The sequence below is a fragment of the Mustela nigripes genome, chromosome 1, assembly GCF_022355385.1.
Source record: "Mustela nigripes isolate SB6536 chromosome 1, MUSNIG.SB6536, whole genome shotgun sequence".
NCBI classification, from domain to species: Eukaryota; Metazoa; Chordata; class Mammalia; order Carnivora; family Mustelidae; genus Mustela; species Mustela nigripes.
The window spans coordinates 185,193,659-185,265,747 of record NC_081557.1 but is presented as its reverse complement, the minus strand read 5'-3'; the positions used below and the strand labels follow the sequence as shown (position 1 = coordinate 185,265,747).

Genomic DNA, 72,089 nt, shown 5'->3' with positions numbered 1-72,089 from the left:
TAATCATGCTCTAGATATTTACTCAAATTAGTTGAAAATTTACGATCTCATAAAAACCTGCACACAGATGTTTGCAGCCACTTTATTCATAATTGCCAAAAGTTAGAAGAAACCAATATGTCCTTCAGTAGATGAATGGATAAATAAACTGTGGTACATCCAGATAATAGAATATTATTCAGTGCTAAAAAGAAATGAGCTTTCAAGTCATGAAAAGACCAGAGGAAACTTAAATGCATATTACTAAGTAAAAGAAGCCAAAATAAAAGGTTATATGGTTCATTAAAAGGCAAAATTATGGAAATTGCAAAAAAAAAAAAAATTAGTGATTGCCATGGGATGAGGTGGGGAAGGTGGATAGGCAGGTTATAGTTGCAGTTTAGGAGAGTGAAGCTATTCTGCATGTTACTCCAACGATGGACTCATCTCATTATACATTTTTTTCGAAATCCACAGAATGTGCTATATATACACCAAGAGTGAACTCTAACATAAACTATGACTTTAGGTGATGATGATGTGTTGAGGTAGGTTCTACCAATTGTGACAAGTGTGTCACTCTGGTGGGGGAGGTTGATAATGGGGAAGAACATGCATGTGTAGGAGGAAGAGTTATGTATGAAATCTCTCTACCTCCCTGTGAAATTTGCTGTGAACCTAAACCTCCTCTAAAAACTAGATTTGTAAAAAATAAAATGAAATAATAAAATGATATATCAAATTATTTGCCTGACGCAGGGCTATTATGTTGAGGGGCATGACAGAAGTGATGGAAGTATTTTATATTTTAATTGTGCTGAGGGTTACATGGGTATATGCATCTGTCAGTGTGGCATAATTCAGATTTGTGCACTTTATAATATGCAAATTATATTTCATTAAAGTTGATTTTTTTAAAGTAGAAAAATGTAATTGCCAAATCAAGAAAAACTGTAATAACCTCTGTGAGGTAAGTGAGGCTGATGCTCTTTGAATGTATGGTGTAAAATTGACAGAAAATGAAAAAAGGCTAGGAACTGGTGAAAAAGTAGGACATTTCCTCATGGTATCAACCATCTTTTCAATATTTTTTTGGACCATGTTTTCAGTATCATAGACGTCTCCCCAGAAATAGGCAATATTACTCAAAAAATATAGAGGAATTGAGTTGTAGAAGAGGAATGTGCAATGGAGAGCCCTGAACCTTACGATTATCAGCTCCATGTTAAATGCACCTGGCACTTAGATTTCTTTTGAGCTGAAATAAGAATACCGTAAAGTTCTACTCTGTGAAATCTAATATAATAGACTTCGCCTAGTTCAGGCTTTTATTTAAAATGTGCCTGGGTCCCCATTTATGGTATAATGAGAATGATTTCAAATAATGATTTTAAGTTTAATTTTATTTGCAAACAAAAAAAGAGTTAAAAAGAGGAAGAATGGAGAAGTTTGCTCAAGCCAATTTGCAGTGTTGTAGCCTAGGAATTAAAAAGAGAAATCAGTGGGAACTGGTTTGTGATTTTTTTTTTCTTTTCCAAACACATTGCATCATTTATTTAACCCCATTGCTAATCTTGTTTGAAATTTTTCCTTGATGTGATGCACAAAGGACTTTGGGTTTCTCTTTTCTAATCTAGAGAATAAAAGTTATTAAACATGGCATAATTGAAATATTTTCAATGAAATTCTAAAATATGGTGAGATAAATGAAGCACTATTTTACACAACAAGATCATCTTTATATTAAGGCGCTTCTCTGACAGCACAGAAGTTGTGTGCAGTGAAATGGGAGCTAGGGAAAAATAAGAGAACACAAATCACTATCTTAGCTACTACGAGTTTAAGTCAACTAAGAAAGGGAGTAAAAAGAGATCTCGATGACATATCACTCATAAAAAAGTGAAAAAGAGTATTGGAAATCAGGAATTGAGCATTGGTAAATTTGAGATGTGAACTGGTATTTTCTAACACAGACCTTGAATATAAATGCTGAACTATATTGAATAACAACTTGTGAAAGGAATCATTGGTTATAATTACTACTAAACTTTAAAGCAGTTACTGTTAAATTTGAAAAATAAACCAAATTGTTGTCTTGGAAAAGTGGATGGTAATCCACATTATAATCTTTGATAAATCTCAGCTACCTCAAAATGTTTTCCCCATTCTCTTTCCTGGCTTCTCCAAACAACCAGACTTCTGAAAAGTCTTTGTATTGGGATGCCAACATCAATGTATTTGAATGGAGTTTGGCCCAGGACCTCAAAGTAGCCATTTCATTTTCATGTCTCATTTGCAAAAAAACAAAAACAAAACAAAACACAAACAAACAAGAAAACAAATGAATGGACACATTTTACTGTGGTAGAGAGAAATAGAATATTAAAAACCTGGAGATACAGTATCGCCCCCTATTTTAGCACATTGTCAACAACATATTTAGCAGTTTAAATATTATTCTCACTGTTGACACCCAGAGCTTACAGAAATTAATTATAAAGTAAATAGTTTACAGCACTAGGTTAAAATTACGTCTGGTCTAGTCTGGCCTAGAAGAAGAAGATAAGATGTAGACATCACAGCACCCTAGGAAGTTGCTTGGGCCAAGAGGAAGGAGAGTCATGAAGAACAAATGGATCCACATCATGTTCTTATCTCTGAATGACTGTGCTAAGTGTTTATGGATGACATCACTTTAAATGTGTTTTTGAGTTTTTAGTTGTGTTTACAGTGTGCAGACTGTAACATATATAACTTGATTTTTTTTCCCTTTAGGAGGCAAAGAATGCTTATTGACTACATAGAAAAGAGAATTCAAATCAAAGGAAAAAATATTTTCTAATTATCTTATTAAGAAAACAAAAGTCAGAGACCTTCCAAAGGAGTCAAGAAAAGGTAATGGATTAAGCCACAATATATTTAAAATGTGATTGTAACTGAAAATAAATTAGACCTTCATTTTCTTATCCAGAGACTTTAATGTGAACAGCAGCTTTCATTGTTTTATTTTCTGATCCACTGATTTAATTAAATGCATCTGCCAAGCTAAAGGGAAATTTAAAATTATAAATACACAGAATGCTGAGAAATCCACTTGCTCATCAAGCATCTTCTGCCATTCCCCCCCCCCCCCCGCATGGTAGGCTTATGAAAAGAAACTACATCTGAGTGATTCATCCTCTAAAGTCTTATTGAGAATTTATCTTTTCTTTACACAATACAAACACACATTTCATAAGAAAATATATAATAGCATATTCTTTTGGCATGTACTCCATTTGAAACTGGAACAAAGCTTAACACCAACACGAAACAGGTAACTGAAACTGTTCTTAGAGATGTCCTTGCAAGCCAGTCTAGTAGAATTACTAGATTTTAATTTTTCCTGTGTCATCAAAGTTCACTGACTCTAGCATTTTTATTAGCTAAATGGGATTTTTTGATAAGATTGATGGTCCTTCTTTTTTTTTAATGATTTTATTTATTTACTTGACAGAGAGAGATTACAAGTGGGCAGAGAAGCAGGCAGAGAGAGAGGGGGAAGCAAGCTCCCTGCTGAGCAGAAAGCCTAATGCAAGGCTCCATCCCAGGACACTGGGATCATTCATGACCTGAGCAGAAGACAGAAGCTTAACCCATTGAGTTACACAGGTGCCCCTTGATGGTCCTTCTTTAAAAAAAAAAAAAAAAAAATCTTTACTTGTAGCAATTACCATAGAGATGTACACAAGAATTCTCTACTCTGAACAGGCCAGTCCTGACTCATGCTGTGCCACTCTTTTCTTGCAGGGGATAGTCTAGCAGGATGGATACTTTATGCTGTGAAAAATACAAACTACTAATCAGAGTTCCAATGAAAACAACAACAACAACAACAAAACATTGCCTCATGAATATCAAAATTGTTTTTCCTCAGATAATATTAATTGTGAAAAATGAAGGACCAAATTCTATTAAGTCATGCCCTTGTAAAATAAATGAATACATTTCTCTTTACAATACATGAGAACACTGATAGATTCTTTTAAAAAGCTACTTCAACATGATTTCTTTCAAAACTAGCTTATTCAAACACGTTTTTTAAGCACCATTAGTCAGATTCACCCTATAAAATTATAGTTATAACTGATTTTCATTGCAGGCATCTCTTCCTTCAGTGAAAATGTTTAAGGTATTTTGGGTTATTATGGAAAACCTCTTTCTCCTTAGCAGAGAGGAGCTGGCTCGCATACTAGTAAAGTAACAGCAGGTTTTTGCATAGAAGTAGGGAAGGGTTGTTGCTACAACTCTGCCTTATAAGTCACACTAAAATATTCCACCAGAAGGACCTGTCCATCATGTCTTTTCTAGGGCAGAGAATCACAGACTTGATTTGGTTGGTTTCTGTTGTTAATCTCAAGTAAAAACCAAGAATATGCCTTCTGCATAGAAGATGCTTGACATAAATATGTTAAATATATTGGTATACCAAGATTTTCCTGTCCTATACCTTCTTCATGCCTTGTATCTAGGATTCCCAAGAAATCTTGGATGAGTCTCAGACACCTCTTGCCCTGATAGATTGAGAAAATCTAAGTGTACTAATGAGAGAAATGTTGAAATTGCATATGTTAAAGTTGGGAGATGATGTAGTGAAGTTCCTGAAAAGATGGTGGAAGAACTCGCTTTACAATGAAAGAGGAATACCTATTCCCATTCTGTAATGGATGGAGGTAAATCTTGACACACTGTCAGTTTAATTTGTTGGTGGGGGAAAGGGTAGTACAGAAAAGGGGAAAAAAGAGAGTTGATGTGGCATCTATCTGACAGCTTTTATTTTTTTCTGTGAAATATGAAGTTAGCTTATTCTTTTAAAAAAATTTTCAGCTTTACCAAGGTATAATTGACAAAATTATATATATTTGAAGTGTACAAGGTGAGTTTTGATGTATGTATACACTGTTAAGTAATTACTGCAGTCAAGCTAATTAACATATCCATCATCTCACATAGTGACCATTTTTGTGTGTGTGGAGGGGGAGAATACCTAAGAACTACACTCTGAGCAACTTCAAGTACACAGTATCTTATTAAGCACAGTCACCATGCTGTACATTAGGTTTTCAGGACTTTATTCATCTTATAACTGAAAGTTTGTACTCTTTGACCACCATCTGTCTCCACTCCCCACTCCCCATCTCTTGGTAATTACCTTTCTACTATCTTTTTTCTATGAGTTTGACATTTTTTAGATTCCACAGATAAGTGAGATCATGTAATATTGTCTTTCTCTGTCTGGGTTACTTCAGTTAGCATAATGTTGTCCAGTTTGTTCATGTTGAAACAAATGAGCAAATGTCAGGATTTTGTTCTTTCTTTAAGACTGAATAATATTCCAGTGTGTGTGTTGTGTGTGTGTGTGTACGCACACACACGTGCATGCACATGTGTGCATTTTTTAACCTGTTCATTCCTCAATGGACACTTAAGTTATTTCCATATCTTGGCTATTATGAATAATGTTGCAATGACATGGAATGCAGATATCTCTTTGGAATAGTGACTTTATTTCCTTTTAATATATACTCAGAAGTGGGATTGCTGGATAATATAGTAGTTCTGCTTTCAATTTTCTGAAGGAAGTCCATATTATTTTCCATAATGGCTATGCCAATTTACATTCCCACCAACAGTGTAAAAAGATTCTTTTTTCTTGATATTCTTGCCAACTAAAAATGAAGGAGAATGAAGTAATAAAATGACATAAGAAGAGTGGAAAAGATTTTAAACAGATTAAAAATAGGTTTGGACATGATTTCAAAGTCATAAATAACAGTATTAGACTGAATCTCTATAACAAAGAGTGAGTCATTTCATTTGAAATCTGAATATTAACTGTGGGATTTGCAATTAAAAAGTTGTTGATGATCTTGTACCATTTCAGTAAGGGTGGAAGGCAAGTTGTAATAGATTTAGAAGAGGCAGTAGAAAAAATGGGAGTACAGAGGCAGATTCAGAAAGTGAGGTCCCAAACTATGCAAACTGTTTGATTCATAATTTCTACTTCTGGAAATATATTCTGAAATCTCATTCAGTCTGCCCTGAAGTTTAGACCTATGCAGTATCATTAACTAAATAAAAAAGAAAACTAATTTTACTAATCTGTGCAAGCATATGATCAGCAAAGTGGGACTGTTTGGTAAAAGTTCAACAGGAGAAAATGACTTCACCTCAGACTAAAATGAACCCTCCTATCCTTATAACTGAATGTGTTTTAGGACTTGCAATCCTTTAACAGTACATGGGGGTGAGGTGGGGTGTGGGGAGAGTTGGTTAAGAAAGCATCCTAAGGTAAGAACCAGCAAGACACAAAGAGACAGAGAGAGAAAGGGCGAAGGTGAGAAAGAGGGCATCTGGATTTCCTGTTTCTTTGCCAGACTTAAAGAATGGTCAACTTGGCCTTTAGAATGCAGGGAATCATGGAAGTAAAATTGTACCCAATTGTACCTATAGGGACTATAGGCTCCAGGAAGACAAGAATTACTCATGGTTTTCTTAACCATTGCAATCCTAGCACAAAGCCTGACACAATGAATACTTACTGAATGAATCGATTAAAGAAAGAAACAATGTAAAAAAAAAAAAAAAAAAGTCCCACCTTGACCAAGAAGATAGGAAATATAGGCAGGGCTGAGAAACAACAATGATTCATGAGTACACTTAAGGCAATTATTTTCCATTGCGCTTCATTATGAGTATGACAGTATCTGTCCTGACTGGCCAATGCCCATAGTGCAGAGGTTGGTAAATATTTTTAATTTTTCCTCTGCGTAAGGTTTTAAGAGAGAGTTAAGCTTAGAGAGGGAAAAATGTCACCTTGTATCAGCAATATCTTATTTCTTAGGTAATATTAATTATCAAATTTATTATACAATGATTTCTATAGTAATATTTCATGGTTTTAACACTATTATCACCTGCTCTTTCCCACAAGCAGTTTCAAATAACTTCTCACTGTTTCAAATAACTTTGAAATACAAATTTTAAATAAAGGTGAATATTGGATATAATTAACTTTGAGAGATTTTTTTACAAATTCCTTTACATTTAGAAATATTCACAATAGATGCATGTTATTCAAGATGCATGTTATTTAAGATGTATTTTATTCTAGTCAATTTATCCCTTTTACCTACCCTCTTATGTTAGAATATTCTTCAAAGAATGCTTTGTTGTGGTGTCCATAACTTGTAGAGGAGGGGACCTAAATTCATGTCATGTCTTCATTTTTTTTTTTTTATTTATTGAGCAATTACTATGTCCTGTACTGCTAGGTATAAAGGATACAACAGTGGCAAATTCCAACATGTTCTGATGAGTCTAATACAGAGGAATGGTGTTAATCAGATAATTACATTACTGATGATATAGTAACATACTGAAAGAAAGGAATCTGTCCTGAACTTCTGCCTGGAGGAAGGCTGACAGTGGAAAATAACAAGTAAACTGGTAGATAAGGGGAGAGCGAGAGATAAGCAGGTTACTATCTACTCAAGGAAAAAACCTTTTCAAAGGCCCTTTAACGGAACGAATTATGGTGCTTACCTTAATTGGTGCTCATAGCCCTTTTGTAGCCTCTATGAAAGCTGCCCATGAAAAGTTACACCTTCCATGGCTGATGATGATGGCTCTTCAGGCAGGACTGAAAAGAAGACCGAAGTACAGGGAAAGATTGGAATGATAGGAGTTAACCTATGTTGAGTTTATAAATCATTTTAAGTATTATTGTTTATTTCAGAACTTCAATTTGTGAAGTCACACAGATTTAGAAGGATCATTCTAACTAGTGTAGAGAACAGGGAGGAGGTGGTACAGAAGGCAATCAGGGACAGCAGGTAAACAGGGCAGCTGTGCAGTTGAGAGATTACGGTGACAACGAAGATAGAAATAGCGTCGTGAAATCACAAGGAGAGAATCACTCTTAACCTTCATTCAGTTGCCCTTCCAATCTAATGTTTAATCTTCTCCATAAATCACTACCAGGTTACTATGCACTTCTTCTCTTGAACACTTTCCAATGTTGATCTAAAATAAAGGTATATGTAGGCTATTAAAATGGAGCAATAAAGTTCCCAGACTGGATTCAGACTATTTGGTTTCAAATCCACTGGCACCTTACATAATTATGGGGAAGTTCCCTAACTCATCCAAGCTTCCATTTTCTTGTTGGTTAAATAGTGAAAATAATACCTACTTTAGAGAATTGTTGTGATGATTAACTAAAATAATGTACTTTTAGGATCTAGTACAATTCCTAGCAGTAAAAAACTCGAGAATTAGATTTTATATTAGTAAATAATAAAGTTTGATTTATAAAAAAAACTAAAGCAAACATCTGAATCATTTCAGCTTCATATTATTTCATAATTATTTTAGGATAAAGTGAATATTTTACAGTGTGCTCTATGGAATCCTTTATTAATAGACTAAAACAAAGGTATTTTCTTTTATTAAAAAATCATATCACTATATATACATATATTTTTCATATTGTTTATATTTTTATTGTAGTGTCCTTGACCAAAAAAAAAAAAAGTTTTGACACTAGGATATAATATATTTGGATGTCAAAGAACCTGCCTTAATTTGGATAGTTAATAACTTGATATAGACTTCAAAGTTTATTGTATTAATTGTATTTAAAATTCTTACTTAGATCTCCAAAATAGAATATAAAATGAATATAAATTTAGCTATTATGGAGAAATAAAGTTTGTGACTTGATAATAGTAAGATTTATAAGTTTATTAATCATGCAAAATTACTCAAGACTATTTCTGGTCTATAAGGTGGAGTCACAGATATAATGTTGTCTAATTCAACTATTGTGGCATAAAATATATTCATTTTTTATTGAAGTATAATACTTCTTACTACTATAATATAATTTTTGTTAAGTGCATTAAAATCTACTTATCATTCCAGGGATACACACTCTTTCATGGACACTGGGATAACAAAAATGATGATAATCATTATTTAAAAAGTCAACTCAATTATCCTCATCATTGAAAGTGGATATAAACGTTTTTTAAACTGTCACATTTAGAAAGTACAGAATGTGAAAAAAAGAAAGTATAGAATATGTAGGTGCATATTTTTTTTGTTTTCATGAAACAATAAATTTAAGCATAATCTAGCATTCTGTGTTTAGTGTTGGTTACTAATTTTACTTTTTCTTACTAAGGAAATAAAAAGTCTGGCTATGTTATTATTAATTCATGTCATAATTTTTATTCATGATTATTCATTTGTACTGATCGAAGATAATGTTTAATACCCCTTTTACACTTCGAGGGATGACTTAACAATTGCCAACAATGAAATCTATGATTTAAAAGTTAAGAAATACAGAGGTTTTCTTTCCTATAATGCATATTAATTTATTCCTTAATCCTTTTTCACAAGACTTTATCATGTGCCTATTGAATGACTTGGTGAAATATATTCTACTAGGTTCTAAATATATTCCACTAGGTTCTAAAAGTTCATGTTAAAAAAATTTATATCCTTAAAGAATCTAATGGCAAAGTAGACAAACATAATGCACTGTTTTAATGAAATAGGTATTAACACATATAATGTGGAGGGAGAAGAATGAATATAGCAAAGACAGCTGGAGGAAATCAAGAAAGGTTCCATAAAGAAATGTAAAGCTAAAGGTTATTAGTTTTTCTGGTGAATGGAAGTTGTGAGAAGGAAATATTCTAAATAGAATCTTTCCAAAAGTATGGAAGAATAAAGAATTCAAACAATTAACTTGGTACAAATTGTATATGGGGAAAAAGGTCAGGAGATAATTTAGATTTCTAGTTAGGTACCATATCATAAAGGGTTATACAAAGGAACTTTACTCCCACACAGATAGTTTCAGAGCAGCCAAGAGGGGGGAGAAATTAACAAAGGAGCATAATGATCAGGGTTTTTATTTTGTAGTCGAAATACAACTCTTGAAATAGTATAGAAGATGAATTACAGAAGGTTGAGACTCTAAGTAGAAGACCAAAAGAGAGAGGTGAGAATCTCAACTAAATAGTAATGTTGAAAATGAGAAAACAGGTATAAAAAATATTTAGGAATAAAATAGAATTTAATATGATGAGTAAAGAATATGAAGAAGTGTGAGGTGATTCCCAGGTTTTTGACTTGGGGCAACCAAGTGGATAATGTAGCTAAACAGCAAGAGAGAATGCAGGAGGAGGAACAGATTTGTGTGGGATGGAAAGATATGTTCATTTGAATTAAAATGAAAATATCATGTTGTGGGTATATTGAGTGAAGTTGCTTTTTATAAAGTGGCTCTGTGCCTCTCTGTATCAGTCACAGTATATTTATTTATTCAACATTCTTGTTGAGGAATAGCAATGTCAAGGTAGGGTGATGGGTGAGGGTGGGTGGTAATGACTAGTAATGGATATGCATGGTCCCTGCCCTTCAGGAACTTATAACTGAGCAGCAGAGTGGCAGTAATTTGAACAAATAGTCAGCTTGTATCATAAAATATTACTATGAGAAGTCAGGTAAGAGAGCAATTATATACAGTGGCAAGCCTCAGCAAATACACTTCTTTTTGGAAAATAGAATTTAAATTATATCTAAGAAAAGGATTTTGATGGAAAATGTGGGGAGGTCTTTCCAAGAGTGGAGAAGAGAGTGGGCAGAGAGGGCAAACCATACAGAAAGACCATGTAGTGTTAGTTTGACTGATATGACAATTGCAGTTAAAATAGTGATGAGCAGGAACATTGGAAAACTCTCATCTGACCTAAAAGAAGCCAGGGAATCACAATTTGACTTAGTAGTACTGGGAATCTACTGAGAGTTTCTGAGAAGGGAAATGAAGGATCTGTCAGAGCTATTCTTACTAAGATTAATTTTCAAGCCAGCTTAGTGGGAAAACCATTTAAAGGGTTATCAGGGCTTACCTAGAAAAAGATCAGCTGGTATGGGGGAAAAGACAATGGGAAGACCATTCCATGGAATTTGTCTAATTGTTGGAATTGACAGAACTGAAATAAATGATGGCACTGAAGTTTTAAACCAATATAACTGTATTCTTGCAGTGACATTAAAATTGAGAAGACCAAACCGTTTTCATTTTAGGAGAAAATTATGAAAGGCTATGGATGAATGATGTTTCCTAGCAGCCTTTTGCAAACAAAACACTGAAAGTCAAGAAGGAGGTTAGGCCTGGATTTATAGATTTGTAGGCTGATAAAAATCAGTAATATAGGATTGTTGTTGGAAAACTAAAGATTCAGTCTTTCTGATGTATTCTGAGTCATCTATTTATAATGTTTGTCCTACTTCTGGTGACTGAACTCTGTAGGTGCAGAGGTATCTCTGCATCCCAAGCACCTAGAACATAATATGTGGACTCGTTGTTGAATGTTTGTTCAGGCTCTTTTGGTTGCAAGGAGCAAAGTCACTGAAACATGCTCCAGTAAAGGAAGTTTAATATAAGACTCAGTAAGAGATGATGATGCTTACATAGAAATATATGAGAAAGATGCAGAATAAAATCAGTATATATGGGGATTGGAACTAGATTCAAGGCAAGAATAGGGACCTCAGAAGTGAGAATTTATGAATCTTCCCTTTAGAAACTAGCAAGGAATATAATCTCTCTACTTGCTTTCCCATTCCTCCTTTTTTAGTCTTTTCTCTTTTGTTTCAACTACAAACTGATTTTATATTTCTTTTTTTTTTTCTAGTATATGATTATTGATAGCTTCGGTCTTCTTATACTTCTGCTTTAACATGACCCATCATGGCTCTTACTGGAATTCATGATCTCTCTGCATCTTTTCATTTATAGCTTCTGCTGTACCTGCCTGAATTTTTCTGTGGATGTGAAGACTGCTCCAGAATATACAACAATGTTGGCCCAATTCATCTCAATTTTTGCAGAGCTTTTGAGTCTTGTTCACTTTTAGGCTTTCTGGTCAATCTATAAGTTTCCTTACTTGGGTTAGCTGCTCATTCATGGTCCAGTCAGTTGAAGTGTTATGTAAGGTGGATGGTGGGGGGGTTCGTGATAGAAAATACAGCCATCTACTGCTACATTTTTATTATAAGCTATGCATGTCATTGAGATATTTAATATAAATACAGTTTTTCCCATTAGATGTGAATTGTTATTAGTACGTATGATTAACTCAAAATGATTTATCATATAAATATTATTTCAATGAAAGCAATGAAGAAACAGGACAATAACTCTAATAAATGCCATGAAACATAAATATATTTATTAAAGTAAAAAAGTTTTTCATTGTGTACATTTGAGATATTTCAGAGACCAATCAAATGATTACTCTCTATAACCTGCTATGACCATATTAAATTTATGAAGTTAAATTGGATGCGGTTGGTGGTAAAGCATTTTTTTAAAAGATTTTTATTTATTTGAGAAAGAAAGAGTGAGTAAGAGAGAGAGAACCCAAGTGGGAAGGAGCAGAGGGACAGGAAGAAGCAGAATTCTTGATGCAGGTCTCGATGGGGGAGCTAGATGGAGGCCTCAATGAGGGGACTCAATGAGGGGCTTGATCCTAGGATGCTGGGATCATCATAACCTGAGCAGAAGACAGATGCTTAATTGATTGAGCCACCCAGATGCCCCTGTGGTAAAGCATTTTCTTTAATTTCAACCTGCGAGTCATAGAATAGAGTGTTATGGAGGAGGCTTTATTTCATGACATAGTCTACCAATATTCTTTTACTATTTTATCAGTATGCATTTTCTTTTTTCAGTTGCAGGATAAGCTGCTTTAAAGCAAGCAGTATGTTTTCAAATAACATTTTATTCTCCCACAAAGTTTAATAGAATTGAGAGTACACAATTAAAGGAATGTTGTTGGATAACTGATTGATTTTGAGTTCTATAAATTCATACCTCTCAATTTAAAGTTTAAAAAGTTTGGAGTTTTAGCTTTGCGCAGTGGCAGTATCGTAGCCAATGAGGTTTATCCGAGGCGCAATTATTGCTAATTAAAAAGTTTGGAGTTTAAACTTCAAAAGACTTGTTATTTTTGTATATATGTATATGGGCATGCATATGCATGCATTCTCCCCCTCCACACACGCACACATTATCAAATGCCTGTACATTATAATTAATGTCTTTTACCTGTCAGCCCGCATAAAAAATAAGAGAATTGCTGTAGGGAAATTTCATAATTAACTGCATATATGCAATTGCTCTTTCCTATCTCATACTATTTGGCATTTTTATGCATAAATATGTTAAGATATATAAATAACAGAAGAGTAAAATCCTTTAGATTTTTTTGCTGACTCATTCATAATAGCATGATGGGATCTAATTACATTTCTAATTATCTTTTTTCTTTTTCATTTATGTGGAGTCAATTTATGTTGCTGTTAATTAACTCTCAAGGGCTAATAGCCCACTCATAAAGATAGCCAGAGTTTCACTGTCTACTTTCAATATGTGTATGTGGATATTGAAGATTAGAATCCAATTTTTGTGTTATTAAGATACAATTGTTTCTTCCTATTCTTTCACTTTCACTTTCTTCATGATAGCAGTAAAATCAAAAAGGAAGAGAGAAATGAATAAATAAAGAAATAAACATATTTCCAAACCACTTTAGTGGCCAATCTGAAACCTGTACCTATGAAAGAGTCAATGATCTTGTGATAATTCCACACTGCTTGAAGAACCATTGTGGGCAGGTATTATGAAGGCTCTGGTAATACTGAAATGAATAAAAACAATTTCCTGTCTTTCAAACGTTTACAATCTAGATGGGGAAGACAGATTTGGAAACAAATAAATGAAATAAAGTGTTATAAATCCCATATTAGAAGGTCAGGATATTAAAAAAAAAACAGTCTTCAAACACAGTGTGCATGAATTGTGATTTTACTTTTTCAGTAATTCAACATATTTCTATTGTGACTTCCATTCTGCTTGATAATAGAAATTTAATCTCAGAATCAGTCAATTTAGAATAGCCTCAAGAAAACTTTTGAGTTCCCTCTGCCGATTCATACTTCACATTCCTCCTGATCCTTAGAATTATTTCAGTGTTCTAAGGAATCTCTCAGAGCCTAGATAGAATGGAGGAAGAAACAGTGGGGAATAGAATGGGAACAGTCTATTAATGGTTGTTACCCTCCCATTGCACTGGCCCCTGCTAAAATGTTCATATTCCCATTGGTTCTCTAGTTTTTAGTCCATGCAAGCCTGTTTTTCTCTTTTTAATCATATTTAAACCCTAATCTGGAAGACCAGCTCTCTAAAGTACTTATGAGCCCCCGTCAGAGGCATATAACAAACAACTGATTTTCACTCATACCACCCTGGGTATAAGAAAACTCTGGAGTCTGTCTCAGGCACCTTTGCTCAGACACTATCTGAGTAGTCTTTGCTACTCTAATCATGCAGCTCCACTCTGGAAATCTCTGCTCTCATTTTTCATCTTCTGCAAGTGACCTAGGATTTCCATTGTATATTCTATGACATGAAGCTGAGAACATGAGGCTCAGGGTACATCCTCAGGGAGCCCCTGGTATCACCTTCTCTCTACTTCCACTTTGAGTCTCCCTTTTCTTCCCCGCTCATAGAATGTTTTTTCCCCCTAGAATGAGAAAATGTTGTTTTTATATCATTATACATTCTTCTAACTCCATGATTTATCAGCATAAAATGTATACTCTTCATCTTCTGAGGTTTTGGAAGCTCAAAGTACCTAAGATATTATAAATCAAAAGCTTTGCTTCAGAAATGAAAATGACTTTTTTCTTCCTTTTTGTTGTGGCATCATCTGTCTCCTGAGGCAATGGATGCTTACTGTCTATATTGAATAGAAAATTAGGCTATATGGATAAAAAGAATGACTAGGAACAGAAAATACATCCATTGATAATCAAGAATAAATCCTACCTTCGATATATATATACAGACTTCAGGAAATGCAAAGAGAAGGAGTTATTGCCACCAGAACTGGGTTGGTGGTGATGGATGGAGCAAAGCTAAACAGAGGCTTTATAGAGGATATCCTGTTAAGTTGCATTATGGAGGATGAAAAGGATATCCACACCATATAATTTTGTATATGTATTACCTATTCAAATAAATTAAATACATTTTAAAAGCATAATGAACACTAGTTTATCAGCTTCGTTATGTAAGAAAGAGGAGAAGGAGGAGGGGGAGGGAAGGAGAAAAACAAAGCAAAATGAGTAAGAGTTCAAAGGATATGAGGAGGGAGAGTCTCAGGTAGTAAGAATAACATGCAAATACACAGAGGAATAAAAGCATTTAGGTAAGATGGCTGCCTTTGATTGGAACATATGATAGAAGGGTGGGAAAAGTAGGAGTTGAAAGCAGTATCAGTAGGCAGGAGTAGAATTATGGAGGGATCTATATAACCCCCAAAAGAATGTTAGGCTTTAATCCTATGGTAATATGGGCTCAATAAAATATCAACGTTTTTAAACAGCTCAGAATTATGATTAGATATGTATTTAAAATGAGCATTATGCTAGCAATATGTAAGATGGATTGGAGAAGACTAGATAAGCAAAGACCTGTTAGGAAAATATTATAATGCCTAGATAAGCACTGAGGAAATCCTGAACAGAAACAGTGATGAGAGGAGTCAAATATGAAAAATGCTGAGTTAAATTAGGAAAGCAAAACAGCAGATCCAGTGAATGCTTGAATTATGGGTTTACTGAAGAAAGTGTAAAATGCCTTCCAAGACTGAGTTGAATCCCTGCCTGTCTTCCTTCTGTCCTTTGAGATCTATTCTTCACTAGTCACTAGACTTGAGCCCAGGGGCTAATCTGTGCGAATTCTGCCCTTGCCCTCTGGTTTCCCTGTGAGTTAGGCAAGTGGGAAGTAAGGAGAAGAGATGGGAGAAGGCAGGGATGAGAGGTCAAGAAGTTCTTCTAGTTCTTTTTCTGAGGGTTCACCACAGGTTGACTCTGTCCTCTAACTGAAGGCCTACTTCAGGCAGGCCTCTTTCTGAGCTCCTCCCTCCAGGGTCCAGTAATTACGCTCTCCACTTGTCCCTTCAGGTCTTGGGTGGTAACACTTTCTGCTGTGGCTAACCTTGGAGTACTGCACTTGTTCTTTCTTTGTTTCCATAAAACTTACTTACACACCTCCCTTTAGCTTATTTAATAGATCTTTATTTTTTTTTAAGATTTTACTTATTTATTTGAAAAAGAAGATGAGAGAGAGAAAGCATAAGAGTGGAGAGGTCAAGGAAGAAGCAGACCACCCACCCCCCAAAGCAGAGAGCCTGATATGGGACTTGATACTGGAACTCCAGGATCATGACCCAAACGAAAGGCAGTCGCTTAACCAACTGAATCACCCAGTTTGAGTATGCCCATCCTTTTTCCTGCCCGGACCTTCACTGAAAGTGGTGCCATTAAACAAGACAGGGAATATGGACAGAGGAGCCAGTTTAAAGAAAAATATAATAAATATGCTCTCTCTTCCTATTTTCCACTGTAATTCATTCTCGAGTGTAATTAGCTATTCTCAAATATGCTCTTTAGATCACTAAGAAAGGATCCCTAAAACCTTTTCAGGGTATCCATAAGGTCAAAATTACTTTCATAAAAACACTAAAAATTGGGGTGCCTGGGTGGCTCAGTCATTAAGCAGCTGTCTTCAGCTCAGCTCATGATCCTAGGGTCCTGGGATGGAGCTCTGTATCAGGCTCCCTGGCTAGTGGGAAACCTGCTTCCCTCTCCTACTTCCCCTGCTTGTGTTCCCAATCTCTCTACCAAATAAATAAATAAATAAAATTTTAAAAAATAAAACTAAAAATCTTTTGACTTTTTCACTGTGTTGACATTTCCAGTGATAGCTACAAAAGCAATAGTTAAAATTGCTGGTACCTTGACAGGATTCAAAAGTAGTGTGTGCTGTGCTAGTAGTCACTGCATTTTCACTGCCATACACTCACAGTTTAAAAAAAAAAAAAAAGAGCCAGTTTCACCTAAGAATACATGTGACTAAGCAATAAAAAAATTATTTTTATTAAATTTCATGGTTGAGTACATCTCCTGCTGCATACCAAACTAGGACTGAAAAGCACTTTTGTGTAATGTGAATTGTGAGGTAAACTGTTCACTTTTTTTTTTTTAATGAAACACCATTTTTAATTGAAAGAACATCTGATGGACAAACTGTGACTATCAGACTTGACTATCCGGCAAATATTTTCTCAAAAAATGAATGAAATGAGACTGTCACTTTAAGAATACAAGTAATAGTATTTATTGCCAATGACAACATTTATGATTTAGAACTGAAATTAAATTTTTGAAATATCAGCTTCCATCTCTGTGAACTCGACCAACTTTTCTGATTGAATTTGTGGTAATATGAACAAACGTGGAGTTTTTTGACATCGTATAATGAAATGTATTTGCATTTGCATAACTGTGTGAACTAAGTTTTTCAAATGACCAATTATTGATGTAACAGAATCATGCATGGATAAAAGTCAATTGAAAGTTCAATATTAAAAAAGAAAAAAAGAAAGAAAGTAAGTAAGGAAGGAAATTAGTTCAAGACAGGCCAGTCATTATAAACTAAATGTTTGTGTCCCTCCAAATTCATATGTTGGAACTTTAACATGTTGGTAATTGGACTGGGGCCTTTGGAAGATGATTATGTCCTCTCTATGGAGCTTCTATGCCCTTTATGCCACGTGAGAACACTAAGATTGTCGCCTATGAAACAGAAAACAGGCTTTCACCAGACACCACATCTGTTGGTATTTTGATCTTGGACTTCCCAGAATCCAGAAATATAAGAAATAAATTTCTGTAGTTTATCAGCCACCCAGTCTATGGCATTCTATGCTGTGGTTATAGCAGCCCAGCAGACTAAAACACCAATTAAATTTTTTGTTACAGAGTATGAAAAGTCCATTGATATGGGTTCCAATTCCATATGGAAGCTAAAGCCTTAAAGCATTAAGACATCACCATTTGCCAAGTTTTGGTGTAGTATAAAAGAGAATATTATACATTGTCTGAAAGTCTATTAAAATACTCTTCTTTTTCCAATTACCTATTTGTGGGAGGCTGATTTTTTTTTAACATACTTTAACCAAAAAAGCACATCAAAACAGGGTGCATGCACAGGTATAAGAGAGTCCAGCTATCTTTTATTAAGCCAGATATTAACGACATTTGCAAAATGTAAAACATTGACTTTTTCTCACATAATCTTTTTTGCTTTGGAAGACATAATTTTGTTTGGAAGATATACTTATTTTTATAAAATTATAATAGGCTTATGGTTATTTAAACATAATAATAATAGTTTTGTTTTAATTTCAAATATCGTAAATATCAATAGATACAGTCTACATAACAGATTTCCTTAGCTTCCTCAGAAATTATTAAAAATGTAAAGGTATCTTGAGACAAAAAAACTTAAGAACTGACAAGTGTTTTAGCATGAAAAAATATATGACTGATATAGGGGCTGATATTAACAACTTCCATTATAGTTTACTTCAGAATACATAAAATATTTCTCTGACTTGTCTTTATAATGCAGAGTTTCATAATTTTAGTACTGCCCTTGAAAACAAGAGCATAACAAAATCCAGAGGCCACATTAACTGATAGCCATTGAACTCTTCTGCTTTTTTTTCAGAAATACAGACTTGAGGGCTTGCTGTATTTTGCTTTAGCTTTCTTATCTCTAACAAGTTTGTGCTGGAAAAATATTTACTTCAACTCTAAGATTTACATTATCTCCCTTCTATTTTCTCAGTGCACAATTTCCTCTATTTTAAAATTATCATTGGCATTCAATTTTGAACATAATGAGTCTGAAATCCTGTGTGAAATCCAAATGGAAATCTGCAGTAGTGAGCATAGTACAGAGAAGTTGGACCAGGCATATCTCTTTGGGAGATCCCTTCAAATACAGACACTAGCAGGAGTTGAGGCCTTGAATGAGAATTTGGAATGAGAAAAAGAGGACAATGAATAGAAACAAGTAGAATAATCTTATTTAAGAGAAACATGGATGGAAATGAATGAACAAAAGAAGACTGGAAGAGATAGTCAAAGATTTATGAGGAAAAAAAAAACCAGAACTATGACTTGAAAATAAGGGCAAGTTAAAAGGGTTGTTTTGACACAGTAAGATTGATTCAATGAGGAGGAGTGATCCATTAGAAGGTCATTAATGACATAACTGAAAATAATTTTGGCTGGATTTTGAAGATAAAAGTCAAATGATAAGAAGTTTCAGAGAAAACAGAAGTTCAGACACTGAAAACATTAAACTTGTCCTAATATTTCTGGAAGTTTGAAGTTAAGAATAGAAGCCAACAATCAGCCTTCATATTTCTAGTTGTGCTTATGAGTGGATATTACTGTTTTTGTTCAGTATGGGTTTCACTATTGAAAAAAAGCAACAACAACAATAATGGATGAGCTCTGCACAGGGAGCAACAAAGGCACTGAACTGCCCTGCCAGGGCTACTTTAACAGAACGCCACAGCCTACATGGCTTAAACAACAACAATTTATGTTCTCACAGTTTCAGGGGCTGAAAGTCCAAGATCAAGATGCTGGCAAGGTTGGTTTCTGATGAGATCTCTCTCCTTGGCTTGCAGATGACCACCTTTTTATTCTGTCTTTACATGGTCTTTCTTCTGTTTGTATACATTCCGGGTGTCTCTTCCTCTTCTTAAAAAGTCATCAGTCCTATTGGTTTAAGGTCTCACCTTTCTTTCCTTATTTAATTTTAATTACTCCCTTAAAGGCCTTACCTCCAAGTAGAGTCATATTGAGGATGAAGTCTTCAACTTGTGAATTTTGGAGGGAATACAATTCAGAATCACAATAAAAGGCACATGGAAGGGCACCAAATACTAGGTGAAGTGTTAGAGGTCTGGTACTCTGATTTCTAAAGGATGGAAAGTGCAGATGGAAAAAAAAAATGACAAAATTGCAAGTCAGTTCAGAGTAGAATGCTCAGGAGGCACAAAAGAACAAACAGCATGTCCAGGGACTTACACATAGTGTTAAGTATGTGTGGCTGGGATGGAGAACACAAGTAGAGGCATCATTGAAGAGAGATGCAGTAGTCAGATCTCTCTAAAAAATGAGGAAAGGACTATTTTATCAGAGACAACCATAGCAGTAACAGCAGTGTCACAGAACTGATAATTAATAATAATAATAATAATACACAGCTTTGCATTTCTTTCCTTTTTTTAAAAGATTTATTTATTTATTTATTTGATAGACAGCACAAGTAGGCAGAGAGGCAGGCAGAGAGGCAGGCTGGGGGGGGGGGAAGCAGGCCCCCCGCTGAGCAGAGAGCCCGATGTGGGGCTCAATCCCAGGACCCTGAGATCATGACCTGAGCTGAAGGCAGAGGCTTAAACCGCTGAGCCACCCAGGCGCCCCGCTTTGCATTTCTTTAGTGGTATTTTTGAAGCTTTTATTACGAAAATATCCTATGGTGAAAAGTGAATCCAATAAATGATTTGCTCAAAATTGGAATCAGAAACCTCTTATCTGGATTTCCAGTTTTCTCTTCTGATAGGCTTGCTCTCTCAGACAAGTCCATAGAGTTTTATCCCAATGGCCAATAAAATAGAGTACTATGTACTACTTGTCATTTTATTCCATCAATATTCTTCAGATAACATTCAGTTTTGGCAGTGTAGCGAGAGTGTGGCTGTAGAAAGGAACACTTATAAAATCAAAGTGTTCCAGCAAAGACACTGGCTTGTGTTTCTCATTTTACCTGAGGAGACACATTTTATGTGTATTGCTGAGGTACTGAGCGTTTCTCACTGCTTAAAACTGAAATGGGCTCATACACTCAAATACCAGAACAAACTCTGAAATCAAGAAAAGAAAGACAAAGTCAAAGCACAAAAAGGATTCCATGTGCCTTTGCTGGCTCTGAAGAAAGTTGGGGGGAGGGGGGAGGGGCATATGCAAAGGAATGTGGTCTGTAGGAGATAAAACTGGACCCCAGCCAATAGCCAGCTAGGAAACAGGGGACTGCATAAACTCAATTCAGCCAATGAACTCTAAGACAGATTCTTCCTCAGAGCCCCAACATAAAAGTCCAGCCTGGCCTGGCTGACATCTTGATTTTGTCTTTCTAAGACTCTGAGAAGCCAGATGAGCCATAATAAACTCTGACCTAGAGAACTGAGGGACAATAAACTTGCATTGTTTTAAGTTTATATATTTGTGGTAATTTGTTACACAGCAATAGAAATCTAATATAGTTATAGGCATTCTGGCCCCAAAACAAGGAAAATTAAGTCAATTTTAGATCCAGCTAGGAAGGCCCTATTAGGTTTCAGGACTTAAGGATATTCTCTGGGACTTTCACCTCTGCCCTCTGGTGATCTCAGCTCTGAGTCATCCTTCATGAAAGGTAGGTCCTGTTTGTACTTGACTAGTATTATCAGACCCTGTTTCCTGCCAGGAGAATTAGGGAATGCTGAGAGCTCCTTTTTATTTCATATTCCTGCTGCCACTTTCAGTCGAAGCTGGAATGCTCCTGCTAATAATATATTCCCAAGTACCTTGTGGCTTTATGTGGATTTCTGGAGAAAAATCAGACAAAAGACTCACTCATAAATTTCTTTCTGAGGTAATTCCTTTTCTGTTTTTGGCTTGAAATGAAATATCTAAGGTACATTGCCAATAAGCTTCTCAGAGAGGCCATTGGATCTAATTGAGACCTATAAGGCATACATTTAATCTCTGGTGATTGAACACTCTGACCTTTTGATCTTTCCAGGGTGGCAGCAAAATGTTGTATAGACACACCCACACCTTTTATTCAGTGCCACATTTTTCAGGAGTAATTTCTTAATTTTAGCATCTTTTGCCATCTCTAGAAGCTGAGAATTTCTCAAATCCTCATGTCCTGGGTCCTTTTTGGTTAACGGTTCTTTCTTCAATGTCTTTTTCTTCTTCTTACATTTTATTAAAAGCAGAAAGAAGGAACCAGGCCTCACCTTCAACATTTTGTTTAGAGATCTCCTCAACTCAGTATCCAAGTTTATTATTACAAGTTCTGCTTTCTGTGTAACAGCAGGAAACCACTTTTCTAAGCTTTCCACTACTACATAGCAAGGATCTCCCTTCCTCTAGTGTTCAGAAGCAAGTTCCTAGCTTCTTGCTGAGCCCACAGAAGAAGTTTTTTTTTTTTTTTTTAGATTTTATTTATTTATTGAGAGAGAGTGAGCACACACACACAAGGTGGGCAGAGGTAGAGAGAGAAGCAGACTTAAGCAGATGCTTAATCCACTGAGCCAATCAGGCACCTCCATCAGCAGCATTTTTTGTGTCTGTATTTCTACTAATGGTCTTCTCAAAGCAGTTGAGGCTTTTTCTATCATGTTTTTCATCCTCAGTTCATTACCTGATTCCAAATCCCTTTCTATGTTTACGGGCATTTGCTCTGATGGCATCGTGGATACCAAAATCTACTACAGAATAAATTATCACAAATTTAGGAGCTTAAAACAACATACACTTAATATCTCACAGTTTCTGTGCCTCAGAACTCCAGCCAGGCTTGAGTGGGTTCCAAGTATTCAAAGCTAAATAAAGTTGTCTACTGGTTGTGTTTTCATCTAGAATTCAAGTTCCTATTCTAGGCTCATTCTAGCCATTAGCAGAATTTTGTTCCTTGCAACTGTAGGACTAACATCCTCATTTCTTTGTTAGCAATTAGCCAGGGATTACTGTTGGCTCCTTCCTGTCATTATCCACTCTTTGCACATTGCCCCCTTCCATCTTCAAAATCAGCAGTGGTGTATTAAATCTTTCTCAAGTTTTGAATCTCTTTGTATTAAAAAATAAAATACCTGAAAATCATCACTCAGAGTTGGGTTTAGTCCAAATATAAGGCTTGAACTGTAGATTTTCTACTTCTATTTAATATGTAATTTGTGGACTTGAGTTTTAACATAAACTTCTCACAATGAACACTTCAATAATCTTTTCTGCCTGGGTCTGAGAGCACATCTTGATTAAGATATATATCTCTTTCCAGGTTCTACCTCTATCTATTGAATGGGTATCCCCTTGTTCCTCACCTTTCAGGAATCATGTAAAGCTTTCCTTTATGTAACCTGTGCACCTATCTGAAAGTCTTGCTTTTATCCTATCAATTACAGATTATAGACTAAAATGCCAGGCAGTTATTTATGTGACATTTTAAAATTCTTCTGGAAGCAAATAATAAATGTATATAAATAAATACAAATAATAAAATAAGTCTTTATTTTAATTGGGATTTAGTCAAAGTAAACTATCATCTGTTATAATACTTGTTCATTTCATAAAGATTATATCAAATAAGAACTATGTCTTCAGAAGTTATTACTTATGTCAATTACTACACATGAAATTATTTTTGAAAAAAGTTCATGTTGACGTATGTTCTAACATACACTTAGTTATTTTTTTTAATTATTTACTAAAATTATGCAAAAATTCTACTTCACTTTTCCTGTTTGAGAGAAGATCCTTCAACCACCAGTGACTAAAGAAGATAAAAATAGGCTGCTTTTAACCATCTTAAATTAAAAGAATTTAGTCAAAGATAGAATGACAACTTGATTTAATCAGAGATAGAGTGACAACTTGATTAAAATCAGAAGAATTTTAAAGAACTAGAAAAAAGAAATTGTCCTTTGTTGTGCATTAATTTACATAAGTAATAATTTCATCCAAAATCAAGTGAATTATCAGTATGTGTTCAACTATAAGTTTTCTTTGCCTTAACCCTTCAAAGTCCTGTTAAGTAAAAACATAATTTTAATATAGAATATAGAATCTAACACAGAAAAAAATGTCATTGCAGATGGCCATATTTTTCTTAAACCTTTTACTAATCCTTTTGACTGTATTCCTGTTTATTCATATTAAGCTGTACACTGAATTTAAGGGAAGCTGTTTAAATCAGGGACTCTTACCCTGGAGTCCCATGAAATACAGGGCATCATTGCTTTAAAATTAGCACAGACTTTCTGTATATTTGCCCCCCAACCCTGCCAGTGGAGAGTTTAAATTATTTCTCAAATTCTCAAACTTTTCTATTTGTAGTATTAAAAATCTTAACAATAACATTCAGCCTTTCACCCATCAAAAGGTGAAGTTAGTCTATTTTCCCCTCCTTGAATCTGGTCTGTCCCCCTGAATCACTTTGACTTATGAACCATGGCAGAAGTGACATGGTATGAGCTCCAAACCAAGGCCTCAAGAGACTTTCCCGATTCTGCCTTAGCTCTCATGGAACTGAGAGACCACCTTGCTGTGAAAAAGCCATGCAAAGAAAGCCCAGTCACCTCATGGCTAACCCAACATGTGACCCAAACATGGGAGTGAAGCCAACTGAATGCAACTACATGAGGGATCCCAGGTAAGACAAGCAGAACCACCCAGTCACTCCACATCCTGTGTTGTTTTAAGTCACCAAGCTTTAGGTTATGGTATGTGATGTAGCAACAGATAACCAATTCACCAAAAATCTAATACACCTCAAAAAGCTGAATTAGAGGCCAAAAGCAAGTTTCCCTTTAAATATCTTTTCCTTTATTAAGAACCATTTTGACCAATGTGGCCCAAATGGAGACTCTTTATCAACATTATCATGTTATCTTCTCCTAAGTCAAAGGAGGGGATATTGATTTTCAGAAAAATGTATTACTTCACAATGCTTTCATAATTTTAAAAAATACCTTTGAAAGAATTTTATTATAAATGTTTTCTTCAATCAAAATTTCTGGGATCTTTGTATCAGTACAAGAGCTCACAGGCCTAAATCCACATTCAATTTCTCAGGCTAGGCAGCCACTTTTGCAAGTAATATTTGCTCTGCTCTATTATTGTCTGATTGTTTCCTTTTCCCATTTATTATATGCATACCCCAAAATAATGTGTTTCCTTACCTTTCTGAAATTCTTCCTTTGACAAATCTCTAGCCCTGGTTTGCCCTTCTTGTTTGCTTTTTCTATTGTCGTCCTATAGATACTGAGGATTCTGAGAGAAAGTCACAAAATTATACACATACTGCTATCTTCCTATGCACTCTCTCAGTTCCTTCTTACAAATGGAATCCCGAGTTTTTCAGGGTAGCAATGTGTCTAGCTAATAAAATCCATTTCCCAGCTTATCTTGGTAGTTCTGGTAACTTAGATGGGTGCTGAGAATTACTGGAAAAGTTTTATTTTTCTGACATAGGTTCTACACACCTCTTTTTCTCTAAATCCTCCTCATCTTCTTCCTGTCTTCAAGATTTGAGAAGAATATGAGATATGAATCTAAAAAACTAGAAGTAGAATGTCATGTTGACACCATAAAAGGTGACAAGCTGTCTTGGTTTACTAGGGACAAAGGAGGTTTCCTAGATGTGTGACTTCCAGTTTTAAAGCCAGGACAAACTGGTCATCCCTTCATGATGTGACAATGAAAATAAAAGATATATACTTAGGATGGCAGAAGAGGAAGAAGAGAAAGATAGAAGGGTGATTCCTGATGACACTTTAGAGGTCCTGTTTGAGTCATGCCATCTAGGCTTTTTATTATTACATAAGAGAAATAAGTCCTTATGTATCAAACCATTGGATGTGGGTTTGTTGCACCTACTCAAATATGATCTCTAACTGTCCTCACTACCTTGACCTAGTGAAGCACATGACAATCCATCTGAATGGTGTCATCTGCTGTTTTATAGCACACAGCCTATGTGTGCCAAAACTATACTTTCTTAAAGCCAGGAACTTCCTGATGTTCCAGGGATGATTATTCTTTGCAGAGAACGTTGTTTCTTTGATATCCTCCCTCTCGAAATTTCTCCAAACTATACTCCCTTTCTTCCCTCTATGTGGTCTTTTAGAAAAAAGAATTAGTTCTCTTTTTCAAAGTGTACCTCCAAGTGTGAAGTTGATTGCTTCCTTTCCTATCTCCTCTGGGGTCTTAATTTATCTGATTTGATTGAAAAATATTTAGTTTTATCTTTTTGTGTTTGTAACAATAAATTTGATGGAATTCTCATATAAAGGTATGATCCTTGGATAAACTAGTTTACCTCCATGTTAAATATTCTAGTTACACAGTGAGACTTTGAATAACTTATTAATGAGCTTGCTCACCTGAATTATCCAAAATTTAGAACTATCATTTATTTGTTTAAGTTTCTTAATAATATGTTATTAGCAAATATAGAATCCTCTATGGAAAAAAAAAATAATTAAAAGCTCTTAAGGTTAATATTAAACAAATTTTTTTCTTTTTTCTTTTTTCGAAGTAGCTACCAACATTCAGAACTTAAATCAACGTTATTAAAATAATATAATTCTAGATCTACCTACCCCATTCTCTTCACCAACACATCAGAATCAACTTCTGATTCTCATTTATTATTAAGCAGTGTGCTAGAACCTGATTTTTTATGTATTTGGAGATATCACATGGCTATCTGATAGGGTACAGTGAGAAACATCCTTGTTGAATAAAGTTTCTAATGTGATAAGAAATATTCAATGGAGAGAAAAGACACTTGGAAATAAATATAAATCTTAATCCATATGATCTTAAAAAGTTCACTTAACTTCTGTCTCATTTTTCTTTTCTTTTCTTTTTCTTTTTAAGATTTTATTTATTTATCAGAGAGCAGAGCAAGCGAGCACAAGCAGGAAGAGGGAGACAGAGGGAGAAGAAGGCACCCCACTGAGCAAGAAGCCTGACGTAGAACTCAATCCCAGGACCCTGGGATAATGACCTGAGCCAAAGGCAGACACTTAACCAACAGAACCACCTAGGCGACCCTTCTGTCTCATTTTTCTAATTATTTCTCAAATGGATAGTGTATATACCACAGAAAAGTAGGATGGTATAAATAAATGTATGTTATTACAGTTATCCAAACTATGGAAATTGCCCAAGAGACTAGATGAAGAGAGGAACAATAGAAATTATGTGTGGTATTTGTGAAATACTAAGAGATTTATTTCTATCATATAATGTTTTAGTTACTACTATATAACAAACCATTCTACAACTTAGATGCTTAAAATAGCAATCATGTTGACATCTCTTATATAGTTTGTGATTCCACAAGGCTCAACTAGACAAATCTTGCAGTGTGTCTACTTGGGATTTTTCATGAAGTCGTAGTAAATGGTGGCTAGGGCTAGAGTCATCAGAAGGCCCAAATGGTTTGATGGGCTGACAGGCCTCTCCACTTCTCCAGAGGATCTCATGGTCTCCCCATGTGGCCTCCTGGTGTGGTCTCTCCGTATGGTCTCTTTAGCAGGTAGCCAGACTTCTTTAATGGTGGTTCCCAAAGGTGACCATTCTAAGACATGAAACAGAAGCTGCCAGTCCTCTTCAAATCTAGATCAGGAGACTATATAGTGCCATTTCTGCCTCATTCTATTGGTTAACACAAGTCACAGGCCAGGCCAGTACTGTGTGAGGCAACTGCTTAAGGATGTAGAGTTCAGTAATCATGGTTCATTAAGGGCATCTTTGGAGTCTACCTAGGACGGAAGTTGAAATAAAAGCATAAAAACATTTTTTCCTTTATTTCCTTTATTTGATTTCCTTTGGAGTCTATCTAGGACGAAGTTGAAATAAAAGCATAAAAACATTTTTTCCTATAGATAAGCCTTCTAGAAAATAATTTTTGGGTGGTATTTTCATTATGTTTCTAGTTCACCAGTCATTTCTGACACAATGCTATATTTCATACTTTAAAGACTTGGCATTAGGCGCTCTTCAACAAATTCAGTTCTAGACTTGGGATTTCAGCTATGTTTTTCCAACAGAAGAATTTTTTTTAAAAAATAGAGGGGCTTCGGGACGCCTGGGTGGCTCAGTTGGTTAAGCGGCTGCCTTCGGCTCAGGTCATGATCCCAGCGTCCTGGGATCGAGTCCCACATCGGGCTCCTTGCTCAGCAGGGAGCCTGCTTCTCCCTCTGCCTCTGCCTGCCATTCTGTCTGCCTGTGCTTGCTCTCTCCCCCCATCTCTCTCTGATAAATAAATAAAAAATCTTAAAAAAAAATAGAGGGGCTTTATCAAAATTAAACAAAAATAAAAGAAATAATTTAAAAGAATAATTATATATTAGGCTAACTGGAGAGCACTAATAAGAAATATAGGCATCTAGATAAAGCTGACTGGGAAGAAAATTATGAATTACTTCATGGAGGTCATTTAACATCTAGCCTAACGGAGGAAAAAACAAAACAAATTTTCTGGGAAGTAAACCACCTGCCATAGGCCTCTTGGCACTACTACATTATATGACTGTCCCTGCCTCTACCATTACCACAGAGATACATAAATGAGTTCCCTGGCAACATGTGTGGGATGGGAAGCGTTGGATTCACAGGAGCCTTTGTGACCTAAAAAAATGTTTTCTGAGATGAGTTACTCCCACAGCTCCTTCCTTCAGTTTATTTTTTTGCTTTCTAGTATATTATATTAATCTTCCAAATTAATACAACCTACCTACCTCTCAGAGGTTGCTGATGCCAGCAATTAGTATTTCACAAATACTGGTGTAGCAAGTAACAGAGACTTGAAAAAAAGGAAAAAAAAAGATATGGTATTTAGAAGAGCAGGAAGACTAAAGACAACAAATAAAATAATATCTCTCATTTACCTAGGGCCTATCAAGTTAACAAATTACATGCAGCAAATCAAGAGATTAATTATATCTCAGATTTCACTGACATTTTATCAAAAAATGCATAGTACATAGACATAATGAAATTAGAGAAGTCCACCTTGACAAATGACATTTTGCACTATTTTTAAATAACTATAATTATAGGTAATTACTGCTGTTTTTACATATGACCATATGACATAGGAGTCAGGAATGTAACTCATTACTAAGTCAGTTTCAGCTGTTCTCAGATCTTTAAAATATGGTTCAGAGATTTTACAAATTACCCTTATCAGGATAAAAGATGTGAGAAAAGGGCGGTGGCGACATGTTTGGAACTGGGCATTTAAACTATATAGAAGCCTATATAAGAAAAGGTAGGAAAAAGCAGTTATGAGAATCCAAAGGAAGGACATATTTCAGAAGATTCTAATTTGCTGCTTTATATTCCTTGCTGTCTTTGGGAGCTGGACAAGTATATGAGATTCAGACTCATACTATCCTGTGTACTATAGGTGTAATATTGAGGTCTACGGAGTTTCTGCTTTACCTGGGAGCCTGTAGGATAAGGTAGAGCTTTGTAGCCAGTTACTCGGTAAACAGAGCTAGTTGAGTCTTTCTTCTGGTTAGCTGGTAATTCTGCAAAATGTATCTTACTTTGGAGTTTGTTTAATCGTTTGAAGGAAAGGACTATACCTTGCACATTTTATAAGCAAAAACGATTTGGGGGCTTGTTTTCAGGAACAGAAACAAATACAGCTGGCAACAATACTTTTCAAATGGAGAGCTTGAATAAGCAGTTTTTAAAAGGAGTGTTTAGGCAGATAGCCACAGCTGGATGTTCCTATCATTACACCTACTGCATCAAAGACTTCTATAGTCTAGGGCTACTTCAGGCGCATTTAACTAGTGCATGTTTGTGTAAACAAAGCCCCATTATCAACAGTAGTATTAAAATAATCCAGAAGGTTTGGTAGACCTTCATATTTATTTGCAGCTTCTGCTATGGTCTTGTTTAATAGTGTGTGAGATACATTAGCAGTGAACAAAATTCTTTAAATTTGTTGGGTATTTTAAAAAACTGCCAGCAATAACTCTTCTCAGGACTCTTTCCAGATGCAAAGTAACTAACCCCTTCCTTTCAGGGATGGTGTGAAAGATAGCAGCTAGGGGAAAGAAGTACAGTTTGACATGGGAGGCTAGGTACAGCCAACTGCTGGTCTTTGGAATAGAGAAACTTTCAAAGCTGTTGATCTGACCAGGAGTTTGATGTACCAGTCAGGTGTGCTGTGGTCTGGTGCTGCTGCCGCCTGTGACATGCATGAACACACCAGGCTGCCACATCAGAGAATCAGGGGTAAATGTTGAGAAACCAAAGGTAAGGTAATAGGTGAAATGGAGACTGAGTTACCCTGTAGTAGAGCATACAGCAAGTACACTGAATGCTTTTGTGTAGTAAAAGTTTTTTTAAATTTGTGGCATAATTTGCGAAACTGCAGTGATATTTATTTAAAGAATTACTTTGTAAACAAATCTGAGTGATCTACACTAGTTAGAATTAAACTAGAATCCTTTGCATTTTCATATCACTTCATTTAAAATCATCAAAACTTTAAAATTAAAATATTAGAATTTTGCAGCTTTCAGTGATTTTAATTATTGAAAACAAAAGTTGCTAACAGGAAGATACTGAAATAGACCTCTACCAATCAAGGAAGGAATTGAATGTATTCCATGAAAAGGACAACTATCAAAATAAATGGAAAGAAAATTTAAATGATGAGCTTTGTCTTGTAAAATTGTCTGTTGAATGATGTTACTCTGAGTGAGGTTAAAAAAAAAGAATACACCTATGGAAAGATTTGGGCTGAAAACTCTATACATTTCAATATAAAGAAATTTAAATTGAGAATTTATTTTATTTATTAGAGTTTGCTTCCAGTGTACTAGGTACCTCAGCACTTAGAGAGAAAATTTTCCATTAAAACTACCATGGTCTACAGAGAAGCATTGACAGTGTCAAAATTTCAAATTTATTCAAATGTAAGGAAAATTCAAGCAATTTTTATGAACAGACTAAAAATAAGGAAAACTACGTCTTAAAAAACACATTCTTTGGAAAAATATCAGTATGGTGCTAGAAAAAATATACGGAAGTTGATTAATGTATGTGAATAAGAACTAAGAGTGAGTATGCTGCTTATGCCATTTTTGGCATTCATGTAATTGATTAAAAAAATCATAACATGTTGTAAATAAGTGTATATTTATGTGTTTATATATGTAATTGCTATATTTTTGGAAAATAATGCTTGAAAAGAACTATTTAATATCTCCACTAAATATAATACAATCAAGTTTCCAATCAATAAAGAAATATATCTAAGAATTACACAATTTTAATTAATTTTATTGTCTTTCTGTTTTTTTGTTCTCAAAAAATGTCCTGGTTAGGTGTGGCAGGGTGGCTCAGTCAGTTGGGCATCTGCCTTCAGCTCAGGTCATGATCCCAGGGTCTTGGGATCAAGCCCTGCATGGGGCTTCCTGCTCAGCAGGGGAGTCTGCCTCCCTGTCTGTCCCTGTTCCTGCTTTCTCTCTCCCTCACTCTCTCTCACATAAATAAATAAAATTTTAAAAAAAAAAAAAAGTCCTGGTTAGGTCAATAAATAGACTCACTAAGTGTACACACACAAACATACACATATAGATACATACGTGCACATATATCTCATATACATGTATATGTATATATGTGCATAAATATATATATGTGCGCGCACACACACACACAGACACACTCATACTTCCCAACAATGGAGATTTCAGCTTTTGGAGAGAGAGATTTAAAGGCAGCAATATAGTCTAGAAGAGGTTGAAAAAAACAAAACAAAAAACATGATTACTTCATATCAAAAATTGGGGTGATAAATGGATATTCCAAAAAGAAAGGAAGTCTAAAGTAATCTGAAGTTTCCTTTGCCTTGCAATAGTCCCTCAGACTTTAAGAAACTGTGTTCATCCTGCCAGTTGTGTATAACCTATCACTAAGCTCAACATAATGTCAGGTACATTGGAAGTCTTTAAGTGTGGAGAGAAAAAACAGACAGGCTTTACATCCTGGGAACCTTGCTTAGTGTTGGAAATGCAAGGCTGTGTAGGGCACAGTCCCTGTTCTTCAGAGATTTTTTTATTAGGGAAAGCAAAAAGCCATAAAAATGAAATGTGAAATAAACTTTAAAGTCAAAAAATTTTCTAAACGAGTCTGAAGGTTATTACAGCTCGGTTATCCCTGATGGTATTTCAAACAGCATTCTAAGATGGTTATCATAAAAAAATTAGGCCTACTAAACCCAAGTTTCTGTAACTTCTCTCTCTATTGGGCAGAAATTATTTTAATTATTGTATTAGCAAATAGTTTAATGGAAATGATAGTATGATGTACGTACTTATTTGTAATTTTTCTAAACATATAATATTACAGCCATGAAATTAAAGGACTAGATGACTATAAAGCTGTGTGGCAAACAAGCTGGTGGTAATTAAAATTGCTTAAGCAAATGCAAATCAAAATTGTATTTAAAAAAAAAATCAATTTTCAACTCTCTAATTCTGGAGAATTTGTATCTTTTGCCTTTTTTGCTTCTACTTTGGAAAAGAACCTCAGAAGTCACAAAAAATGAATTAAAATACTAAGATCAGCAAGCGTCAAAATGCCATGGATAGGCTAGGAATAAACAGAATGGAAGGGTAAGCACAAGCACAATCTATTTGGTTTTATGACTTTCTAGTTACGTGTGATAGCTGTACTTTGAAATTCCAGAGAAAACAGATGGGAGGCTGGTTTAATATTTGGGAAATAAACATTCAAATTAATAGTGAATGGGAAATGGAGAGCTCGTGGCTTTACCAAAAATAATGGAACAATAAGGGACAGCACATTTTCTACTCTCTCAGTTGACAGTACATTTACCTTCCCAACAGAAATGTGGAATCTAATAAAAGAACCCAGGTCCAAGCGAGTGCAAACAACTGGCCTCTCTAGTTCAACAGTGACTACCTATAGTCAGGCCCTCTAGGGCAGTTTATCTGATTCTACAGTCTAACCTCCACTGTGGACTTTTTCCCCTATAGTGGCCCCTGCAGGTCATCCAACTACCCAGGAGGGCAGGAGCCTGAGACCGAATCATGACTACTTTCAACTACATCTGGTGGGAGGCCATGTCCTTTTCATAAGGCGGATGGGAATGTCGCCCTATACCCCTACCATTTTTTATTTTCACAATATTCTTCCCAGTCCTTTCCTTGCTTCTCTGTCCCAGACTGAGAGGTTTAATGGATTAAAAGGGAACCCGGATTGAAGAATAGGACGGGTCTGGAGTGGTCTTTTCGAACAAGGGGTTTAAGGGAGAGGCAAGAGGGAACTCTGCCCGCCCAACTGCCCTTCCCAGGAGCGGATATGGCCCCCAAAGCCAGCGAGTCCCTCCGGCCTGTAAGACAAAGAAAGGCTCAGGGCCGAGTGGTGACGGGGTGGGTGGGGGCAGCGACTCGCGTGAGCTCGGGGACGTGAGAACGCAGCCCCCGCCCCTTTCTCCGCCCCTCCGAAAGGCGGGGCCCCAAGGCCACCCCCGCTCCTCCCTTCCCCCAAAGGTTCCCCAGCGACGCGGGCAGCCGAGTGCAGGCGCCCGCACACGCCCAGGCACTGCCGGCGACGGGTGGGCGCAGTGGGGGGGAGGGGAGGGGCCAGGGGAGGAGCGGGCGGGCGAAGAAAGGGCGAGCGGTCGGGGGGGCGGGGCCTGGGTGTGGGGGCGGGGCCGAGGAGTGGGGCGGGGCGGAGACGGCCGAGTCCCGGGCTGCCTTAGACAGTCACTGCCCTGACGGCGGCGGCGGCGGTTGGCTGGTGGGGGTTGGGAGGAGCAAGACCGAGGCTGCTGGGGCAGCTGGAACTAGCAGTTGCCGGGGGCCAACAGGCGAATCTGGACCGGAGAGCGAACCCCAGGCCGAGCGACGGAGGCGGCTGCAGTTGGAGTACAGGGAGCGCTGGCGGTCGCGGATTCTCAGAGGAGCAAGTGTCTGGGGCTTAGAGTCCGCCGGGGCGGCAGCGGCCACGGCGGCGGCTGGGGCCGAGGTAACTGAGGGGCGGCAGCGGGAGTAGAAGCGAGGCCCCTTCTCAGGTCGGAAGCTTGGGGGCTTTGGCTAGGTTCGAACCTGACTCACCCGCCCACCCTTTCTAGTCTCCGGCCCCAGACCGACTTCTCCCCACGTTCAGCCGTGGGTCGGGCGGGGGCGGGAGCGGCGCGTGTTGTTGGGGGCTCAGAGCTGGACACCAACAGGGAGGAGACCCCTCATCTGGGATTGGCAAGGACGTCGGGCACCCCCTCCCCCTTCAAAAGACACACCCCAAAATCTTGGGGCGGGGCGGGGTGTTTGGGGCGTTCCCAGGCTTCTTGAAGGGAAGACCTCAGCCTAGAAGCTGCACCTCAGTCCGTGTCTTCTCCGAGGTGGCCCCCCTGTGGCTCCTGGCTGCTCAGACCGAAGGTGGTTCCCGTCTCTGGGAATCCCGGAGTTCCTTTTGTCTATCAGCTGAAACTAGAGGCCGGAACTGTAGGCAAACACCAACCAGCCCTGGAGCACTCTACTCCTGATCCCTTTCCTGCGTGGGAAGAAATTCTCCCCAGCAGCCTTTTCTCCGGCCACAGTAGTAGATTCCAATCCTCATCCCAATCCAAAACGTGTATCTATAGCGCAGAGGAAGGAAGAATTCACATTGTACTGGTGATTAGATTTATCGTTTAAGGTCATCCCCATTCTCCCCTCAGTTTTTTGTTTTGTTTTGTTTTGTTTTGTTTTGTTTTTAACTCATTCCCATCCAGCCACAGCCCTGGTAATCATCCCCTAGGCTTTGCAAACTATCAACAAAGAAGTGTGACTAGTCGAGTAAACGGAGTCCTTGACTGGCTGGACTGTGCAGTTTAATAGAGCTTCCTTTAACTGGCGCTGTTCTACCAAGCTAGTCGGAAAGACCTTTTTGGCCAGAGTTAAGGATGTTACTGTGTGTGCATAAAGCCTTTTTTTTTTTTTTTTCCTTTTTACACAGTTTTGTTTGTTTGTTTTAATCTAGGGTAACTTGATAAAAATACAGCTTTTTGGGAAGCATAACCATAGAGGAAGTAGAATACAGAAAGGAAAATGTAATTTTGATTCTGGGGGGCAATTGTCCAGCTTTTTGAAAGTACCAAAGATGAAGCATATGGATTTTTTTTTTAAGTATATGGATTTTTGAGATTATTTTAACTGGCAAATTGTATCCTTTGTAAACTTTTAAGTAAACAAGCTCTTAACACACGATATTTTGCACTAAGATATTGTTGTTTTAGTTATTTGTGGAAATTGTTGATTTGCCCCCTCTCTTGAACCTAGAAATCTGTGAACAGGTTCATTAAGAATCTACTCTCTTGAAAATGCAGTTTTTGAATGCTTTGGATTAAGAAGGTGGTAACAGTGGACTGTCATTTCTGCCACATAATCTGAAACAGTTCCCTCTCTGGCAGTTGCCTAGATGCCTGAAACTGGTAAGGTCTAGTACTTTGAGTGATTGTCTTTCAACAAGAAATATAGAACTACCGATCTACTGTACACATGTAACCTCTTTGATGGCATTTACTATAATAGACATCTTTTCTGCATCTAATTTTCAGATACAGAATTAACACTTCGAATCTGGAGAAGGATTTTGTACAAATTGAAAGATTGGGCATTCTTTTTAGTTTTCCAGATGTATTGTCTCATCTGCACACTTGAAACATCCACAATCACATAAACTCTAAGATATAACCATGGAGTTATGTGACCCATCAAGATTTAGGGAAAGTATTACCACGCTTTGGAACCAGGCAATTTTCCACCAGTTCAACAGTTAAACTAATAGAGTCTCTGCTGATAATCAAGAGTAAAGAGTCAAAGTCATGCACATTCTGTTGGCAAATGGTATCTATGGCTGTTGAGTTTTACTGTAACTAGTTACTGTAAAGTCAAAGTCAACTTAATTTGCAAGTTATGTCCTAATGGATGTAAAGACCTGTGTTGATGTATCCAGGATCTAACAAATGTTGAAGATAAGGAACCTATTATGACTAATCCTTGGGAAGAGAAAATCTGCAAAATGGCTCAAACGAGTTTACTGCAGGGGAAGCAGTTTTACTGTAGGGAGTGGGTTTTCCACAAGCTTCAGCATTGCCTCCAGGAGAAAACTAACTGCTGCAATAGTGCTGTCAACACACCATCCCTTGTAATGAATTCTGGGAATAATGCTAGTGTTGTCTCTGGAAAAGGAGCTGCCTGGGGTGTGTTGTTGGTAGGAGGGCCTGGCAGTGGCAAGACAGCCCTATGTACTGAGCTGCTGTGGCCAAGTTCACCTGCAAGCTTGCAGAGAGGTTTACATCGCCAAGCTTTGGCCTTTCATTTCTGCAAAGCCCAAGACTCTGATACTTTGTGTGTTGGAGGGTTTATTAGAGGTCTAGTTGCCCAGATCTGCCGCAGTGGACTACTCCAAGGATATGAGGATAAGCTAAGGGATCCAGCAGTCCAAAGCCTCTTACAGCCTGGAGAATGTGAAAGGAACCCAGCTGAAGCGTTTAAAAGGTAACAGTAAGAATGCCATGCTGTTCTAGTTTCTAAGCAAAAATTAATGTTTTCTAGATTTTGGTCTGTATTTTTGTCTGTTTTTAAAATTTTATGCACATTTGGGGATAATCTGTAGTTGTAAATACACATGTTTACTTTGAGTATTGAAGGAAACAAAATTTAAGCTTTGTGTTGCACAGGATATGGATTAAAAGTAATTTATTTTACTTTCTAATAACAATGTGAAGCACTGCAGAAACTTATTTTTTTCAAATTTATGGCAATTGTTTATTTACTTTTCTAATGTTATCTATAACTGGTAAGGGATATTTGTTCTTGTAGTAGAGAAAACCACTTAGCTGCTTGGAAAAGAGGCTACAGTTTCAGGGAGGGTATAGGGCACTATATATGGCACTGAATTTAAAGGAACTCTCAGCATAGAATCTTTTTTGCTTATACTATTCTTATTTCTTTAAGTGAGGCAAGTTCTTTTTGAAAGATCATTGGCCATTGAAAATCTGAAGAAAATCTGTGTTTTGGGATGTATTCCACTATCAAGTAAACAAAAAGTTAAGTGGTGCTTTTAAATATGTGATATTTATAAAATAATGAAAATCTGGCGTAATTTTAGTACTTTTAGTGAGCAGTATGAAAACCAACTTTTTCCTAACCTCAATTAAGCATTTTTCCATTGGTAAATTGATTGGTCTAAGAAGAGAGCAAGTGAGCGAAGAAAACATGATTCCTGGAAAAGAATTTTTTGCATATCACCCCTCTGCTCATTGTAAAAGAAGTCGGCAGATTGTTATTTTTGTGCTTGCTATTGCCTCACTGCTGCTTGAATTACTCATTTGCATACACTTTGATCCCTTGATCCCTTTACAGTAAATAGTTCTTAGCAGGCAAAAGTTTGTTCCCCAAAGCTGCAGGTATACAGTACGGTAGAGATTAGCGTACCTGTATGTATGTGTGACCCTATGTCTGTTTCTCTGTGTGTCTCTAGGAGTCATTTAAGCAGGATTTGAATTGTTATGAAAGGAGTGATGTTTGTTTTTATGATGTCCTCATTATCTAATGGTATGGAATCTATTAATTTAAACTGATATTGAAAATATTAATTATATAGCAAACATTATGTGTCCCTGTTGTAAGTGATTTACAAATGCTAAATTATTTTCATAGCAATCCTGTGAAATAGATACTATTATTATTCCCATTTCATGGATGAGGAAACCGAGGCACAGAAGGCCTCAGTAACTTGTCCAAGGTTAAAGGCTAGTAAGTGGCAGAGCTGGGATTTGAAGTATGTGTATCTGAATACAGATTTGTAATCATAGAAAATCTTTGAAGGACTTGAGGGGGAGAGTGGATTAGAAGTTTGTGGAGGACAGGGGTGTGTGTCACAGTTGTGATTTGAGTGTAGGTTTCAGATTACCCATATAAGTGATACAGTAGTAGTCCAAAATTATCTTTATGTTTAGTTGTATGGAATTCAAACATAGGATGGGTATATTAAAGTCACCCAAAGGGATGTGTCTTTGAGAGGTGTGATATTATTGCTGAGTTTTTAATGTATAAGTGCAGTCCAGTAAAACTCAGGACAAATCTGTTGTTACCTTTTGCTTTTAGCCACTGACATCGGAGTTAAAACTATTAGATCATTTTTAAATAACAAGTAAATCTGTTAGGTGATATTGGTGCACAGACGTGAAATAACCAGGTTCAGTGGATGGTTTTAAATAGGGAATCAGTGATATCTTTAATATATATAAATCTGTACTTTTTAAGAGACGTAAAGTCTCTGTACATAAACAGCTCTTTTCCTGTTGACTTCCTACTTTTTGTGAAGATCCTATCACTAATTGAAGAGCTGAACTTTTATTTTTTATAATTTCATTTCGTATATGTTATTTGGATTTAACACCTTGGGAAATCAGTTTCAAAGAACTTAGCTAAGTTGAACTTAGTCCAACTAAAGTAGGTAATTACAGTTTATTTTCTTGGAATTTATGTGTAAATTTCAAATGTCCTTAAATATTTAAAATCATGCCCGATAACTGTATATTTTTGCTATATTCCAATTTTGAGCAGACTTTTATGTATGGCATCATAAATTTTTTTGAGAAAATGTCCTTCTACTGAGATGATACTCCTATTTTTTCCTCTATGTGAATTTTAGCTATTAACTAATTGAAGGGAAATAAGAAGCAGTTAGAGATATTTGTAAAAACCACACAATCCCGATTTTCTGACTGACAGAAGTAACTAATCACTTTGTATTCCCAAATGATAATGGAAATATAGTCTTTCTATTTGGAGCATTTTGGTGCTTTTGATTTCCTCCTGGATCTTTCAGAAACCTGGGTTACTTTCTTCATCATTAAAGTAATTAATCATTAAATAAATTAGGTAACTTTGGTATTGTAACAACTGTTTCTGATAATTTATAGAATACATTTCCTCTAAGACTGTGAAGCTCTACTATAACCATAGTCAAATAAATGCAAATGTGAGAATACAAGTCATAGCTAAAGAGAAATATTTTTGCATAGTCTATGGCATTAGATGATCTAAGCCTTTACTTTTGAAACAGAGTCAAGATTTTATTTTAGTTTTCTTGGTGATTGATTTGTTAAGAAAGTCCTTTAGAGAATTTTAATAGGAATCTATTTTATTTAGGCAGGGAGAAATGTAATTCAACAGGTAGGCAATCATTGTTTTCAATAAATTATATTATTTTAAGGGAGACAGAGATCAAAGCTTATTAAAACATGATAGGAGATGAAATATAAGCAAAGTAAAATTTTTTTTTCACTTTTGGGAAAAAACTCAAAACCAGTTTTACATTGTTACATTTTAACATCGAACACTTGGTAATATTGATGGTTTAATATATTCATGTGTGAAACAATTTAATAGTATATAATAATTGGAAAATTGATAAAATATTACTTCGTCACAGATCCACAAAGTTGGGGAAATTGCAGAGAAGTGATTCAGTATCAAATGTGTTTTATATACTTCAGTTTACTTCCTAATTTTTTCCCTAGTATTTATCTTTAATGATACTAGATAGAATATGTAATACCACAAAAAATCTTTCATGATTACAGGTCTTACACCTGCATGGTAACTTGTTAACTACTGGTCTTTTACTATATGATAATAAAAACAAGAGGAACATTATTTTAATCTAGTTAAGTGTTGCTGCTTTCTTTCCATTCTCACAAGATATACTATCTTGATTTTTTGATTTAGTTGTCACAAGATTTCTTCTGACCTTCATTCTTACGTCGAATATTTGAGAGTCTTTTGTGTTTTAAGCACAGTACAGCTGGAGATATTTATTGAGAACCTTCTCTGTGTTAAGTAGAGTCCACCTTTAGTTAAGCCAGTGAATAAAACAGACAAAATGCCCTGCCTTCATTGAGCTCAAATTCTTAGAGTAATATTTATCCTATTTCTATAAAGAAGTAATATTTGGGGTAAATCCTTGTTATAGTGTTCATGCAACACGTGAATGTTTTAACACTAGTTGGAAGGAATTATATGATCTAAAGGGAATGATGAATGAAGACCCATTAATTTCTTTTTTTCCCTTTTTCATTTTTCTCTCTTAATTGGTTAAGTTGCAAAGCTGTTGTTCCTATGTTTAGAATTTTTTTTCTCATTTCTGTTGATGGAACCAAGTCTATGACAGTTACATTTTTACTTTAGAATTAGGGGTGGTTTCTTTCATTTTGCCTTTTCCCCTTCAGGCTCTTATTGCAAAACTTTGTGTATTTTGTGTATTTTCTAGAGTTAGTGTTAGACTCTTCTGGTAGTCATAAAACTGTAAACAAATTACAATTATTTTTGACAGGCATGTCAAGGTATCTAAGTTAGGGAATGTGAGAAAGAGAATAGTAGTTTCAGATCTTGTGACTGGCTTAGAAACACAACTGGACATGGTTATTTCATTCAACCAGAATCTCCTTTCTGAACCTTTCTGTCATGATCCTTAAATCCAAGGATGTTCTCGGAGATTTAGACCGATGTGGTAGTGGGAAATACAAATTTTTGTTCCTGGTAGATACCATTCTCTAGTTTTTATTTCTAGTTAACAATCTGCAGGACCAGGTATGAGTTTTCTATGTGTGATACCAATTTTCCTGAGTAAAAAGATTTTATTCTGTGTAATGTGTAAATGGAATAAAATTGTGATGAAGAATTAGGATGACTAACTGAACTTTGAGAGTTTAGCAAATGTTATAGCTAAATGCTTGTTAGAAAAGAATTGGAAACCGGAAGACCAAACTGACATTTGTTTTTTATGTCAGTTAGGAATCCTCAAATGGTTGAATCCTTTTTCTTGTCTTTTTAGTTCCTTCTCCTTGAACATATATCATTTTTCACTTGTATCTCTTTAGATTTTTAGTTTCTTTTCTGGCTATTTATACATATCTCTTCTGTTATCTCCTCTATTAGGCATATGCTTCTTCATGACATTATTCATGACTGATTAATTTTTTATATTTACCATAGTGCTTTGAATAGCACTTTGCATATAGCATGTGCTAACTGATTATCATCTGAATGAGTGAATAATGCTACTTACCTTTCTAGAATATGTTTGAACCTAAATGAAGGACTGCTGAAGTTCTTGTGTAAGAAAGGGAATTGAAATGTTATATTATTTAGGTCAGTTTTTAATACAGACCAGATTGATATAGTGATTATTAATTTACTAACCTGCTGTGTCTGCTCTTTAGCATGTATGAATATGGCATTAGTCCAGATAGTTTTAAGTGGCCAGATGTCTATCTTCTGTCTTAACTGGCTCCAAGTATTTTTGGCATACTCAACAAAGGGACAAAGAACAGAATGAAACTGGAATGTGTGCTTCCCTCTTACCCTCAGTTTGGGGGTATTTTCAAGGAAAAATATTCCCTTTCCATTATCTGTCTTGTATAACTAATACTACTAATAATTTCTAACTGTCACTATCCATTCTTAGATGTTCTCAGATTAAAAGATCTTGTAAAGTGTCTTTACTGTTCATTTTTTAAATAAAATAAATGGATTAATGTAATTTTCATAATCAAAATTCTTTATTCATTATAGTCTAAGGTAGTCATTTTTCACTGAATTGTCTGTTATTTTCCAATTTTTAACCATGTTAATTCACTTTAAGATGGACTTCCATTCATTCAAGCCCTCCCTCTTTCCCTTCCTAAAACCTTTTCTTTCTACCCTTGTTGGGTACTTTCTCTTTTATATTCATATCTTAAGAGCTACTACCTTTGGTTCCCGTTTCTGTTACTTTTTATCATTTGCTGAACCATTCCACTACCTTTAATCACTTCTGCTATAATGACATAACATATTGCTCCATATTTTTACTGTTTAATTTCAGTTATATTTTTAGTTCTACTTGGCCATTCTTTGATTTACTTCCTAATAACTCAGAATTTCTTTTTAGACCAGAGAGAGTAAAGTTATACCCTACAAATAGAATATTTTTTACCCAATTCAGGAAATTTCACACACACATCCAGATTTTTAGTTTTTCTTGAAAAAAAAAAAGGAAATTTGACAATATTGGGTTCTCATTCTTTAGAATCAGTTATTTGGTAGAGCTGAGTTAAGTGCTTTCTTTAGATGGGACCTACACACCAGTTCCCCCAACTCTGTTACTCCATTTCAAGACCACTTCTTTTGTTTATATATCCAGCCTAGCTCCTACTGGCATTTTCAGACATGAACATGTTTTCTGTTCCTCTGGAAAAAAAAAAAAATGATTTTTTAAAAAAACTTCCCACCAAATCTTCATACTTCGAATTTGTATATTCAAGTACTACTTCTATGACCTCATTTTTTAACTTACTGATGTTTAACTTCTATATATACATACCCACAGAAAGATATTTATGTAGTGTAGTTTCTGAACTCATTGCTTTCTCTATCTTAACCTTAGATGGTAAGTCCTAGAACTTTTTTCATTATTTGTAATTTCTTCCTTTCAAAATCCCCTGACTACTTCGTTTGGTCACTCTCCCTCTAGGTTCTCTTTGAGTGTTTGTCCAACAAATCTTACTTAGTTCTTCTCTCTTTATACATGCTCCTTTAATAATTTTATTTACTTATGTGGCTACCAATGGTCATATCTAATATGATAGCAATGAAATCTACATCAATAGCCTTTACCCTCACTCTGATCAACATGTATCTTTTCACTGGAGTGTTCTTCACTAACCTTTCTGTCTTTTTCAAATCAGCATCTCTTTCAGCGTCTCTGTTCATTGGCTCATTCATTTATTTCTGAAACAAATATTCTGCACCTGCTGGGTGCCAGAAATACGCTCAGTGTCAGGGCTAGAGCCGTGAGCCAAACAGGACACTGGGTTAAGTGTGTGTTGGGGGGAGGGGGAGTGGAAGGGAATACACATTGGACAAATATTCACAAAAATAAATGTAAAAATGTAAAAATGCAACTTTAGCAACTGCCAAATGGAAGGATATAGGATGAAAGCATTTAATATGAAACTTGGTCATTATCTAGAATTCTGGGAAAATGGACTCTTAGTATCTAAGTTGTTTCTTAGTTCTTACTTCCTAGACTTAAGTGTGGTCTTAAGATCAATATTATCGGCATCTCTTGGAAGTTATTAGAAATGCAGAATCTCAGGTCTTTTGAATCTGAATGTGCCTTTTAACCCATTTCCTAAGTGAATCCAGTGCACATTGAAATTTAAGAAGCACTGCCCTCAGTTTGTTTCTAGAGTTTTCTTTGATTATTTTCCATTAGTTTATTCTAAAGTATTTAATCATTTTCTTAGAATGTTTCTTGAATCTTTTATCCTAATCTAGAATATTTATTCATCTACTCCTAGTTGATCTTTTTTAATTTTAGCCTCTATATTCTAATTCCTTTTGTTCAATTGGAACAAAAGGCCGATTAGCCTTAATAAAATAGTGCTTTCTTTAGGTCATTTCTCTGAGATTGTGATAATCTAACCTATACTGCAAATTCAAATTTCCCTGCTTACCTTTATTAAAAGTTCTTGATAATTTCATTCTATTCCATCTAAAGCAGGTATCATGTTTCCAAAACTGCATCAGACCACACAAGCTCATTTGTTGCTTCAAGAAACATTTTAAGTGTATAAGTCAGTGTTAATGTGGGTAAGAGATGTGAAAAGTAGGAATAGTCTTATTTTTCTTAGTGTCTAGTAAGAACTTCCCATATATATATATATATATATATATATATGGAGAGAGGGGGGGGAGAGGATATGAACTTTCTGTTATGTATGTTGCAGATTTTTTGTTTTTGTTTTTGCTTCACATTCAGCATTTTTTATTTTTTTTTTAAGATTTTATTTATTTATTTGACAGAGATCACAAGTAGGTGGAGAGGCAGGCAGAGAGAGAGGAGGAAGCAGGCTCCCCGCTGAGCAGAGAGCCCAATGCGGCTCGATCCCAGGATCCTGAGATCATGACCTAAGCCAAAGGCAGAGGCTTTAACCCACTGAGGCACCCAAGTGCCCCGAGCATTTTTGATGTTTTAAAAAAAATTGTATGAAATCAAATGTTTTCCGTATAATAAAATGGTTTGATTTTATGGAATGAAATAAGTAAATACTTTTCTGCCCTTAAAAATACCTTTAAGGGGCACCTGACTGGATTGGTCAGTAGAGCAGGTGACTCTTGATCTCACAGTTGTGAGTTCAAGTCCCATGTTGGGTATAGAGCTTAACATTTAAAAAAATGCACCTTTAAGTATATTCTGATTGATTGCTTATTTACTCTACATTGTTCTAATTTTGTCTTTGACCATACTATATACATAAATGTCTTATATAAGTCAATTTCTCTCTTTCATGTTATTCTAACCTGAGAAACACATTTTTTTTAATGGTATTTATTTATTTGAGAAAGAATGTGAGAGATAGCACGAATGGGGAGGAGAGGGAGAGGCAGGCTCCTTGCAAGCGGGGATCCGGATGTGGGGCTTGATTCCAAGACCCCAGGATCATGACCTGACCCGAAGGCGATGCTTATTGGACTGAGCTGCTCAGGTGTCCCTCTAATCTCAGATATATTCTAATGTAATGTTTTTTTTTTTTACTATATACATGCATAGTTAAATATAGTCATTGGAAGGGTGTCTGGGTGGTTCAGTCGGTTAAGTGTCTGCCTTCGACTCAGGTCCTGATCTCAGGGTCCTGGGATCCAAGCCAGGCATCAGGCTCCTTGCTCAATGGGGAGTCTGCTTCTCCCTCTGATCCTTCTCTCCACTTGTGCTCACTTTCTGTCTCAAATAAATAAAATCTTTTTAAAAAATAAAATAATAAATATAGTCCTTGGTAATAAAATAGAATCTTAAGTGCTCATGTAATTGCTTAATTTAAAAAATAAGTATTAAGAGAACTAATTATATCTTACTTGTTATCTGGAAAAAAGATTTGGAGCTTTCCAGAAGCTGCGGACCTTTTACAATTATGACTCATGATTTGAATACATAAAAACTGTAATACATTAGGGTGCCTGGGTGGCTCAGTCGGTTAAGCATCTGCCTTTGGCTTAGGTCATGATCCCAGGGTCCTGGGATCCAGACCCAATTCATGCCACCTGCTCAGTGGGGAGTCTGCTGCTTCCTTCCCTTTGCCTGCCTCTCCCCATGCTTATGCTCATTCTCTATCAAACATATATAAAAATCTTTTTTTTTTAATTTAGATTTTATTTATTTATTTGACACACAGAGAGAGATCACAAGTAGGCAGAGAGGCAGGCAGAGAGAGAGGGGGGGGGAGCAGGCTCCCCACTGAGGAGAGAGCCCAGTACAGGGCTTGATCCCAAGACCCTGAGACCATGACCTGAGCCGAAGGCAGAGGCCCAACCTTCTGAGCCACCCAGGCGCCCCCAAATAAATAAAAATCTTAAAAAGAAAAGAAATTGTTATAGATTGAAGTATTTGTTTTTGATCTTCATCTTTCTGTGTATTCTTGGGGTTTGCCATGATATTGCAGTTCTTTCTACTAGAGGAGAAATACGCTTCTCTGCCTTTTTCCATTTGGCTCAACCACGTGATTTGCTTTGACCAGTGGGATGTCAGTAGACATGATCCAAACAGGTTTAAAGTGAGCATGAGTAGTTGGGCTTATCCTCTTTGTTTCTACTATGACGGTGAGAAGGACCTGTTGTGGCACGCTTCTCAGTTCAAAGAGGATGAGAAAGGTATGGAACCAGTAATATACCACTATTGTAAAAATAACTAATGATAAAAAAGCTATGGAAATAATATTTCAAATAGGAAATCCATAATTTTCATCAAAAATTTAGAAATCATAGGTTCCTCAATTTCATTCATCCTCTACACTCAGTTCATTAACTACTTTTGTTTTATTTCAAGTAAAATAAATACCTTCACTTCTGCAGCCCCATTTCTGCTACTCCAATTATTTCTTGTGTAGATTCCTGCACTGGCCTCCCAACATGGTCTTCCTGTTGCTATCTCTATTCGTCTCGCTGATCTTCACTAAGCAGTTAGAGTCTCAGATCATATTACTTATCTGCTTAAAATCTGCCAATGGCTTCTCACTACCTTTAGAATAAAGTCTAATCTTTACATGGTCCCTTCTTTGCCTAGCCTTTGACCTCAACTTGTACCACTTTCATCCTTATTCATTGCTCTTTTTCCATATCATTACCTTAATATGCTTTGAAATAGATCAGGTTCCAGCGAGCAGATTTTTCTATGACTACTTGATCTGATATCACTTAGATATCAACCAACTTTATCTCCTCAAAGAGCCTTTCCTTTCCACCGAGTTTTTAAGAAATCTCCCCACCCAGTCAGTTTCTTAAATCAGACCATTCCACTTGGTTTTATTTCTTAATTTTCAATATCTATCATGATCTGAAATTATTTTGTGCATTTGTTTACTTTGACTTTATGCCTACCTACTGGAATGAGGAGACAGCTTGCCTGTCTTGTTCCCTTTCTATCTCCAGGGCATAGAATGTAATAGAGACTCATTACTATTTCTTGAATTGAGGAATAACTATTTTAATTGAAAACATTATAACTTTGCTCATAGTTTCATAGTTTAATTTTTATAAATCTTTCTGAGATTATCATTTAAAATTCATATTCACTAGGAGAAAAAAAAACTTTTTGTAGCTTAAGGTTTAATTACTATGTTTATTAAGTGCTAATTTAGAGAGAGAAGCAGCTTGCAAACCATAGGCTTCACAGGAATTGAAACATAAAAATTAGTGGCACCAAGTAAAAGAAATGGCTGCAGAAAAAGAATTTGTGGAGAAAATGATAGATTGTTCCTACCCCTGAAATTTTTCAATTATACAAAAAAGAACAAATATGCCTCTACCTACCTATTTTACTGTATTTGCTTGAAATCTGAGTTTTCTGTTTTGTTTTAAAGAAAAAAATAATCCACATCTGAAGCCTTCTCAGGTATCCCTTACTAATTTTGATCTCACACCCCATAAGATGATCCCTCTTATGGATTTACTTTCTATATCTATGTAGTTTGATTAATTTATATGCAGTTTGACTATATAGGGAGATATGTATATTCACCTACTAGTTGTATGCTCAAGTTTTATATTTTATTTTAATATTTAATATTTATAATTTAATTTAATTTAATTATTATAACTTAATATTTATAAATATTATTTATTTAATATTTAAAATATTTTATATTTTATATTTTTGATTCCATATCAACAGTTCTCAAAATTTTTTTTATTTTGGACTCTTAAAAATTATTAAGGACCTCAAAGAACCTTTGTTTATGTGGGTTACTTATCAATATTTGTTGTATTTGAAATTTAAACTGATGAATTTTAAAAATATGTACTAATAAATATTTAATAATAAATTCATCACATATTAACATAAGTGACATTTCAGTGAAAGAATATATATTGTCAAGGACCCAAAAAAAAAAGAAACAAAAAGAAAACCAAACCCAAAACCACATACTTAAGAGCATTATTTTATATTTTTTGCAACTCTTTCCAATGTTAGGCTTAATAAAAGACAGTTGGATTATCATATCTGCTTTTGAATGCAGCCTCTGTAAAACTCCACTGTATCCTTCAGAGTGATCTAGAGTGAAAAGGCAAATCACATCTTAGTTTTATTCTTACCCTGAAAGGTTTTAAGGTATAGGAATCCCTTAGGGATCCTCAGACCACACTTTCAAAACCACTCTTCTATAAAATGGCATTGTGTTGTTGGCAGTATGCTGCAATATTTTTTGTGTAACTTTTGTTTTTATGTTATCTATGTTATTATTTGTGGTTCTTCATGATTCATTTAACTACTATACAATATATAATTCCAGTCTTTATGCTGTAATTCATTTGTTGTTGTGATGTTGATATTCCTTTAAGGTGTATTCCGCTTTTTATGGGGCACCTGGGTGGCTCACTTGGTTAAATGTCTGACTCTTGATTTCTGCTGGGGTCATAATCTCTCTGGGTCATAGGATCAAGCCCAGCATTGGGCTCCGTGCTTCAGTGTGGAGTCTGCTTAAGATTCTTTCTCTCCCTTTTCCTTTCTCCCCACTGGACTCACATGCATGGGTGTGTTCTCACTCCCATCCCCAATCCCTGCCCCCAAAAGATATACTGAGCTTTTAAATTTTCACAGAACTGTGGTTCTCAGAACATTGTCTCTTGGGGATATATACTAGAAATGAAGTAGTGAAGGGTGACTCCAAATTGCCTAGTTAGAAGTGAACTTTGGGATCGTAAGGTATGTATATTCATCTTCAATTCTGTGAGGTAGCACCAAACTATGCTTTAAAATTGCATCAGTTTATCCTCTTATAGTGTTGTATATTTGAATTTCCATTACTCTTTTAGGTCACTGACACTGTATTCTCATAGTTCTTTATGTTTCGGAAAGTGAACGTGAAGTGGTAGCTTTTTATTTTTAATATCTTTGATCCTGTGGCTTGCCATTTTGTTTGTAAAATTTTGTTTTGAAATGTAAAAAAAAATGAGTATTTTTTTATTATTTTCTTTATATCGTACCTTTTTTAGGTCATAATATTTAAAAATTCTTGATTGTTTTACTGGCATTTGTTGGGTGCCATATCTTTCACTATTAACCTATAATAGTATCAGTGTGAGATATAGACATGTATGTATGTATTTTTTGAGTTCTCACTTTTACTTGGTTCTATTAATTCATTCATTCACTTAACAATTATATATTGGATACTAGGAATGCACCAGATGCCATTCTTAATACTGGGATATATTAGTAAAAGTGAAAATGTCATCCATGTTTATTGAGCTTTCATTTTTTGGGTTGGGGTGGGTGGTTGGTAGAAAAATAAAATATTAAGATACTATATAGCATATCAATTGACAGTAAAAGTTGTGTGGAAAATCAGACTAGAGTAAAGAGAATAGTAGTGATGTGCTGGAGATTGTGGGAGAAAGATTGCTATTTTACATAGGGGAGATTAGGGCATTGTGAAGGAAGCTTCTGACAGGAACTTTACAGACTGAGGCAATATCAAGTGCAAAGTCCTGAAGTGGAACCTGGTTTAATATAATCCAAGAAAAATAAGGGAGCCTGTGTGGCTAGAACAGAGTAAGCAAGGGGGTATGTGTAGGAGACCAGTAGAGAACAGGATCCATACAATGTATGGACTTAAAGGCTGTTTTAAGGACATTTACTCTTACTTTCAGTAGTTTGGAAGACATCAAGTCTTTTAAACAGAGTAGTAACATTGTATGGCTTAAGATTTTAAGGGATCATGGTAGCTACTTTGTTGAGAACTGGTTTGGTGAAGGTGAAAACAAGGAAATCAGTAGCTGGCTAGTGTAGAAATGAAGGTTAGAGGCAGTGGTGCTTGGACTTGGGTAGTGTTGGAAGTAGTGAGAATTGTCCTGTTTTGATTATTTTTAAAATTGATCTGAAGGCACATTGGATGTAGAGTATGAGGAAAACAAAGAGAAGTTCCTAAATAATGGACGATTCTAAAACTTTTGGCCTGAGAAACTGGGACGATGGGATTGCTCTTTAATGAAGCAGAGAAAACTAAGGGAAGCACAAGATGAGGGTTAGAGGTCTGAAGCTTAGGTTTTGTTATGTTTAACATTAGATACCTAAGCAGAGAAGTTGAGTAAGTAGATTCACAAGTCTAGATTCAGAAAAGAGGTGCTAGCTGTATATGTAATTTTCAGTGGAATATAGATGGTACTTAAGGACATTAATAAACTAATGTAAAAAGTGCACATAAATAGAGAAGAAGAAAGAGAAAATCCAAGATCTGAATATTGACATAGTTCCATGTTGAAAGGTTGAGAAGATGTGAAGAGTAGCTAGTGTGGTAGAAGGAGAGAGCCAAGTCTTAGGGGAGGGGCGATAGACGTGGAAGAGTTTCATTTCAGCCTTACAACAACATTACACAAATAATGTAAGAAATTAATTTAGAATAATAACAATAAGTGATGATGAAGTCTTTGTAAGACATGGTGATCAGGGAACATGTCTTTCAGAAGCAAATTTGTGTTGAAACATAAAGAATAAGAAATTCTATATGGGGGAACTTTCTAGGCAGAGGGAGTACCAAGTGCATTGGCCTAAAAAAACAAAAACAAACAAACAAACAAAAAACCAAAAATACATGTTTGGTGTTAGGACTGAAAGGAGAGCATTGTGTCTACAGCAAAAGGGAGGACTCAGGAATGACACTCAAGATTTTCGCATAAGGACTTTGGCTTAACTTGGTTTAAGTTTCTGCCTTCAGCTCAGGCACGATTCCAGGGACCTGAGATTGAGTTGAGCAGGGAGTCTCCTCCCTGTGCTTGTCCACTCTCATTTACACATTCTCTCTTTTTCTCTCCAATAAATAAATAAAATCTTTAAAAAAAAAAGAAAAGAAAAGAAACTAGGGGATGCTGAGATATATGAAGTGACATACATGGGAAAGGCAGATGGGGAAGAACTTACTTGGGTGAGATCATATGTTAATTGTCTTTCTCTGATTGACTTATTTCGCTTAGCATAATACCCTCTAGTTAATCCATATCATTGCAAATGGCAAGAGTTCATTTTTTTTTGATGGCTGAATAGTATTCCAGTGTGTGTGTGTGTGTGTGTGTGTGTGTGTGTGTTCTTTATGTATATACCATACCTTCTTTATCCATTCATCTGTTAATGGACATCTGGCCTCTTTCCATGTTTTGGCTATTGTGGACATTGCTGCTATAAATATTGGGGTGCAGGTGCCTCCTTCAGATCACTTCTTTAAACATATTAAATTTGAGGTGCCTGTGGGGCATCCACACAGGAGACAGATAGCAGATAGTTTGGGGGATTTTTACTTTTGAGTTTAGGGTGAAAAAAATAGCTCAACATTTTTAAAGCCATAGATTGGCTTCCAGTTATAATATGACTAAGTCATGGAAAGTAGTACAAAAGGAAAAAATTAAAACTGTGAGAGAACTATAAGCCCAAATCTCAGTATAATGTGGATGCTGGTATTAAATTGAGATGCAGACAAAACTGGCAGAGGATTTATGCTTTATAATCAATGCATACCCTGATTATCATCAAGAGTATATAAAGACTCTTATTTGGAAACATGGAGACATGTTATAGACTTATGCTAGAAGTTCCCCTGGACCGAGTTAGGCAGAAATGAAGAACAAAGAGGGCTGGGAAGAATGAGTCAGACATTTGGGGGTAGTTCAGGAAAGGGTTGTGGTGAGAAACCCTGCTTTATGTGTATCCCCACAGCTTCTGATCTTAATTGGCTAGGGAGAAGTAGAAGCTCAAAGAAATTTTTCATGTCTGTTACTCTGAGTCATAAGGAGAATTCTTACAAGCCTGGGCACTGGATACTAACCTGCAGTTGCTGGTCCAGAGAGAACTACCTTACTGAAGAAGAGCTGTCACAAATACATAAAAATATATCTCAAGAACAAAAGAGGAAGGAATCTGAGAAGCAGAGTGCAAGAAACACTCACCAGAAAAGTGTTGCCATGGAACAAAAGAAATCTATGGCCAAGCATATAGCCTTAAATGAAAATATAATTGATAAGCAATTGCCTAAGTTAAACAATTGCATGAAGCAGAAATAAAAGTGCCTGGAGAGGGATGCCTGGGTCACTCAGTCACTTTTAAGCGTCTGCCTTGGCCTCAGGTTGGGACTGAGTCCTCCATCAGGCTTCTTTCTTGGAGCAAAGCCTGCTTCTCCCTCTGCCTCTGCCTGCCATTCCCCCTGCTTGTGCACTCCCTTGCTCTCTCTTTGAAAAATAAATAAATAAAATCTTTAAAAAAAAAAGTTATTGGAGAAAAGATGGTAAGACAACAGAATGAAATGAAACATATATATATTTATGTGTATATATATTATACATATATATATATATGAAGGTTTATTCTGTGAAAAGAGATATTTCAGATCAATAGGAGAAATAATTTCATAAATAGTTCTGGGATATCTTTGGGGCCATGTGGAAAACAAAATTGGAATCCTAGGTTACATCTTTATGTCAGAATTAATTTGATTAAAAAGAAAAACAAAATGTTTAAAGCTTTTTAAGAAAGCATGAGGAAATGTTTTTTTAAGCTTTAAGTTGGGAAGGCCCTCCCAGAAAGAAATGTGACATAAAACTCAGGAATCATAAAAGAAAAAAAGACTCTGATATATTATTATCTGTATAAAAACAAAAAAAGAAACTGCATTTCAAAAAAAAGATACATTAAAAAGTCAAAAGGAAAAATAGTGAAAAAATTTAGCAACAAATGTATTTTCTTAATACTAAGGAGTCCTCAAAAGGAAAAAATTGACAGTCTTTTGTAAAATGGGCAGATATAAAGACATGCCTTTATATAACTCCTAGGCATTTGTAAATGTGATTAGCCTCATGATAAGCAAAATGTAAATTAAAGCTACAATGATGCCATTTTTTTTATGTATCTGTAAAAAATAAACAGGAACTCTTACATAGCTGTTGGGAATATTTATTTTTGTAATTTTTAAGGAGAGTGTTCTGTCAAGTATACATAGGTATGCCCCTTAATCTACCTGTAATCCTAGTAATATATGTTACAGATGTGCTTATACATTACAGAATGGTATGTACAAGAACATGGTAGACTTAGACTGAACCATATCAATAGTCATATTAAATGTAAATGATAAATATCGTAATTAAATGGCAGTTTGCTTAGTGAAAAAATGTGAGATCTAATTATATGTTACCTGTAGTATACTTTGTATACAAAGAGACATGTAGCTTAAATGAAAAAGAGTGAGGAAATATATACTGTGCTAACTCTAATCAGAAGATAAAGCTTACCTTAATATCAGGTGATGTAAAATTTGAAGAAAAGAATACCAGCAGGGGTCAGAGAGGATCATTTCATAATGATAAAGGAGCGAATTTCTGAAGAATATAACAATCATAATTGTTTCTTACTAATAACACAACTTCAAAATGTCAAAAACTAATACAGTTGCAATAAGACATGGACAGATCCACACATACCTTCTGATATTTTAACACTCCCCTTTCAGTAACTGATAGTGCAAATAAACAGCAGATCAGTAAGAACAATTAAACAATACTATCACCAAATTGACCTAATTGACATTTGTAGAACAGTCTACCCAGCAGTAACAGAGTACATATTCTTTTCAAGTGTCCATACAGCATTTAGTAAGATAGATATAATCTGGGCCACAAAACAAATCTTAATAAATTTAAGGATATGTGGGTTATACAAAGTATGTTATCTGATGACAGTTGAATTAAATAATGATAATAACACAATAACATAAAAAATCTGGGAAATCCCAACATATTGAAAGCTATACAACTTACTTTTAAATAACCTATAATTCAAGGAAGGAATCAAAGGGAAATTATTTTGAACCAGATGATATGGAAAATACTTAAGGGACTTCGTAGTATTGAAGGATTATTTTAGAAGAAAAGTATGGAACAGTTATTTCAGTTTCTATTGTAAGAAACTCGGAAAAGAAGGGCAAACAACGAGTAAGCAAAAGCAATGAAATAATCATCAGACCCTATCAGTTTCACCCACCAGATTTCCCTCAAATCCTCATAGCATTTGTTATAATATAATTATATTATATATATTATATTTATACTATAAATTATATATATATATATATATATATATATATATATATATATATATATTATATACTCTAGCAGTTAAGAGTATAAACCCGGGTGACCAACTACTGGTTTGCCCAGAAGTTGGGGGTGGGGAGGAGGTACAGCTAGTTTCTCAAATCATTGCTTAAAACTTGGACAGTCCCAGACAAACCAGAATTAATGATCCATCCTTGGGGGTTCTGGAGTCCATGTTTAGACTTGAATCCCTTCTTTTAACTTTGGACAAATGACTTGTCTCATGTACCTTGATTTCCTCATCTGGAAATGTGTATTATAATAGTACACATCTTAAAGAGTTTATGTGAGAATCATCTGAGTTAATGGCTATATAAAGTACCTAAAGTATGTAAAACACTGAATTAAAATTAGCAGTGGTGCCCCCCTGCTTTTTTTGTTTGTTTGTTTTTTAACAAGCAGTGGCCTCCCATCTCACTCTTCCCTTATAGACTTACCCTTCTTCAGGCTTTTCTTCAAATATAGCCAGTTATCTTTATAAATACAAATATAAACATATCAATTTCCTGCTTAAAATACTTCAGTGGCTCCTTAGTATCCTTAGGTCATAGTCCAAATTTCATAATAAATTTATAAAACCCAGTTTTTATGCATTTTCCTAACTTTTCTTCCATACTCTGTTCAGTGGTCTTTCTCTTCTTCAAAACTTTGAAGGGTGAGGTTGCCACAACTAGATTTTTTTTTTTTTTTGTCCTGTGTGTTGTCCTCATCCTGGCTCTTTCTCCTGACTAAGGTCCTTTTTTTTTGTTTCCCTGAGCTCTCCCCCACCCAATCCCTATCAAAAATAAGGTAAGCTGGCCCACTATGTACTCCCATAGCACTGTGTATTATTTCTCAAGTGGCAGTGATTATGGTACAATACTATAGTATGTTATATACTATGACATACATATACTGTAGTACCTGTTATTCATCAACCTTCTTTGTTATAACCTTCTCTATTATATAGAGGAAAAATATACATAAGGTACAATAAATTTTCCCAACTTTAACATATTCCTTCCGGCAGTATTGCCCTTCTTCCTCCTAATTATAATTTATTGTAAAATCTATTATAATTCCTGGAGAATTAGAATTTTTTTTTAAAACAACTAATATTTGAATATTTCTTTGACATCCTCTGCCTTTCCTTTCTACTTCCCTTGAGTTGGTCATTTATCAGTCACATTAGTAATGCTACTGCTTTTTATCAGAGCACTGAGCACAATGCATTGAAGTTCTTTCTTTTCCATTCTAGACTACAACAATGTCAAGTCTTTATTTAGGATCTGTCACAGCACTATACTAAGTCCTGGGATACACTCATGAGCAAAACTGACATGGCCCCTGTTTTCTTGATGCTTTGAGTGTAAAGGAAGAAATAAGGATTATTGATATTAAATTAGTAAGTCTAACATTGCAAATTTGATAGTGTTACGAAAGAAATATTTAATGCTCTGAAAGCATAAGGATTCAGTCTTGGCAAAGTGACTCTCAGGCTTACAACTGAAGATTAAGGAGGAGTTAATTACATTAGAAAAGAAGCATATTTCAGGCAGATAAAACTGCAAAAGAAAACGTCCTTGTGTGGACACCTAAGTGGCTCATTCGGTTAGCGTTGGCACAACTCATGATCCTAGCATCCTGGGATGGAATCCACCTTGAGGTCCTTGCTCATCAGGGAGCGTGCTTCTCCCACTGCTTGTGTGCGCTCGGTCGCTCTCTCTCTCTCACACACACACAAAATCTTTAAAAAAAAAAATGAAAAGGTCCTTGTGTAATTGTATCTAATAAAAGTCACTGAAAGAAGGCTAGTGTGGCTGGAGTAGTATTTTAAAGTTGCTCTGGCTGCAGTAGGAACTATGGGGAAGTGGTTGGGGACATGTAACATACAGAACATACTGGTGATTATGGTGGTCCGGGTGAGAGAGATGTTGGTAGTGTGGAGTAAGGTGGTGATGTTACAGACTGAGATGGGTTTGAGAGATTTTTATAAAGAAATACTGGTAGGACATAGTGACAAATTAGATCTTGGTTGCTATGGGATTGGAAGTTAAAGAAGAGAGTTGGAGAAAGGATTATCTGTAAATTTTTGGTATTCATAACTAAATGGATTATGTCCCTTTCAGTGCCATTTTCAGCACATGACATGCTTAAGTAAATATTTGTTGAAAATGAATGAGTATTGTTTCAGTTATAAAAATTATATTCAACTATTCAACTGCAGTATAAATTATGAGTAGGAAATGCATTGTTCTGTGGAATTAAATGTAATAATTTGTTCTTTAACACTGAAAGGTGGACATACACCAAATGGGACCTAGATTATAAGAATTTATCTTCGTACCATCATTAAAACAAAATTTGTGCATGACTAGCTAGTATAGCTACAGTCATTTTGTAAGATGAAATGAAATTTTGTAATGAAGCATTTCTAAATTGTAAGGGGACTCTTGATATTTTCTTGTTATTAAAGTGGGCCCCAAAGTTGGTTGTTTTTTTTTGTTTGGTTGGTTTTTTTGCAACGCATTTTAACTTGGTTATAAGCAATTCAAGCTTTTTATTGGTGATTGTAAAAATCAGGATGGGAATATTGAAATGTGGTTTCTTTCCTAAAGTTCCTACTGTTCTCCTTAATTATGCTGGATGACTAATACACACATGCATACACACATATACTCCCTCCCTCACACACTTTATTGTGGAAAATGTTGTTACTAAAAATGTGAACTATTTAGGACTAGTATTCTTAAAGTAAGAAACTGAAACTTGTACAGTATTTGTATCTAAAACTTTATTTATTCTTAACACATATTTCTAACCTGTATTACTAATGTCTGAATGAGAAACTAAATGTCATAGCCAGTAACATTCAAAATGTTCATGTGGGTGTGTTTTACAGATGTGTTCTCCTCCCTCTTTTGGGAATGAAGCCTCCCCAGCAAAGCCTCTATCTACTTGTTGATTCTGTTGATGAAGGATGTAATATCACTGAAGGTGAACAAACGTCTACCAGCTTATCTGGAACTGTTGCAGAGCTTTTGGCTGGTCACCATGAGTTCTTTCCACCATGGCTATTGCTTCTGTGTTCTGCCCGAAAACAGAGTAAGGCCGTTACTAAAATGTTTACCGGTAAGTGTAATTACTGCCATGTATGTATATCGATGTGTTATTGATATATTTCTAAACTGTCTTATCTTCTAAACTGTCTGTTGGCATTTTTATGCAAGTGCCACACTGGTTTAATATTTTTTATTTTTTGTACACTTACTTCCCAGCCCTTATTGTCACCAATATTATTATTCTGAATTATATACTTTTACTTTTATTCCTCTGGAATACCATACTTTAATACCATACTTTTAAAAATTATAACTATTAATGATATAAACAAAAAATATTAAATTTAGTTAAAACTTGTAAGAGAAGTTTTTGAAATACAAAATATGCTTTCTTTCCATACATGAGCATAGCATATTTTTTCATTTACTCATTTTTTTCCTAGACTTTTATCAGCTTCCCTTGCCAATGTCCTCCATATTTCTTTCTACTTTTTACTGTTGTTTTAAGTTGTGATATATGGGTTTTGAATTTAAACGAGTGCATTCAGAATTAAAATTGGTAGGTGTATCACCTTAGGGAAAGAACATTAATATTTTTACTGGATCTAAATAAGTTTCACCCACTCATATCTGAGGATTTAACATTGTTGGGAAGAGATTTTTCTCTTTCCTAATGTATTCAGTACACTAACCAGTAGCATTTTTATTAATGAGTTCAGATTAGAGTCAGTTTAATGAAAATTACTTTGGCCCTTAAGCAAAATCTTGACTGCCTATGAGGATATTATTGTGGACTAATGGCAGTTGATACATGTTATGGGACTGAAGGAAATAGCCCATTTGAAACTGTTTTGTGCACAAATTAATCCTCAAGTATTTTTGGAGATCTTCATACATAATTATTTATATCTACTTATAAAATAATACATGCTCCATATAGAAAATGCTTTAAATGACAGGATACTCAAATATTAACATCTTTCAGGGATAAAGTGTTAAATAACCACTCTTTAACATTATGTGTTAAATTCTGTGTATGTTATCCTACCTAGTTGAGATCATACTTATATCAATTTGATTTCCTGCTTTTTAATAAAGTTTAATATTTATAAGCCTTTTAGTGTCACTATATTTTTTTAATAACTATTTTAGGGGCGCCTGGGTGGCTAAGTTGGTTTAAGTGACTGCCTTTGGCTCAGGTCATGATCCTGGAGTCCTGAGATCAGGTCCCACATCGGCCTCCCTGCTCAGCAGGGAGTCTGTTTCTCCCGCTGACCTCTCTCCTCTCATGCTCTCTCTCTCAAATAATAAATAAAATCTTAAAAACAAAAACAAAAAACTATGGTAATGACTACATAATTTACTAGTGTATCAACATGCCAGAATTTATTTGATTTTTCTTACTGTTTTACTTTTAGGTTTAATTTTCCTAGCCCCTACCCTCAAATATTCTTCAGGATAATAAATAATTTCAAAGAGCAACAGGTTATAAATCCTGGCACACATCCTGTCACTCTGTTATTCTACTGTCAGTAGCCCTAAAAAGTTTCATACCCTGGGAAATATTTCAGTAAGAATACAAAAGTGGTTCAACAGATTATGGTCCAACATTTCAGTAAATCCTGTTTTTAGTCCCTAAAAATGATGAGAATTTTTCGGCCTTATAAAAATGTGTTAAAGTGCTTTGTATAGCAGTGTATTAAATTGTGCTTATTCATAATAAGAGAAATGTATATATAATGATTAGAAGTTGCAATTTTTAAAAAAGTATTTTTAGTAAAGTTAACTTAAGATAATGAAATTATTAACAGGTATTCTCAGTTCTGTTTTAATGAACAGTTAACTGTCATTAATGATGAACATAATAATTTATTCAATCTAAGTACCTATTACTAAACACTTATTTAGTGTTTGGAAGATTTGGAAGAGCTTTATTAAACTATAAGCATTTTGTATGTATTTTTATGAAAGTGTACTTATAATAGTAATTCAGAGGCAGTGACAGGTAATACTCTTAATTGGATATAAATATTCAGTCCCATCATTAAGGCTAGTGTACATTTAGGTATATGGATGGAAATATATAAATTTTTACTGTGAAAAAGATCAGCTTTAAAAATAAGCAAGTGTTATTATTATCTCTGGCAACTTTTTTTCCTTAGTCATTTGGGAGTTCAGAAAATCATACTAAGGTGTTTTCATGGATATGTATGTAAGACTTTCTAATGTTGAGTTTAGTATCTCTTGTTATTAAAGTTGAGAGGAGCCCTGAGCTACTAATACAATAAGAAATAGTTCCTTTTGTAGATCAGATAATGAAATACTTTATCTTCCATTAGTGGTTTTTATGGAAGGAAGAAAGAACTGATTTATATACTCATAGATATTTTGACACCTGGGTGGCTCATTTGGTTAAGCAGCCATCTCTTAGTTTCAGCTCAGGTCATGATCTTATGGGTCATGGGATCAAAGCTCCCTGGCGGGTTCTGTGTTCAATGAGGAGTCTGCTTGAAGATTCTTTTCCCTGTGCCCTTCCCCCACCCACACATGCTCTCTCTCTCAAATAAATAAAGCTTAAAAAAATATATATATATGTGTGTGTCTGTGTGTGTGTGTATACACACACTCATAGGTATTAATTTATTAGTATTGATTTATTATTGATTTCTTTGCTTATTAGTTTATTTTATATTGAGGACATCCTCTTCAAATATATGGCAGCTTCTATAATCATTTTCAATTGATGACATCTACTTTTGTCTCTTCAGGTTTTCGAAAAATAAGCTTAGATGACCTTCGGAAGGCATACATTGTTAAGGATGTTCAGCAGTACATCCTTCATCGTTTAGATCAAGAAGAAGCTTTGCGACAACACCTCACAAAAGAAACTGCAGAGATGTTAAATCAACTGCACATTAAAAGCAGCGGATGCTTTCTTTATCTAGAGCGAGTTCTAGATGGAGTTGTAGAAAATTTTATTATGTTAAGAGAGATTCGTGACATCCCAGGAACTCTAAATGGTCTCTATCTCTGGCTGTGTCAGAGACTTTTTGTAAGGAAACAGTTTGCAAAAGTTCAGCCCATTTTGAATGTGATTCTTGCAGCCTGCCGGCCTTTGACCATAACAGAATTATATCATGCAGTATGGACTAAAAATATGTCATTAACCTTGGAAGACTTTCAACGTAAGTTAGATGTCCTCTCCAAACTTCTTGTTGATGGACTAGGAAATACTAAAATACTGTTCCATTATAGTTTTGCAGAGTGGCTTCTGGATGTGAAACACTGCACTCAGAAGTATTTATGTAATGCAGCAGAAGGACACAGAATGTTGGCTATGAGTTATACCTGTCAAGCCAAGAATTTAACACCATTGGAAGCACAAGAATTTGCATTGCATTTAATTAATTCAAACTTACAATTAGAGACAGCTGAGTTAGCTCTCTGGATGATATGGAATGGTACACCTGTCAGAGATTCCCTGTCTACTTTAATACCCAAGGAACAAGAAGTGCTACAGCTGTTGGTTAAAGCTGGTGCTCACGTTAACAGTGAAGATGATCGCACGTCGTGCATAGTCCGACAAGCCTTGGAAAGAGAGGATTCCATTCGGACATTATTAGATAATGGAGCTTCAGTAAATCAGTGTGACTCAAATGGGAGAACATTATTGGCTAATGCTGCATACAGTGGCAATCTTGATGTAGTGAATTTACTTGTCTCCAGGGGAGCAGATTTAGAGATTGAAGATGCCCATGGACATACACCACTTACCCTAGCTGCTAGACAAGGACATACCAAGGTGGTTAATTGTTTGATTGGGTGTGGTGCAAATATTAATCATACTGATCAAGATGGTTGGACAGCATTAAGATCTGCTGCTTGGGGTGGCCATACTGAGGTAGTTTCTGCACTACTTTATGCAGGTGTAAAAGTGGATTGTGCAGATGCTGATAGCCGAACAGCTTTGAGAGCAGCAGCTTGGGGAGGACATGAGGATATTGTACTGAATTTGCTACAACATGGTGCTGAAGTCAACAAAGCTGATAATGAAGGTCGAACTGCACTGATAGCAGCAGCATACATGGGCCATAGAGAAATTGTGGAACACCTCCTGGACCACGGAGCAGAAGTGAATCATGAGGATGTTGATGGCAGGACTGCGCTCTCTGTAGCTGCTCTTTGTGTGCCTGCAAGTAAAGGACATGCATCAGTTGTTAGTCTTTTAATTGATCGAGGTGCTGAAGTAGATCATTGTGATAAAGATGGCATGACTCCACTGCTGGTCGCTGCCTATGAAGGACACGTTGATGTGGTTGACTTGCTTCTAGAAGGGGGAGCAGATGTAGACCACACAGATAACAATGGTCGTACACCCCTCTTAGCAGCAGCTTCTATGGGCCATGCCTCCGTTGTAAACACGCTTTTGTTTTGGGGTGCAGCTGTGGATAGCATCGATAGTGAAGGTAGAACAGTCCTCAGCATAGCTTCAGCCCAAGGAAATGTTGAGGTAGTACGTACTCTACTGGACAGAGGGTTAGATGAAAATCACAGAGATGATGCTGGATGGACACCTTTGCATATGGCAGCTTTTGAAGGTCACAGGTTAATATGTGAAGCACTTATTGAACAAGGTGCTAGAACAAACGAGATTGATAATGATGGACGAATACCTTTCATATTAGCTTCGCAAGAGGGTCATTATGATTGTGTTCAAATACTATTGGAAAATAAATCCAACATTGATCAGAGAGGTTATGATGGAAGAAATGCACTGCGGGTTGCTGCATTAGAAGGGCATAGAGACATTGTTGAATTGCTTTTTAGCCATGGAGCTGACGTTAATTACAAAGATGCTGATGGGAGGCCTACGCTTTATATTTTGGCCTTAGAAAACCAACTTACAATGGCTGAGTATTTTCTAGAAAATGGTGCAAATGTAGAAGCAAGTGATGCTGAAGGAAGGACAGCACTTCACGTTTCCTGCTGGCAAGGCCATTTGGAAATGGTACAGGTTCTGATAACCTACCATGCTGACGTCAATGCCGCAGATAACGAAAAACGATCTGCTTTGCAGTCTGCAGCGTGGCAGGGTCATGTAAAAGTGGTTCAGCTTCTAATCGAGCATGGTGCCATAGTTGACCATACATGTAATCAGGGTGCAACTGCTCTCTGTATTGCAGCCCAGGAAGGGCACATTGATGTTGTGCAGGTTTTATTAGAGCACGGTGCTGATCCAAACCACGCGGATCAATTTGGACGCACTGCTATGCGTGTTGCTGCCAAAAATGGACATTCTCAAATAATTAAATTATTAGAAAAATATGGTGCATCTAGTTTGAACGGCTGTTCCCCATCTCCTGTGCATACAATGGAGCAAAAACCTCTGCAGTCGGTGTCTTCAAAAATGCAGTCATTAACAATTAAATCAAATAGCTCTGGCAGTACTGGTGGAGGGGACATGCAGCCTTCGTTGCGTGGTTTACCTAATGGGCCAGCTCATGCATTCAGTTCTCCTTCAGAATCTCCAGATTCTACAGTCGATCGTCAGAAGTCGTCGTTGTCAAACAATTCCCTGAAAAGCTCAAAAAATTCATCTTTGAGAACTACATCATCTACGGCAACGGCTCAAACAGTGCCAATTGATAGCTTTCATAACCTGTCCTTTACAGAACAAATTCAACAACATTCGTTGCCACGCAGTAGAAGTCGACAGTCAATTGTTTCCCCGTCTTCCACAACGCAGTCCTTGGGACAGAGCCATAATTCACCAAGTAGTGAATTTGAGTGGAGTCAGGTAAAGCCCAGTTTGAAGTCGACTAAAACAAACAAAGGGGGGAAATCAGAAAATTCCAGCAAATCTGGGGCAGCTGGGAAAAAAGCTAAACAAAATAATTCTTCACAGCCAAAGGTTTTAGAATATGAGATGACTCAGTTCGATAAAAGAGGGCCTACCGCCAAATCTGGGACGAGTGTGCCACCTAAGCAAATGCCCGCAGAATCGCAGTGCAAAATTATGGTACCTTCGACTCAGCAAGAAATTGGTCGATCTCAACAGCAATTTCTTATTCATCAACAAAGTGGGGAGCAGAAAAAGAGAAATGGGATAATGACCAATCCGAATTACCATCTTCAGAGCAACCAGGTTTTTCTTGGTAGGGTGTCAGTCCCGCGGACAATACAAGACAGGGGGCATCAGGAAGTGTTAGAAGGGTATCCTTCCTCCGAGACGGAATTAAGCCTTAAACAAGCCCTGAAGCTTCAGATTGAGGGTTCTGACCCTACCTTCAACTATAAAAAGGAAACGCCGTTATAAAAGGTAACATTTCATCAACATAGAGAATAAAATATCAAAAGTATGGTTCCCTCTACTATAGTCACATGGCCAATTCCCTCGCCTAATCTATTCAGATGCCATCCTCTCTCTCAACAAGCCCTTCCCTTAGCATCCTTGTGAATTCGGATTGTCCTGCCACCAGCACTCTTTTCCTTTCCTGCTTTTTGTTATCCAAAGAACTTATTATTTAGTATACTTTATATATTTTATTTATTATTATGTTTATTATTTGTCACTTCCCAACTAAAATGTAAACTCTGTGAAAGTAGGGGTTTTTATCTGTTTTGTTCTCTGACGTATTCTGTGTATTTGGAATACGTGTATTCATTTCTCAGTGAAAATGTATTGAGTATGTGAATGGATGAATGAATGAGAGGATGAATAAATGAATGAATGAGTAATACTACTTAATGGATCTCAGATTAAGAATTTCCTCCTATACCGTCATTTCCCCACTTCAGAGTTCTTTGACGGTAATGGAAGGAGGGGAGAGGACATTTCGGTAAACCTCACATTTGGGTTTGAGTAAAATAGCGTATGTAGTGCTTAGTAGATAGGTAGTCAGTGTTAATTTCTTTCTTTTTCACCCTGGAGGAAGTCAAAGATTTAATCAGCAAAAGGTAATTTTTGTTATGACAGATCTCTTAAAAATCTTCCAAGTTAAAAAAAAAAACGAAAACAACAAAAAAAAACTTCTAAGTAAAATTTGCACACACACGAAGAATAGGTGAGGAAAGATGGTAAGTCGGATGTGTTAGCAAGAGGATATTTAGAACTTAGTATATTCAGACATAAGAATTTTATGTTTAAACCTCAAAATAAATCCTATTTATTAAAAACTTTCTTCTTTCCACCGCAATGGATGTTTCACTAATTATATAGGGGAAGTTAATGGGAAAATATATACCTAATTTTATATAATAGATACTTTTTCAGAAGCACAGTTCTCTCATTAGAGATAAATCCAAAGGTTTCATTAGGAATCTTTGCTAATTTATATTACAAGTATATTTATCCCACTTTGCTTAATCATTTTTCATCCTCTAACAAAGTTGTACTCTTTAGTAAACTGAAATTTTTTCCTTTTTCTTTTTTTGTCTTTGGAGCTATATTTTGGGGTATTTCAGGTGAAGCATTATTACAAATTATAAACTTGCTATGCTTTCTAATAGTAAAGCCCTTCGATATGAATTGATGGATGACTGGTCAGATATCATTTAAAAATAATTTGTGTAAAGTAGTTCATTCTGTGATTTATTTTTAAAATATTCAACTCTGATGGTACAGCCCTCTAACTCTCATGACATCTTTTGTAAAAGCAAAGTATACATATATGTTAAACAGTAAAACACATGAATTAGGGTAAACATTTTGTGGATTCTTTAAAAGTGATTTATAAGTTGAATAATGAATCTCTAATAGATGTGTCCACTTTATGCTTTACATAGTAAATGTATGTGTGTGTGTGTATATATCTATCTATATATATAATTATATAGGGTCTTAAAACTATATGTAGTTATATAATAAGTATTATGTAGAAATTAATTTTTTCTTTAACTTTTGCATTAGTTTCCTATTCTGTGAAACAGAAGACATTGTGATTGGAGTGGTTCTTCAGCTACTGGATGAAATCATAAAATGCCTGTTGATTTGCTGAAAAAAAATGAAGAATGTGATATCTGCAGTACAGTTACCTTAATTACTGTAATGTGCCTAAATAGTAAGGCTGCCTTCTCAATGTAACCCTCTGTGCTTAAAAAAATTTCATTTTGTGTGCTTTGTATTCACTACACAAGAATAAGCACTTTTGTTTTTAAATGCAGATATATACTGCAGTTCCCTGGTAAAAGCTAAAAAAACTTTTAAGTTAAGATTTGATAAATGTGCATGTGCCATGATCAAATATGTACGAAAAGGCAGTGTTCTTTGTATTTATTTTTTTTTCTTTTTTGTGGCGAATGAAACTTAAGCATATTGTTTCAGTCACATTTTGCATTGTTGTAGTGTATGGCTTGTTTCTTGTATCTTTAAAAATGTTGCTCAATAAAATAAATCATGCAACTATTTTATGTTCAGTACACCTTCAGCATTGCTTGAAAAATGTGTTTCTATTTAATGCCACATTGAAGTGAAAATGGTTTGTTGACAGATTTTTAAAAAAATAATTCTAGTGTTTTAGGGAGCTGCTCTGAGTAGTTTAAATTTGGATTTCCCAGTAGAATCCTCCTAATCTCTGGCTAAAGATGAAAAAAAGAAAAAGAGAAAGAGAGGAAAAAGCAGACTATAATCAGAACAAAGTTCTGTTTCATTCACTGGGATGCAATTTCACCTTCCACTCACTTGTCATTCCACCTCCAAGAAGACAGACTATCATTCCTGAGGCATGAAAATTCTCAGGGACAAAGCCATGCCTCAGGGCGTGTGTAAGTAGAAGGAGATGCAGCTGTCTGAGGGTAGATTTTTGATCCCTTAACAATTCACTGACTACACTTAATCTCTTCTGTCTGGTTGAATACAATTTGCCAGTGTAGATTTTCATGCTGGCTTCTCTCTCAGTTGGTTCTATCTTGTAAATCACTGCATGACCAAAATAGCCCCCTCTCAAAATCAGCTGAGTCAGTTTTAGTGGTAGTTGGATGATAGTTTTGATGAATGTAATATGTGCGGTCCTTCAAAGATGACACCACTAACCTGTCAATCATAGCACATGTGTATTTTTTTATTGATACTTGGTAAACGATAGTGATGGATTTGCACTTTTCTGTCCACATACTCTTTCCTGTTTTCTTCTTTGGCCAGTTGCTCACAGGATAACTGGATAGCAGGGTTAAAGATGAAGTCTCTGACTAGGGAAAACAAAGGTGACTGATTCAAATGAGCAGGGGACACACAGCCTTGGCCGCCTAGATGGACTCTAAACCAGTGAGGCTGGCTTAGCTGGGTTGTGTGTACGTCTGGAAAGGTTAGAGTTGTTGAGGAGCCATGGTTGTAGGTTCGATCTTTGAATAAGCCCCGTGAATTTTAGAAAGCCCAGAAATTCTATTTTTCTCATGTGCTGTTGATAAGAAAGGAATGAGGAAAGAGAATTTGGAGATTTAGCACAAAAACACTGCTACTACTGGAGAAGAATGTTGAGTAAAAGAGGTCAGTAATGCCATCTTCATATATGAAGGACACATACGTGATGCATTGTTCACAGAAATAGAAACGTGTAATTGGTTGTGATAAGTGTTTCACTTGAATCTTCATGTAAGGGTTTTGTTCTTTATTTTTTTTAAAGTCAGCAAAACGCATTTTGTTTGTCATTGGTAAGTCATAATCAGGAATAGGAGAGAAGTTCATTCGCTATTAAGGTGACATGGCAATATTGATAACTCGAATGTGAATGTTTCAAGTATTGAATTTTTGTCCCTATGGGACATTTGTTAAATACACTTAATAGGACTCTTGCAAAGTAGCCTTAAAAGTGTTAATGATTCTATTGATAAATATGAATACATACTATTATTAGAACCAATCTTACTCATTTCTCAAATATAGTACATTTACATTACTGTAGAAGATGAAGCTCTAATTTCTTATTAGGTGTATTTTTCTTTAGAAAGAGAACCCTGAAAGCTGCCAGTTTTTCTATTAACCTTGAATTATTGGAATTGTATTTATTTAATTTTATTGTTTTTTTACAAAAATGCACCTTGTGGCCAATGGGCAACAATATGACTCATTACATAAGGGATTTATGTTTTTCAAAGAGCTGAATGTTTTCATACCCATATTATGTACACTTGAAACAGTTGGTAGGAAGAAAATCTGTTGGGAAAATATGATTTTCAAAAGTAAGTATTCCTCTAGATGTTTTTCTATTAATTGTGTTTTGGAATAGGACAGAACTGGCTTTTAGTTAGGATGATAAGGATGATAAGGGTGCTGAGGATGCCCCACTTTGCCTATTTGTTTTTGTGGGGGATTTAAAAGTATGACTGAAAATGGCTTTTGCTTCATGAAGAAGAGTAAAAAACAGTCCCCTCAGTTAAAAATGCCTAAATAGCTATTTTAAAAATCAAGATGTTTAAATTTTGTAAATCACCTGATGTCACTACACACCTATGATGCCATGTGCTTGTAACTTGTTTTACATTTCATCTGTGCCCATTCCCTAAAAGTCCTGAGTTGATGATAAGGGAAGTGATTAAAAAATATATATAGTAATGAAAAATTAAAATCTGTATGTAGGAAAGGTTTTGGAAGGAAAATTATCTGGAACTCCTGTGTACTGCAAAGTACAGCCAGTATCTTTTGTCTCTCTTCCTTATCCCCCACCCTACTGGAATCCTTACCAAAAATAATTCACTACTTTAAAAACAGGAGTAAATAATTTTCTCAATATTGTTGGCTATGCAAATGTTTGTTTTGCTTAATGTTCTCCATTTACACTTCTCAGCAAATGTAGTTGCAGACAAATGCTTTCTTTTTTATTTTTTCCTTGGTTTGGGGTATGTAAATAGCCTAAAGTGTACATTGAATTTCACATTGTAAAAGTTTTATTTTATTCCTTGTATTATATTAAGCAAAAATCCCTATGTATATGAAAGTGCATAATAAATATATTTGCTCTACAGAGGATATCTTGTTTTAATTTTATCCTTGAACCAACAGAACATGCATGACATGTTTACAGTGAAAACAACTGTAGGTTTTAAGTTGTTTATTTTAAATAAATATGGAGAAAATGAATTTGTAAACATTTTACCAAAAAATACGAGATATAAAAACTCCACAAAGGAAGATAGAAAAACAAAAAGATCTAGCTTTATGTCTTCTAAAAGCTTTTGTAAGGACTTAGTGTTCTTTTTCTCTCTTCCCTGATTGATAACTATGTAACTACCATAGCTCACCATGTCCGGCTTCATGACTCGGAAATTGCAGTAAGCAGTTGTGTGCATGCAAGCTCCTTGGTCGATAGAATATTATGACCATCTCACATTTGATAGTTTGGGATTTATTGCAGGTATGATCGTTGATTTGTGTGTATTTTTCACTCGGTAAAGTTGAGTCACTTCACCATCTGCTTCTCCCACCAGAACACACCTTATATATGTACGTGCATGTGTGTGAATATATACAATGTATTACTCCAGGGAGGGGTTTCTCAAAAAGGCCAGCAAGATATTCTGTTGGAGTATTTTATGATAATTACAGAGTTCTGTAGTAATTACCATATATCATTTATAAATGTGTTGGATTAATAAAAAATCTGACTCAGAACCTTTTAACAATGTTTAAGCACAAAGGGGTGGTATCCTTAGAAGAATTTCAAAACAGACTGGTTGACTAAAACATAAGGAGTTCACTAGTTGGTGGTCCAAAGAAATACACAGTGAGAACTTGGCAATGACTAAGGTTTTCAATCCCTTGCCCTAGTAGTTGGAAGGATTCCAACTAATAGTAGTGATACATACTCTAGGTTTGGGGGAAATTTTCATTTATTAAGCAAATACGTGCACTAATCTTACTTTCAAGATAGGACTTCTGCCAGCTTGTCTTGCTAATAGAGTAAAATTTTAAAATTATTAAAACTGTCCAGTATTAAAATGGAATCATTTGAAATTTACTGCATATTTAGATTATTATTAAATATACACAATCATTACCCACACTGACAAAATTTAAATTACAAGAAACATATTGGTAGAAGAATATACTTCTAATATTTAGAAGAAGCTTTTAGTTAGAGTTTTTACCTATTTCTGTTCTACATGTCTAAAAGTGAGGTAACAATAGGTCCCCAAAGAATTACTGTACATATTTAAGGTGTGTTACTCCCATTTTGTTTGTAAAGTTATGCTAAACTAAAACATACAGGAAAATACACAAACCTTAAGGTGCTGTCCCATATATATATATATATATATATATATATATATATATGTATATATATATATATATGTTTTTGTTTTTTTTACAAATTGAATGTACCTACTTAACCATCCCCCTGACCAAAATGTAGGTCACAACCATGTATCTAAGGATAAACCTGTGTTTGAAACTAATGATTATTGTGAAGGTAGAGGTTAGAAGAAATCATGTGATTTTATGAGATTTAAGGTGATTTAATAATTCCCATTAGTAGGTAGGTAAAGACATAACAAACATCAACGCTGTGTACATGCAAAAAAAGAAATGCTATAATTTTGATTAATTCCTGTAGGGAAAGGCATGTTATGCATTTCCAAATAAATACCTGCTAAAAAACTACATGCCTGTTTTAAAAACACTAAGTTCAGTATATCCAAACCTAAAGCCGTCAACTTTCTCACTAAATATCATTCCTCCTAACTCTTTTGTGAATAGTTTTCCATTCTACTTTAAAGAAACTGAAATCGGATATTGTAGACGATGTTCTGTGGGTGTGGCATATGCACAGAAGAGGAGTACCAGGAAGTCCTGGCAGGGACCCCTTCTTGGGAGAAAAGGCTTTGGTCCTTCCTCAAGAAATTAACCAAGGGATGATGCACTTCTATATATTTTAAGTTAGAAATACAATGTGACTAAACTTTTAAATAACTCACTAGTTTGATTAGAAAACCAAATGTCCATCCTAGCTGAATCTCCAAGAGAGCTTTTACTTTACATACACATTGCTCTCACTCTCCCAGGCATGTAGGTTTTAAACTCCAAAGTAACATTAATGCACTTTGTTTCCAATATGTGTTATTAGGTCTAAAATAGACTTTCATGTTATATTCTAGGTTTCCTAAATGTTGCACGTGTTCTTCTCTCTTGGCCCATCAAGGTGTATCATCATAAAAGCTCAGAGAGGTCTTTTAGGACAAGATAAGTTCATTTAACTTTGTATATACTTATGTGTTTTGTTTTTGTTTTTGTTTTGTTTTTTGGTTTTTTGATGATAGTGTACCCTGCTCTGCAGTCTTTGAAAGAGCACTTGTTAAAAACATGGTTGAGAAATATATTGCAGTGTCATCTGGCCTCTCTTGGCTGCTCAGGAGGAAGTAGCCACGTGGACTCTCCCCCTACCAGGTTTCCTATTCCCTCCTCCATGCCTGTTGTGGCCATTCTTGTATGAGCCTCACCTGGTCTCCCAGAACCCCCTCTTTACCAGGATGCCCCCCTCTGTGCTGGGCCTTCTGCAGCCCTACAAATTGAAAGCAGATGCATCTCTGAAAGCATGGCTCTTTTCTTGCCACAGACTCCAGCCAGCTTTGAGTCTGTCTCCTCTGCAGTCTGTCCTTCAGGTAGCCACCAGTTACCTTTTTAGAACATCACTCTGTTCATGGCTTACCTGCCCAGAAACCTTGGATATCTCCTAGTGTGTCATACAGAATGGCACAGTTAATGACTGTCACAAAAAGCCCTCACAGACTGGGTCTTTCACCCCTCTGTCCCGCTGCTGCTTCCCTGTCCTCTCCTGCTCCTCTCCCGTGGGCCATGCACCAAACCTTCCGCTCCCCAACACCCACAGCCGTATTTGTTATTGCTGGAACACTCCATGCTCCTTTCAACCTATATTTCTCTGCTTACATTGATCTTTGTCCCCATCTCCCAGCCAGAGAGAAGTGTTTTTTAATTACTGTTGTATTTTATACTTGCCTTTTATAGTTGTTCTTCAGCATTATGCTAAACATATCATCTCCTTTTCTCCCACTGTAATCTTCTTTTCAACAGGATTTGCATCTTACTCAGCTTTGTATCTTTTGGATTGTCTCGTACATAGTAAGTGTTCAGTTACTATTCTTTTCGTGGCACTTTCTTTTCATTCAGAAACAGCTGTGGGAAAAATATTTAAATTATACTATTTTGGTCCACTTCTTAAAACATACCGAGCTTACCCAAGCTCCAAAAGTGATCAAACTCAGAAAGAAATAGTACGTATTTTCTTATTGCTGCTTCCCCATCTGTTCTATTCACTTGGTTTGTATTGAATATCGCAGGAAAAACAAGCCAATTATTTATCATTTATTAGAACATATGCAGATGACTGATTGCTTTTTAGCTGATAACCTGAACTGACCTCTTTGTAACCAGAGACAATTAAGTTGAATTCAGTTTATTCTTTTAAGAAGAACTGAGTAACTGTCACTAAAATTCAGAAAACTTACCCATTTGTCCTTTAATTATGCAGCAAGCAGGGAAAAGTCGGTGGTTTTCAGGGCTGCAAGGGTAAGTGTAGGCTGCTAGCCCTGCTCCACATCACAGACACATCCCTCCCCGATCCTTTCCCTAAGAAGCCACCATAACTTTTTCTGGTGATGATAATAATAGGCATTTGATTTGAAACCCGGTAATAACTCATTTGATGTAGATCTTAATAGAAGCTGCAACAAAAACTGTTGGACATGTGGGGAAAAACAACCCATTAAAAATGAGATTAAACCGGTAAAATAAAATTTAAAAAATGAAGACAAAATAAAATGTGATCTTAAAAAAGTGGCTCTAAAAGACAAAGCAAGATGAGATTGTCTAACTAATTAATGTAAACCATGATTTTGCCTTATTTTAAAGTTCGAAATTCTATTTCATTTGATTTTTGCAAAGAGGCTTTCATTAAACTGTAAGTTAAATTTTATTCAGACTTATTTTATTAGTTGCGATTGCTACATTTATTACTTGTTCTCCTTAATAGTAGTCATATTTTCTTTCTAGTTAAATTCTTACTTAATGACTTGTAGTATCCATTCGACATTGAAAATTTGTCATATTGATACGAAAATTTAAGACAAATGCAAAGAGATCTTTATCCCCTCATCCCTTTGGGTTCTAATGCTTTTCATCTCCGTTTTGGACAGTTGTTTGTGACCAATAATGCAGACATTTCAGGGCCAGCAACTTCCTATTGGAAGTAAGATTTATTTATTTAGTCAGCAAATATTTATTGAATACTTAATAAGCAATTACCAATAAAAATGGTAATCAAGAAAAACAAGGTTTGTGCCCACAAAGCATTTACATTTTAACAGTCTCTTTTTAAAGAAAGAGTAAAAATGATATAACTTAGAATAAGATTATAAATCCCATGAGAAAGATTCATTTTCTATTTTATTCACTGCCATCTTCCTAGCAGTTCTTGCTATAAAGGAGATGCTCAGTAAATATTAGTTAAATTAATGAATGAATGCTTTGAAATAGCTTTGTCCCAGAGAAAAGATCTACAGAATCTAGAAATTCAGA

General features: G+C 35.6%; 1 protein-coding gene and 1 pseudogene across 1 annotated transcript; both read left to right on the top strand.

Moving 5' to 3' along the window:
• Positions 1–12,947: 12,947 nt before the first annotated feature.
• On the top strand, positions 12,948–13,076 carry LOC132008786 (U4 spliceosomal RNA; annotated as a pseudogene).
• Positions 13,077–33,593: 20,517 nt separating this feature from the next.
• On the top strand, positions 33,594–67,524 carry ANKRD50 (ankyrin repeat domain containing 50). Its single transcript, XM_059378149.1, has 5 exons — positions 33,594–33,825; positions 35,396–36,338; positions 56,404–56,633; positions 59,332–62,882; positions 64,473–67,524. The coding sequence occupies exons 2-4, from the start codon at positions 35,827–35,829 to the stop codon at positions 62,877–62,879; spliced, it is 4,290 nt and encodes a 1,429-aa protein (XP_059234132.1). The 5' UTR covers positions 33,594–33,825; positions 35,396–35,826; the 3' UTR covers positions 62,880–62,882; positions 64,473–67,524.
• Positions 67,525–72,089: the final 4,565 nt, after the last annotated feature.

Coding starts and splice junctions, on each gene's coding strand:
- ANKRD50 (XM_059378149.1), top strand. CDS start 35,827: ATGACTAATCCTTGGGAAGAGAAAATCTGCAAAATGGCTCAAACGAGT. Junction 36,339..56,403: donor CCAGCTGAAGCGTTTAAAAG/GTAACAGTAAGA, acceptor TGTGTTTTACAG/ATGTGTTCTCCTCCCTCTTT. Junction 56,634..59,331: donor CGTTACTAAAATGTTTACCG/GTAAGTGTAATT, acceptor TTGTCTCTTCAG/GTTTTCGAAAAATAAGCTTA.